Genomic DNA, 72089 nt, shown 5'->3' on the forward strand with positions numbered 1-72089 from the left:
TCTTCCTGGGAAAACATGAACTACAATCTACTCATCTAAGACAGGGAACCAATGGCAGACCAAAGTAACTATACTGCCAATAAGTTGCAGCCAAAAAGACTCAAAGGAAGCAGCTTCTGAGAAACACTCCCAGTATGGATGACAGCTCAGGATAGCTGGAAACTGAAAGCTGCTGGAAACTGAAAGCTTACTATACAACTTGCAAGCAGCTCAGGAGTTTTGAAAGTCTTTCCCATGAAGCTTCTCTCATTGTCTTTGGCACTTTCAATAGCAAATGTGCTCACTATCTCTTCTAGGCAGTTCAGCTAATCTGATGGTTTTCTAATCACCTTGACTAATTTGACAGTGTTGTTCAGCAGTCCATACTGCTTACAGATATTTGGGGAGGGAACAGCCTACTGAATGTGGTCAATTTCAGGGATGTCCTTAATACTTTTGTATTGCTTACTTCCTCAGTTTGGTAAAGGTCTCTTCCAGATGGAAGATTTCATCTTCCCTTAGATAATCTGGTGTCATAAGGAAAGATGGAATGTTTTTATCTTAGAAGAAATTGCTATTTAGCATTATACATATATGTATGCATATGTGTAATTATATAATGTCTATTTGTAATTGTACATATTGTTTATACATAATAAAAAGGAAAGGACATGAATTTGAGAAAAGTCTGTTTCTGTATATGGGTGAATCTAAGAGGAGCTTGAGCAGAGAAATAAAACATCAAGAATATTTTAACAATAGAGCTGTAATCACTTTGAAAAGGAAATATATTTCAAAATAGGTATTTACTGAAAATAAATGACCTATTTCAAGGAAAAATGAAACACCTTTTTGTTATTATTTTGCCAAATCCTTGTGTGATACAGTATTGAGAATTATGTGATTGCAAAGATGACTCAGTGGTTTAAAGTACTGCCTGCAATTGCAAAGGTTCAATCCCCAGAAACTATATGGAAAATTACAAGTGTCTGTAATTTTAGTTCTAGAGGATCTAATGGCCTCTTCCAGTCTCTGAAAGACAGTTGGTGCAGAGATATCAACACAGGCAAAACACCAGTACATATAAAATAAAAGTTTAAATTAAGAATATTTAAAAAAACATTTAAGCAGGCAATGTATGAGGAACAGTTCTAAAAATTGCTCTATCATATTTATAGACAAGCATATACACCTGGATGCACTTAACTCCAGACATGCTAAATCAGGTCCACACACAAAAGAAGATTAATATTTTGGAAAAGCAAAATCAAAATCAATACACTGAAAAATTTGGAAAATACATGCTCTAAACATAATAAAGAAAAATACTATAGTAACATATAACATTAAAGTATTCTAATCCAAACTAATGATGTGGTATTTTGGCTGTTTCAGAAGTCCTGTAGGAGCAGGGGTCATGCAATTGCAACTTACTGTTCAAAGGTAGCTGGATGGAGGCTATGGGACAGAAGATTAAATATTGGATTGTTTTACCATCATAAAAATTAGTTTATCATTAAAATAAATTCCTTTTTAAAAAACAGGGTTTCTCCATAACTTTGAAGCCTATCCTAGGACTCACTCTGTAGAATAGGGCTGGTCTCAAACTCAAAGAGAGCTGCCTGTCTTTGTCTCCCAAGTGCTGGGATTAAATGTATGTGCCAATATCACCCAGCTAAAATAAATTTTTAAACAGATAAACAAAGTTTGAGTTTCACTAAGAAGTTTAATAAATGGTTTCTCATGGTTTTGTTAACAAATTAAAGGAAACACAACCTAGCAAGTAACAAGTGAGTTTTTTGTTTGTTTGTTTTGGCCAAACTTTTTATTTAGTATTCTGTAGTTATTTAACACACACTTAAATGGTCTTACTGGGGGAGGGGAAAAGGGAGGTTTCTTGTAGATTCCTAAGGAAATGCCAGAAAAGCAAAGCAAAATATGGCCAGCATCCATTTGCTTTTTGGGGTTTCTGGGTAAATAGCAAAATAGCACATTCCTGAGCATTTGATCTCTGTATTTTTTTTTCTGGGAACATTGAGATTTCAGTTGGAAGACACCCTGAAATACTAAGAGTAGCACACTGAACCAACCCTCTCTAATAGGTGGCTTGTCTGCATAGATAGGGTGATTCATCCCTCAATGGAGACCAAAGGACAATCTTAGGATTGTTTTCCTCATTTACTGGGAAAAATCAGGAAGTGGCCTTCAGGGACACTTTTACTTGGAAAATTACAACACTAGTACAAGTCAAGGCTTACACGTTTAACATTTTTTGAAAGTAACTCATAATATCAAATAACATAATATCAAATAACATTAAACATGTCTTACTTTTTCCCTCACAAGAACATAAAAATTATTAAGGAGAACAGGAAATTTTTAAAAATGTAACACAAGTTTTCCTTTTAGTAGACCTCGGGTACTTTCCATTCTTGTTTGTTTCTTTGATTGGGGATTTTCTGTTAAAAGTTTTTTTCATTCCTAGTATCTGTTTCTGCCACCCCCTCTATCAGGTCCGCTTCCTCCATGGCCACCACCTCTTTGTGCTCCACAGCTTGACCTACTGAAGGAATCACATGGAGGAGGGTACCCCCTTCCCATAGAAGGGGGTAGCCCTCGTTCTTGTCTGACAACGCGATCACGACCACTTGAGTAGAGATCACTTCAGCTGCTTGAATAACTGTCTAGACTTTCACAATATCGGTCACGTGAGCTGCTGTAATCATCATAGCTACGCTTCCACCATAATATGGTGGGGCCCTTGTGTAGGTAGAGCACTACATTGGTTACCATAACTCTCATATGAATCTCTGTAGGAACCTCCACTTGGATGGTCTGAATAGTCATGATCCCGGCCATATTCATCTTTATCATTATAGCCTCTTGATGGGTAGTCGTCAAGTGTACTGGAATGGCCATAATCACGGTAAGTATAATCTCTTGGTGGAGGTACATAATCTCTTGTATCTTGAGAACTTGGACAGTCTCTGCTTGAATAGCTGTCTTTAGTGGAATAACCATCATCTCTTGGGAACACATAAACATCTCTGCAAGAGGGAAGGGGCTTCCTTTCTTGGCTGGCCTCCATAACTATCTCTTCCATATGACCCTGGGGCTCTGCCTCCCATTCCACTGCTGCTACGAACTGGTCCTGAAGGTGCTGATCTTTTAGGAGGAGGACACCCACTTCATGGTGGTAGTCCTCTTTTTACTAGAAGAGGCCCCCTCAAAGTACTCATGGTAAAACTCATGGAATAGCCACCATCATCCATGTGTCCTCGTGAGGTCGGTCCTCTAGTCCCTCCAATTCCTCCTCTTGCCCATCGAAGACCTCGGGGGTGGGGAGTTCTGCTTCTTGGTGGTGGAAGTAGCCCATGTCAGCCACTTTCAAATGATGGTTTGGTTTGGTTGCTTGCTCCGCCTTGATGGCTGTTCCATCTAAGAACTTTCCATTCATGTCTGGAGCAGCATTCTTTGAATCTGCTGGGCTTTCAAAAGTGACAAAAGAAAATCCTCTTCATTTGTTGGTTTCTGGGTCCTTCATCAAAAATCACTTCCACTATTCATCCATATTTGCCAAAAACTGCCTCAGGGGCTTTCTCATTTGTCTCTGTATTCAGCCCACCAATAGAGTTTCCTGAAGTCAATCTGCTTCAACCATTTTTTCTTCCATCAGATAGGAATCTGCCAAGGGGATTGCTATGGTCTCAAGCGCCTATGAGCTCGGCTGTCTGAGCAGTGCTGCACCACTGACAGTTGCCGTGTCTCAAAACGGAACAGAAATGACGCTCGGACAACTGAACAACGAGGGTAAACAAAGGAAACAGCAATCTTTATAATACCAGGAACGAGGCTGAGGAAATCCAACAAGTGATTGTTTAACAACAACAACAAATCAAACAAAACCACATACAGTGACAGTATATTGTAAATGGTGAGATGATATAATTGTAAGGAAAAAGAAGGGTGTCGATTCAAGTGCAAATGCCCAAAAGTGGCATTTATTTAATGAAACAAAACAAAAACTCTGAGTGTCTACAATGGTAAAACAAGCAGACTCAACATTATATATGGTAGATAGCTGACTATAGCAAGAGACACATAGCCATGCTTTCCAGGTGCTAGCATACGTCAATAGTGACAACAATGCAGAATTAACTGTAATAAATAAAGTTCTGTGCTAGAGATAATTCAAACACAGTGCAAATTTGGGGAGAGAAGATACTAACTCCAATAAGAGAGATGTCTGAATTCCATTGGTGAGCATTTATATCTGACATGACTTTGAGAGAGACTGTCAAGCTCTTTGGACACTGCTCACTGACATATGGTGCAATATGGGTAGAGTGGTGGTCTAAATGGAAGATTCATTCTTAATAGCATAATAAATCTGAGCAGGCTCTTAAAGAAAGACATGCAAACTAAACTTAAATAACAACAGAGTATAATACCAAGGACATAAGTAAGGAACTGATTATTTATGGTCTTAAATACCACATTAAGATATGTAAATTTTGTCCTCAGGGTAATGGACAGCCATCTAAGAGTTCTAAGCAGATGAGTTATGTGGTCATATTTGCATTTTAGAAAAATCATTCTGACTTAAGTTTAGACAACAGAGTAGAGGGGGAGAGAATAGGAAAGATGGCAGGATAATCCATTGATTTCATTTTTACATAAAGGATAATGAGTTCTGAGAATGTGGTGCTATGACTAGAGAAGGTAGAATATATTTGGCAGTAGAACTGTGATGAAAAGATAAATCATAGACATTTCATTGAGAAAATTGCCTGGCCATTGCCCATTATTGGATTTAAGTATAAGGAAGAGGATACAAAATTATCCGTCAAAATTTGGTCTGGCTGGATAGAAAATGACTATTTAAATTGCATTAAGGTCTATACAAAAAAGGGACCATATATTGATGGAAATAACAGATAGTTGGAAAGTGGAGAGGAAGAAAGTAGGAAAACAATAAAACTCCAGGAATATAATAGATGCTTATTTTCACTATTATATCCCTAGGGCCTGACTCAACAAATATTAGAAAGATAAGAGAACTAAAGTACATTCTTATTTTGAAGTGATTTGAATATATGGATTGTAAATAAAACTCTGTGTGTTGATCTAGTTATGAATACCTGCTATAGGCCAGATAGGCTAGAGAATGACTGGATGTTTTTATTTTCTGGGTTTTCCCTCCTTCCCCTCCTTTCCCCTTTTTTTTTAACTTTTCAAGAAATGTTTGCTCTGTGTAGCCCTAGTTGGCATGGGACTGTCTTGGGAGACCATGGTGGCATCAGACTCACAAAGATCTGCTTGCTCTACCTCCTGTGTGCTGGGATTAAATGTGGGAGCCACCATTGTCCAGAATGACATGATGTTTTTAAAAGAAAGTTGTCAGAGGCAAAACAAGAAGCAAGTGGACCAGTCAGAAGCCTCTGAAAGTTATAGCTTGCATCAGGGTAGAAGCAATGGAGACTAGATTGGTGGGATATGACCATATTTTCTGATTTCTTTTTTAAGGTAGAACTGGTAGAATTTACTCTACTGTACTGTGTTATGCGCTGAAAAGGGAAATAAGGCTGACTGTAATTCAATGTAAAAACTGCCATTATCTGAGATGGATAAGACTGTTTCAGGTTGGCTTATTATTTGTTTGGTATGGGCCAACCTTACTTGAAAATAATGCTTAATTCACATAAAGAGTTAGCAGATATATTAGTATGTAGTTCAGATCAGTTCAGGCAGATGTCATGAGCATATAGATAATATTATAACTATATTACTGGTAAAGATCACCCAATAAATTCATGTAAATGGAAGAGAAATTAGATCCAAGACTTATATGTAGTCAGGAAGGTGAGTAATAGATAAAAAAGGAGACAAAGTAAAAGCTGTACACTAGATAACATTCTGATACTGTCGGAAGCCAAGAAAAAGGTTAGATAAGTCATTTCCAAGGAAGAAAAGTTCACATTTTCTGACAGGAATTTCTGTTCACTGTCAGCCCCAGCATGGCAAACTAATGCAGTTGCTAATGTGTTGCATATGTAAGATTTTCTAATTTTTATTTAAATTAAAATAATATTATTTTGCATATCAGTCCCAGTTCCCTCTCCCTCCCATGCGCCAATTCCCCCCACCAATCCCCTCTTATCATCTCTCATCCACTCATCAGGTCCTGCTCCAAATGATATGCATATGAAAGATTTTTACCTCATGGTACACTAGAAACAAAGAAAGAAAGAAGAAGGCAAGTTTTCCTACATCCCTTTCAACTGCATGCCTTGAGATCAGCATTTTAATTTATGATTTTTTGAAGGAAACACCATATTCAAACCAAAGCAAAATGACCATAAGGTGAGAGAAGAATCACGGATCATGAATATTCTAGAAACAATTAAATCAGCATATTACAAACGAGGTAAACTTCTAAAAGCTGTGTGCAAGTCAGGTAATAAGAGCAAATGGCATTGCTTGTTATATTTAGCAACTAGGAAGTCACTTTTGACCTTGACAGCAGCTGTTCAGTGAATAGAGAAGTATGGTTTGGGCAAAATTATATTTAGAATGGGTTCAAGACAAAAATAGAGAAGGAGGAGTCAATAAATACAAATACTTATTTCCATGTATTGATGCAAGGAAAAGTATAGAAATGCAGCTATCCATTTTGGATCCCAATGACAGTTTAATAATGCAGGAGTATCTTCTTCTTCTCCTTCTTCTTGTTTTCTTCTTCTTCATATTCTTCTTCTTCTTTTGATTTTGATATATGGAAGCATGTTCTTACAGCAGAATATGGGGCTTTCCTACTCTTTAAAATTTAGGGAAAGGTGGTTAAAAGGATATATCAGCATAGAAGATCAATCTGTTATTAATTAGGTAGTATACAGCAGTGTGAAATTATTTATTCAGAAACCATGACAGGAAAACTAAAAAGTGAACTATGTTAATAGATACTTGAAGTCAAGTAGGACAGTACAATGGCCTTGACAAAATGTGTTCTGGGATATTTCTTTTCTCATCTTTTTCAGTTTTTCAGTAGGACAAAAAGCAATAATGTATAATGAGTTAATGAAAGTGAGATTAGAGTTAAAAGTAAACAAGCGTATTGATCTCAGACTGAGGACATCATCCTTAATGATATACTTATGAAGAGAAATGTTTGTATATGTGCATGCACACATGTGACAATGTCCATCTATGTAATAAAATACATACTGGCTTATTTCAAAATTAAATAGTATATATTGAGAATTTCAACATTTACACACTGTCCTTCATATGACTGAATCCATTGCTTCATAAAGCAAAATTGAATAATTGGCTAATATTACCCTGTTTTATAAAGGTGAAAGTTTGATGATGAAAACATGGAACAGTGAATGAAAATTAGATTCTAATAACTTTAGAGCTGAAATTAGTGCTTAATTACAATGATTATATCCTCCCCCTTTCCTGGCATATTTACCTCTACCATCTCCCTCGTTTCTGAACACTTCCTGATGTTTATTTAAACCACACTTTGATAAAGTACTTCTATTATGGACTTTTTCCTATTCAGTCTTTGAGAAACAAGCAATTAAAAAAGTATAATTAAATGCACCTTAGAAACTGGCACTAATACAGAGATCTTGAAAATTATATAATTCTAATTTGTGTCTATGGAAAAGTCCTTCAGTGGGTGGAGCTCCCTTGGAAGGTAAATATCTGAGATTTTAGCAATATCTCCTCCACTAATGTATAATGGCAGTATGATGTACACTGCTACTCTATTAAAAGGGAAAATATTGTTAAATATCCATTCACCAGGTTGCTGGAAAAACATGAACTATCTTTTTTTGTGTGTTCTTTACCATCTTTTTTTTTTGCTTCTAAATTTTATATAGACTTTATCCTCCCATTGAGATTTAACTGTTTTTTACTCAGCAACCTCAGTAATTTAGATATTTTGTTAATCTAAAATAAGTTTAGTAAATTGCAAAATGGAATATTTTAATGATATTTAGTACTTAGAACAAACCTCTTTCTAACTACTATTACTAATGCATTACATGCTGGATAAAGGGTGCTGAAAGCATTTATCCAATATCACCACACATGTAGGTGAAAAGAAGACCTGAATTGCAAGCCCATGTTGGTGGAACTAAAATCTGTGCACTTAATTTTCAAGAAATATTGCCTTCCAATTATTACAATTCCCTATTAAACTCTGCATGTTCATTAACATTTTATAGAAACAGAAGTTGAGTTTCAAAGCAAAATATCAAGGATTTTGCTAGACAAGTAGAAAACAATTTTTATGACAAAGTTACCATCTTTTCACACTCATAAAAAATGTTTGATTTACCTAGTCCTTGCCTTTTTCTTCATTGGTTTCCATATAGAATACATTCTTTAAAAGTATCCATTGGCCTCTTAATCTCTGCATTTTAACTTGTTATGCATATCTCCATTGACTATTATACCCTGCAAAAAGAAGCTTCTTCAAACAAGATGGAATGCAGCCAAGGTCTGTATGTATATAAATAAATAGCTGAAAAGCCAATTTTCCAGAACAACCATTTAGGAAAATAACAATAGCAAGCTCTACCATAGAAGGCATGACTTCATCAGCATTGGGCTTTTGATCAGCATTACAGTACCAGGCATGAACTTTCCTCCAGTAAAGCATATCTCAAATTCCATAAAAAGAGGTGAGCTATCATATAACATGCATGCCACTATAGCATCAACAGGTAGATTTTGCATGGCAGGTCAGTATGGCAGTGTGCAGTGCCTAATACTAGATAAGGCTACTAATGTATTTTTCCTCAACAGGCTGAATAACATCTTCTGGAACTATGTAAGTTATCCAGCAGGGGAAAAGTTTCCAGATTAATTTGAGATTGTTTTTTTCCTATATCGTGCAGCCAAAAGGGATATCTACATTAATCCCATCACACCAAGGCTCAGTAAACACTGCAGAAGAGGGGGCAGAAAAATATGTACACCAGAGGATGGGGAGAAGTGCTGTGAAAATGCTTTATTCTGTATATTACTTGGCTATCACAATCTTTAAATCATAGCAGCTATTTTTATCTGCACAATATTAAGCCAGTACAGATGGAGTACATGATCTCCAGGTTCCATATCACAATGAAGAGATATTGGTAGTGAATAGTTGCTGGGGGAGGGAAAGTAATTTGATTTTTTTAAATATGTGGCTACTGGTAGGTTTTCCATGCTCTAGTTGGTGGCTTCACACCTATGCAGTTTGTCAAGCACCAAATGGATTCTGTAGGTTATTTTCCTGTAAAAATAAAAGTTCAGATAGGGGGTCATGTTGGGGTTACATAGAGGGAAAAATGGGTGATAGATACAATCATATCTTAATGTATACATGAGTGAAATTTTAACAAATGGAGGAAAAAAATTAACACTTCCATTAGCTAAAAGAAGAAAAAATCAGTCATCACTAATAAAGAGGAATCTTTGTTATTAGTTTTTTATTTAGATTTATTTATGTTATTTTATTTATATGAGTGTTTTGCCTGCATGTATGTATTTGCACCATGTGCATGCCTGGTACCCATGGAGTTACAGGTGGTTGTGAGCTGTCACAGAGAGACTGCTAGCCAAACCCAGGTTTTCTACAAGAATGGTAGTGTTCTTTATTAATGAGCCATCTCTGCCCCTCCCACACATAAAGAGGTGTCTTTTGCTGAAATCTTTGAAATGCCTTCAATGGGTTAAATATGTCTTTGAAGCTTTGAGTCATTAACATGTATTGGCAATTTCACTTGGAACTTGTTTATTTTGAAGTACATTGCCAACAAGTATAACATACATACATGGACAAACTGCATAACCCCTATGATTCTCTAGTATGTGTTTGATTAGACTTAAAGACACTCAGATATCTATTAGAGATACAGTATATGGTGTTTCCACAATAATGACTACTATACATGCTACTCATCATGGTAGATTATTGTGAAGATGTTATATGTTCGGTTTCAGAGTAGAGTATCTTCAGATTTGGTGCCAAAGTTCTATGGAAAGATTTTATAGACATCCTATTACCCATGTCCTCATAACTATCTTCATGACTACCCTTAATAATAAGGGACATAATTTTGTGCTCTCTGATCTTCGTAAAGCTTAGATGAATACATCCCTTTGATTTTATTTTTTAAAAAGTCTCTGCAATTGGATGGTTTTTATCTGAGTACTATCTACTTTAAGCAATAAGGCATTTAAAGTGTAGGAGAATGAAAAGGGAAAATATTTCCTGATTATTTTCATAGTTTGGTTTTAATGAGGTCACTTCTATAACAATATATGCTAGTAATGACTTGAAAGTGGTTACAGTTATGAGAAAACACAAGACATAAATTATTCCAAAGCCTCATTATTATATAAATTAGAGAAGTGATGCTTTGGCTCTCCCTATGTTTTGACAACTACAACCCATCAATTATAAATAAATTTGAAGATGACATACACCAGAAAATAACAAGGTGAAATAGAAATATATATTTTTCTAGAAGGTATTATAATTGAAAGGTTACTATGATTTTGTGCCAAATTTAATGACTATTATGTAGAAAGCAGTAATTTTATTTTTTTGATTAACAAGACCAATTGAGGTCTTGGCCAGGAGAGGTTCTCACAAAGTTATCAAATTTGAAGCATAGTACAGATGGAAAGGAAGAACATGTTCATGAATATTCAGCCCCCCTCTACACATATACTTTTGTATTTGGAAATTCTAAATTGATATAGTCACAGGAAATCATTGAATACCAGAATTTAAATAGGCTACTCAGATATCTAATTTGTCAACTATATTTGTAATAGTCCCAACAAGACATCAAATATTTCTATAAATAAAGTAGTATAATGTTCTCTTTTATTGATGAAGAGCATATAGTGGTCATTTGCAGAGGACAAATACTACAATGACAGGAACACAAATTTGAGAAACAAGACAATTTGTAAATGTATTTGTAAAAATATGTGGTGTTATCTTGATGTAAAATAAAAATACCCTCAAAAATTTAAATGACAATAATGTTTTATTTTTTTATTTAAATTTGAAACAAGCTTAAATTTAAATTTAAATGTCAATCCCAGTTCCTGCACCTTCCTGTCCTTCCCTGTTCCCCCCACCAACTCCCATCCTATCTCTTTCTGCTCCCTAGGGAGGGTGAGGCTTTCCATGGGGAGTCTTCAAAGTCTGATATATAATTTGGAGCAGGACCCAGGCCCTCCCCTGTGTGTCTAGGCTGAGAGAGTATTCCTCTATGAGGAATGGGCTCCCGAAGTCCATTCTTGTACTAGGGATAAATACTGATCTATTTCCAGAGGCCCCATAGACTGCCTAGTCCTCCCAACTAACAGCTACCATCAGGGGGTCTGGATGATCCTATGCTGGTTTCCCAGCTATCATACTGGAGTCCATGAGCTATCCTTGTTCTGGTCAGCAGTTTCTCTGGGTTTTTCTAGCTTAGTCCAGACAATAACTTATATAGATCAAAACATGCAGCTAAGACAAAGAACAAAGAATGAGCATATATGTGCATAGTGGGGCTTCATAGTTTATGAGAAAATACATCCCTTATTTTTGTTAGTCAATAAGGATTGTGAACCATTGTGGCATGTTTGTGTCATCATCACTGAAAAGGAAACAAATATAGTCAACCATTTAATGGCTTTAAAAATGACACTCCACTATATCATATGGTCAATCCTGACTTCAATATTAACATGTTCATAGAAGGAAGAGAAATCAGAAATCATGACTGGCTTTAATTACTTCAATATTGCTTACATTTTGGAAATTGGAAATTGGAAATTTATTTTTCAATTGTTAAATGATTCTACAATATCTATTTATAAATATTAATGAGCATTAATAGCATTCCTAAAATGTCTCATATTATCTCTGGCCTAACGGGTCCTTAGGCTTTTCCTCACTGTGTTCCATTGTATTATAAGGTAAACTAAACTTAATATATCTTCCACAGATCAGCCATTTGAATACTTTAAAATGGCAACTCTGTTTATGCATACTTATCATTCTCTATCATTCTCTTTAAACTAAATTATTTTAGTCCCTTAAATCATCCCTGAAATTTCATGCATTTGAAGTTCTCATCTCCTTAATCCCTGTCCTGTTCCCTTGTCTTTGCTTTTCTGAAAACAATGAACATGTCTATGTGCAGGGTCACTGATGTCATCTTATCAGCATAGATTATACCTGGAACCATAAGAAACCTCAGTCTACACTATGCTTCTCTTTATGCAGTAAAGTACATTGGGCAAATCAAGTTCTAACAACTAAAGGATATCATGGTTGGAAAGAAGTGAAAGTCATTTAATTCAGTGGTTTCTGCTCATATATTTATAATTTAATGTATTACAACAACTTATTTTGTATTTTTTGTTTTGTAAACTGTTTTAAGTGTCAGAGAAATTCATGAACACAGTTCCTCACTGAAACAAATTATGCAGTGCAAGTCCATCACATTCAGGGAAATTGCAAGCATCAACTCATTTAGTATAGTAGGTAAGTCTGACCCCAGAAAAACTGCCTTCTTGATTATTTGATCGTCCCTGCCAGGTAAGTATTGAAGATTCTGCTGGATCACTTCCAAAGACTTGATTCAAAAATCTAGAAACTGGCACATGGAGAATATTAGGGAGAAGACACAGTTCTATAATTTTTTTCATGGTGCTTGAGTTGAAATTCAAAACCTTCTTATACTGTGCAAGTGCTCTACCACTGAGCTAAAAACCATCCCTTTACACAATCTGCCCACTGCCTTTAAAAAAGACAAATTATCAAGTTCTCATTTTTATTTACCATTGGTTGACCTACAACTGTCTTTGTATGCTAGGTTTTCCTTGATTTCATAGAGATTCACCTGACAATTCCTCTACAGTGTAGGAATTACAGGTGTGTGTCATCACATTCAGAATTTTACATACTTTCTCAAGCTAGCCCCAAAATTTCACATATGGAGCAAGAATATGCTTCAGTGCACATGGAGTGTTTGTTAAAAATTGTTTTGAGAAACTTCTGACTAAAAATAGAATTTTTGCGAGTTAGTCTCAGAAGTCTGCACTGTTAACAATCTAATTTTAAGGAAGAGATTAAAAGGATATAGGAATTACAGATAAGAGACCATGATCCCAGCAGGGGTTGATGTGCTGATAGGATTGACAACCTCTTATGTGAATGTCATCCTTCTACTTAATACACAGAACCATCAATTATCCCACCAAGCAGGTATATAAACATAAATATATAAATATCACTTTGAGATCAGTTAGGAACATACACACTAGAATTGACACTATAGATTATGCTATACTATATAAAAAATACTGTCTTTTAATTTTCAAGCTTAATTATTAAATTTTAATTAATTTTTACTTAATGAAAAGTGGGAAGTCATATAACTTATATTATCTACACAACATCATAAGATGATTGAATAATACCAAAATACATTTAAGCCATATAGTAGAAATAATCAAAATCAATAAGAATGTTCTATAATTACAAGTTGCAGGCCTGTAAAGTTGTTGACTTGCTTAAGGTAATGTAAACATTTGAAGCAATTCACTGAAGTTTTAATAGGCTCCTTTATATAAATTAACCATAAGAATTTAAAATGTATTTGAATATATAAAGGTACAAGAGTAACTGATACAATGATAAAAAGGAATACACTGGAAGTTCACTTTCAGATTTCTTTTAAAGCAGCCATATTTCATGCACAAAGCTATAAAGTATAACATACATATACAGCTTTAAAGATGCATAGAAGACCTAGAAAGAGACCTACATACACAGAGTCAGCAGCAGTTTCTTAATATTCAAAGGGAGGACTGAAAAGATGAAAAATACTGGTCGTTAAAACAGATATAGGAAATGTATTCCCTTTATGTATTCCTTCAGAGTGCAATCCTAAAGTTGACAAGTCTGACTCTCTGATATTTTCTTTTTTATAAAATCTTCAGTTACTATATGATCCTGTAATCCTACTCAATGTAATAACTACTCAAAGAAGAAAACAGAAAATTTCAACTGCACAGAAAATTTCACTTGAATACTCACAATAAATGATTTCATATCTTACAGAAAGAAAAACAAATGGCAACTATTGATTTTGTCATAATTTTCTTTTCTTGACTGGAATTTCCTTCCCATCTCTGAGACTGAGTGCTTTCATTCCTTAGTGTTTTCAGTGTTCCATCATTTCCTTAAAATCAGCTCAGCTTCATGTGATAGCACAACAAAGACATCTCTGTAATGTCCATCCCTTTTGTCTTCATAGCTGTCCACAAAAATGTCCAATCATATATACTCAAATTTGAAAAGAGGTTTGAAACTCTGAATAGTTCCCAAAGAGTGCTTTGTGTCACATAAGATTCTTAAACAATCACTGCACAGGAAAATAAATTGGAAACCATAGAATAGTGATTCTTTTATTACTGAAAAAATTCATACAATATATTCTGATCATGCTTTTCCCATCCCTTAACTCCTCTCTGATCCCACTACCATATCTACCAAGTTCTATGTCTTTTCTTTCTCCCTTTCTTTGGAAAACAAACAGGAAAACACACAAAAAAACTAAACAACCCAAAACCTCAAGAATAACCCCCAATCCCCTTTCTCTTACACACACACACGCACAAATACACACACACACACACACACAGAGAGAGAGAGAGAGAGAGAGAGAGAGAGAGACAAACACTAAATTGGAACCTGAAATATACAAACAAAAGACCAATAAAACAAACAAACAAAACTACCCAAACAACACAATATGAAATTTAAAACAAAAATAACATTGAGTTTATTGTGTGTTGGCCATTTACTATGGGGCATGGGGCATACCATTAAATGTGGTTAATATACCCAGTGAGACATCATTGAACAAAATTAATATTCCTTAGCATGAAATTACCAACTGCAGATAATTTCTTGATTATGGGTAGAGACCATGCCCACTTATCTCTCACAGCACTGGTACCTGTCTGGCTCAAACCAGTAAATGACTTGTGCATGCTGACAAGTTTTCTGTGGGTTTAGGTGTGCATCAGTCCTGCTGTGTTTAGAAGTCACTGTTTCCCTGGAGTGATCCATCACCACTTGGTCCTTGAAGTCTATTCTGGATAGTTTCCTGAACCCTGAAAAAGTTGGGGGGTGTTGGAGAATACATTCAATTTAAAATGGAATGTTTCAAAATCCCTCATTTTCTACACATTGTGCCATCTTGGGTATCTTTGTTCTCATCTACTGAAAGAGGAAACTTCACTGATGATAATTGAATGAGTCACTTATCTATAGGTATAGAAGAATGCCATTAGGAATCATTTTATTGTTACCTTCCTTTAGTAGAACAATAATATGTGATTTTCCCTAGGCTTATGGTCTATATAATCTCTGGTTCTTGGATATTCTAGTACTGGGGTCCATATCCTGAAGTAAGGCTTAAATCCAACCAGGTAGTTGTTCGTTACACCCATAGTTTGTGCCATGATTGTACAAGTATTTCACACAAGAGTTCACCAATATAGATTGCAGGTACTATGAACACTAATCAGAAAAGGCAAAGTTACTAATTAAGTTTCAGCTCAATTTCTTGATGTTCAGTGAAATAGTACAGTGTTGTCTTCAGCAATGGAGCCTCAGTTTATGAAGAACAAAGAAAAGACTTAAAATATTCTGAGATATTTGAGGGTTTCCATGGAATCCATAGATTCCACTGGAGTTTTCACATGGTGGCAAAACGTGTCTAATTGGGGGCATTGTCTCCCCTGTTACTTAGTGACTTCATTAAATCTATTTCAGATATGTTATCTATTTCAGGTAGCTTCTATAGTAGTATAATTTCATATGGCCCCTCACATGTCAATCAGAGGTATTGTTTCTGGTATTTACAAGCACATAGTACAATATATACATGCAGAAATTTCTAAGCACAACCCCAAAAATCCACAGTAGAAAAGGAGAACCAACGCTCAAATAGTGTCCTTTTACCTCTCCACATTTGCCATTGTACATGCACTCTCACATCCATACATATATGTACACACACATACACATACACATACACATACACATACACACACACACATGCACACACACACAGACAGAGACATAGAAAAACAGAGACATTAATAATCAGAGTAATGGCTTTAACATGAAATCATCAAAATTATAAAGATGCTCAGGAGATCTTGTCCCATTCCCCTTCTGTGAGGGACCTTGTTTGAATCTCTTTGGGTCATCCTTGTATCCTAGATTCTCTGGCGGTGTGAATTATAGGCTGGTGATTCTTTGCTCTATGTCTAAAATCTATATATGAGTGAGTACATACCATTTTCCTCTTTTTGTGACTGGATTGCCTCATTCAGGGTGGTTTCTTCAAGTTCCATCCATTTGCCTGTGAAATTTCAAGATTTCATTTTTTTTTTTTTTTTGCTGTTGTTGTTTTGTTTAATTTCTGCAGAGTAGTATTCCATTGTGTAAATGTGCCACTTCTTCTTTATCCATTCTTCAGTTGAGGGGCATCTAGGTTGCTTCCGGGTTCTTGCTATTACAAATAATGCTGCTATGAACATAGTTCAGCATATGTCTTTGTTGCATGGATATGGACCCTGTAGTAGACTGATTCACATTTTCCTGAGGAACTGCCATGCTGATCTCCACAATGTCTGTACAAGTTTTCACTCCCACCAGCAGTGGAGGAGTGTTCCCCTTTCTCCAAGTCCTCTCCAGCAAAAGTTGTCATTGATGTTTCTAATTTTAGCCATTCTGGCAGGAGTAAGATGGTATCTCAGAGTTGTTTTGATTTGCATGTCCCTGATAGCTAAGGATGTTAAGCACTTTCTTTAGTGTCTTTCAGCCGTTTTGATTTCCTCTGTTGCGAATTCTCTATTCAGTTCTGTACCCCATTTTAAAAATAGGGTTAATTGTTGTTTTGTTGACTAGTTTTTTTAGTTCTTTGTATATTTTGGACATCAGCCCTCTGTCAGATATTAGGTTGGTGAATGTATTTTCCCAGTCTGTTTGGTCTTGTCAACTGTGTCCTTTGCCTTACAGAGGCTTCTCAGTTTGAAGAGGTTCAATTTAGTAATTGTCTATCTCAGTGTGTGTGCAAGTGGAGTTATGTTCAGGAAGCGGTTTCCTGCACCAATTTGTTCAAGGGTACCTCCTATTTTCTCTTCTAAGAGGGTCACTGTGGCTGAATTTATGTTGAGGTCTTTGAAATATTTGGACTTGAGTTTTATGCATGGAGATAAAAATGGGTCTATCTGCAGTCCTGAACTTATTAGGAGTTGGGGGAACAGTGATTTGAAAGGGAGCTAGGAGAAAGAAAAGGGGAGGAGAGGAAAGCATGTGGGACTAAGAAGATTGAGTCAGGGGAGGAATAGATGAGAGAAAAAAAAAAAAAAGAAAGAGAGATACCATAAAAGAGGGAGCCATTATGGGTTTGAAGATAAAACTGACTCTAGAGAAATGTCCAGAGACCTACAAGAATGACCCCAACTAATAATTTGAACAACAGTGGAAAGGCTACCATAAATGCCATCATAGAGCTCTCATCTAGTACCTGTTGGAAAAAGAAGCAGACACCCACAGCTAACCACTGAGCCAAACTGGAATCTAGATGCAGAGAGGGACGTTAACACCAGGCTACAGAAACCCTCGGAGACAACTGACCTGAACAAGGAGGAGTTAATGCCTTTGCCCCTACTGATAGCTGGGAATCCAGCATTGGACCAACTCAGACACCCTGAACATGAGTCTCAGTTAGAAGGCCTGGGCAGTCTAAGGGACCTGTGACAGTGGAACCAGCATGTATTCCTGGTGCACAAAAGGACATTGGGAGCACATTCCCCATGAAGGGATACTCCCTTAGCCTAGAGGCAGGAGGGAGGGCATCGTCCCTACTCCAAATGACTTGACTGATTTTGTTGACCCCTCCTGGAAGGAACCACCCTCCCTATGGAGTAGGGGTAATTGGAGGGGAGGGTGGTTGGGGGAGAATGGAAGGGAGAAAAGGAGGGTGAAGTGAGAGGGAGCTGGGATTGATATGTAAAATAAGAAAAATAAATAAAAAAGAAAAATCATCAAGATGTGTGTGTGAGTGTATATGTGTAAAATTCCTTTTTTTTTTTTTGCCATTACTGTTAACACATGTCTTCTCCCTCTTCTAATGTGTATACTCAGAACATAGGCTTTATTCCAGAGGTAACTTAGCATAGTAAAACATATGTAAAATTTATAGTTGGAAGCCTCTGTTTGAACTTCAACTTTACTAGGTTTTCACTATATAATTGGATGTTTTTAGAGTTATTTGACATCATTTTTAATATCAGGTAAAAATAAGAATTACTGTTCATTTTATCACAGTGTTTTGTGCTGTAATTATGATGTGTGATAAAATCTAATCACAGTGCTTAGATGTGATTTTAGTATTAATGCAAATAAGTGTCTATTCCATTCCTAAACAGAAATGCAGCATTCTAATCAAAATTTTAATTTTAGTATAGAAAATGTATTGATTTATTTCTTAATTTATCATTTCTAGAATATCAACTGACAGAATATAATATGAGCATATTTCTGTCTACAGAATCATGATATATAAAGAGCCACAGAAGCAAACTTTGTGGATTAGACATTGAAGATGTTATTGCCAGCACAGCTATGTTGCATAAAGACATTTCTTCTGGACTGAGGAATATTTCTCCAGAAGATACAATTATTTATCTTTATCTTGAGTAGAAACTACTAGTAAGATGATTTAATCATCAGCAATCTATATGTTTATAGAACACAGACATAATTTCTTATTGTTGTGCACAAACTGTATAAACAGTGTAAAGAAGAAAACTTCATTTGCAATTAAATTTTAAAAGGGTAAATCATGGTGAAATAGCTTAAGTAATGTTGGCCAGGAATCACAAGAACAAATAGGGGAAGTAGTCATGGAAAGATAGATTCTCCTGTGATATACCCCATGATGAGTTTTCTACTTTAGGCCCTACCTCTTGCTTTGCACAGCTGCTAACGATGTATTGTATAATTCATGCAATGTATTTATCAAGGGATAAATCCTTTGATAGCACCAGAGCCTTCATGATATAATGGTCTCTGGAAGCGAAATCTGCAAAGTTCCTAGACTAGTTGTCTGTACAGAAAAGGAAACAACAGGCTTTCAAAGGAAGCCTAAGTGATGGGAGAAAATACTTGCAAGCTATATATTTCATTTAAAAAAATGTTATTTAGAATTTAGTATACATTGATCTCATACAGCTCAACTTCAACCCATCCAAGTAAAACAAAAGCTAAATAGAGCTTATGATTCAATTTTAAAAATGGTTTAAGGACTTTTGATCTTTCTTCAAGTTAGACATGCAGGTACATGGAAAGAATTCAGTACCATCAACCATCAAAGAAACAGAAGTCAAATCCAAACTAGGAAATCTTTGTATTTATTAATATTACTTTTATAGATAAAATGCAATCATTGGTGAGATTGACATTATTGGAATACCTGTGGTAAAATTCAATGATGCATTTTCTATTTCAATTATTTGAAAAAAATAACTAAAAATATTGTACAGGTTTTCAATACAAATTCTAGGTTTACCCCAAATTGAAAGCTCTTTATCAGAGATATACTCCTGTGTTCCTTACATTATTATTCATGGTGATTAAGGCTTAGAAACACCTATTTTTCCACTTTTTGGCTAAGAAAACAGGGTAGACAGAAATAATCTAATTTGATATGAACCACAGGTAAAGGAATCCAGTTGAACAACTAACACCTGATGCGTAGAAATGTTAAATAGAGTCCTGTGATTAAAGGTAACACAGCTCTGATAATGCTCAATTATATGTTTAATTTTTTAATTTTATAAAAATAAAATTGAAATTGTTTTCCTCCATTGCATTTATCATATGGTAAATTATACACTATGTGAATTTTTTAAAACACAGGTACAATATTTGAAAAGATTTCTAAAGATAAGGATGATATCACAACAATGAGTTTATTTGTAAAGGAACTTGATGGGAGATGTCATTATGTATGTATGTTTCTCATACTGGTTAATGAATAAAGCACTGTTGGCCAATAGGAAAGGAAGATAGGAGGGACTAGGAGACAAGGAGGAAATAGGAAGGAGGAGTCAAGATGGAGAGTCTGGAGAGAGCAGTATGTGGCAGCCGGCTCCAGGTAAGATGACCACGTGGAAATACATAGCTTAACACAAATGGGTTAATACTTAAGACAGAGCTAGCCGATAAGAAAGTAGTAACTAGCCAATAGTATAATATCAAATACAGAGTCTCTGTGTGTTAATTGGGGCTGGCGTGGCGGCAGGACAAGACCAGGCGGCGGTAGAAAAACGTACTTGTTACAGGAACTAGCCTAATAGCAGGTATTAATTGGTGCTTAATTTTTCATGATTCTTAGATTCTTATACATTGCAAGCCAAAAAATCTAACTAAGTCAATCAATTAGTTGTGTTTTGTCCTAAATAAAGTAATAAATTTGGTTATTAATGCCATTAAATTTGTAGAATTATTGTTTCCTTAACTCTACATGTTCCATAAGATATCAACAAAGGTTATACTTCTCTAATGTTGTGATTTTATTTTGTTTGTTTGTTTTCAAGCTTGGACAAGCTAAACTATGAGACAAAATCATTCCTATAGTGAGCTGCTAAACTATGAGACAAAATCATTCCTATAGTGAGCTGGCAAGAAGGAAGAGAAAGATTCATCAACACCAGATCAAGAAAGGCATTAGTGATACTTGACCTTTCAATTGTTGTATTACTGTTTTCTAGGACCACATAGGGACATGTCTATTGGGTAAATGACTGCAACTCAGGGTATTGCCTGACTAAATGCAATGTGCCCCAAAATAAAAGCCAAAGCAAAAACTGTAATAAACACATAACAGTGCCTAGTTCCTCAACATATTCCACAAAAGAGAAGTCCAGAGCAACTTTTAGAGCATGTATGCAGAAGTGGAAGGCAGAAGTATGGTAAAGACTAAAAGCCTATTCACTGTTTTTAATTAAAATATCACAAAAAGGTGACTTTTCTTATGTTCAATATTTATGTAATAAGTACTTTTACTTTGTATAATTCAAGTTATTCATATCCTAATCTTTTGACAAATTATTCAGTTTTGAGCCAAGGTCTCACTATGTAGCCCTTTCTGGCTTGAATCTCGCTATGCAGGTCTGGTTGCCCTGAACTCAGAGAGATCTGCCTATATCTACCAAATTTTTATCCACTATTGGTGAATTCCTCACCCTCTCTGGGGAGCAGAACAGGGGCAGCATGAGGGGTCAGTGGGAGGCATGGGAGATTGGGAGGGATAGGGAAATGGTATTAATATATAAATAAGATTGTTTTTAATTTAAATTAAAAATAAAATTAAATTAAAAATAAATTAAAATTAAATTAAAAATGAATACTTTAATATTTTGCTGTGTAAAGTAGCTTACAATGCTTGTAATATTTAATTTCCTAGCTGCCTTATTCTGAGCTGCCACAAAGAATGGAATCACTATAAAATAATTTGAGTCCTATCATAGTGATAAACAAGTTTGTATATGTAAAGACATAAGAAAATTCAATCATTACTAAATATGGCATTACAAAATGATAGAGCCTAGATGCCCCTCAGCTGAAGAATGGATTAAGAAAATCTGGTACATTTATACAATGGATTACTTTTCATTAGTAAACACAATGACATCTTTAAATTCATGAGCAAATGGAACTAGGAAAAAAAATCCTGAGTGAGGTAACCCAGACACAGAAAGACAAACACTGCATGTACTCACTCATAAATTAATATTAAACATAAAGCAAAGGGTAACCAGCCTACATTCTACAACCCCAGAGAGGATAGGTAACAACGAAGACCGTAAGAGGGATACATAGATCCCACTGGTAAGGGGAAATAGACAAGATCTCTAGAGTACATACAGAGCCTGTGGGTGAGATTGGGAAGAGGCTAGGAGGAGGGAGAGGAGGAGGGAAGCGTAGGAGTATATGGTAATATCTTGTTTGTGCAAATAAAGCTTGTCTGAAGATCAGAGGGTGGAACTTGCCACTAGCTAAACATAGAGGTCTGGAGATCTGTACAGAAGACAGAAAGTGAGATGACTGGGTAGAGCGACTATTATAGACAGGAAAAAACCAGAACTTACTCATTTTTCTGCAAGGAAGCTAGTGAGGTAAAGGTGTCTTTAGCTTGCTCCTTCTTCTCTCTGATCTATGAACAGAGTGGAGTAGGACACAGACGCTATAGTTATAGTGGGCTTACTATCTCTCATCTTTTGATACCTGATCCACAATGCTCTTTCATTTCAGAGCCATGTAGAACTGAAAATACCACCTAGCCTTGCTGCTTTGCCCCTAAGATGAAGCAGAAGCCAATTTCTCAATGTTAGCACAGTTAGCAGAGTTAACACAATGTTGTCATAAAGGGGTGAACTCATCGAGTCCTCCTTTTTTACAAACAGCATAACAGATATTGCACAATAAAAATGAAAGCAGGCTCTTACAGAGAAAGAGGCAAAACTGAGAATATAGACAAAGGAAAGATAAAGATCGTGCCTTGAAATCAGACTCTAGGTCAAACTGGAGAGCAAAAGAACCCTATGTTCAAATAGCTAAGCAGGGGGAGGGAATTTCTCTTGCTAAACAGCTGTTGAAAATCTGCACTGCTTAATTCCTTCAACCCCAACATGCCTGCAATGAATCGGAACAGCACAAATTCCTATGGCAAAGTTTCATTTAAGCTTAGCAGCATACATCCACTGATAAAAGTAGGAATTACATTGAGTTTCCATTTAGTTTGATGATGGTTGTTGGTTTACTGTATATTGTTTTTATTATGTTCTGGTATTTTCCAGTTATTCCTGATCTCTCCAAGACCTTTATCAAGAAGGGGTGTTGGATTTTATCAAAACTTATTCAGCATCTGTGAGATTATCATGTGTTTTTTTCTTTTTCAGTTTGTTTATATGGTGGGTTCCACTGATCGATTTTCATTTAGTGAACCCAATTGATGGCTGGGAAATCAGCACAGGACTGACCCAGACCCAATGAATGTGGGTCTCAGTTAGGAGACCTGGGTAGTCTATGGGACCTCTGACACTGGAACTAGGATGTATCCCTAGTGGAGGAATGGACTTCGGGAGCCCATTCCCCATGGAGGGACACTCTCTTAACTTTAACATACTGGAGATGGCCTATGCTCTACACCAAATGACTTGACAGATATCAATGATACCTCATGGAAGGCCTCAACCTCCCTGGGGAATCGATGGGAGATGAGATGTTGGGGTCAGTGGAGGGGCATGGGAGGATGGAAGGAGAGGAAACTGGGATCATTATTTAAAGAAAGAAAAATTTATTATATAATAAACAATTAATAAAAGAAATATGAATTACTTCTGCTATCTTCGGTTTCAAGGTTTTAGCACCAATAACCCCCTTCCTCCCTCAAGGGCCTTGATGATCTGAAAGAAGGTACAAACTCTTGCAATTGAGCTTGTGATCTGAAGGGAGGTACAAACTCTTGCAATTCACTACAAGACCAATGTGGTTATGAAGCATATGTTGTTTTTGTCTGGATAAGAGACATACACATCATCTCAACATCATAAATGAGTGAATTTCTTCACCTCCTACTTCATCTTCATCAAAAAAAAATTGTGTTATCAATTGTCTTGCTTCTCACACATTGGACCACCATACTGTTCTTTCTCCTTACCCTGAATCCAACCATTTGCTTATCTTTGTGTTGCTTCACTCCTTTATTTTCTAAGCTCATATAATCTATCATCTGAAGCAACATTTATCAATCTTTTATTCCATTCTACCAGACTTCAGGGACATAGTACTTCTATTTGTAACAAGAGCTGAGGCAGATCACACTATTATTAACCAATGATCACCCTTTCTCCATTATCATTTATGGCAGGAGTATTTTCTCTGTTCTATTGATGCTAAGCTTGCTTTTGTACCTGCTTTGGTCAATTTTCTGATGCAGCAGAAGTTGCTATAAAAAACTATTTTAGTTGAGCTGCAACTCTTGTGCTTGTGACCATTCTAGGAAAATAGCTTCCTTTTGGGTAGCTAGCTGGGTACAAAAGAATAAGAAACATAATGAAGACAGACTTGAGACTATACTTTGCAAAGATATATACCTATACCAGTCTAGACCACCAATACTATACACCTATACTCTGAAGCAGAGCCTATGAAGTTGACTAACAGATTCATTGCTCAAAGCAATTGAATGATGATATAGACTTCTGAGTTTGGAAACAGATTTTCAGGATATAAAAGTTTACCGACAGTCTAATTTCTAATTATCTTAGTAACATAATAACTATATAATTTTCTCTTTAATTTTTATAGAGTACCAAATCATTTTACTAAAATAAAAAGCTTAGAACATGTCTATTCACAAAACACTAATAAATGCATTGTCTGCAGAAAAATTCAAACAACCTTATCATGACATCCAAAGTTTACAGGCCCTCACTCAGGTTTCATCTTCTATCATAGCCACTAATATATTCATTGATTTAATAAACATTTAATTACTAAATTCCAGAATAAGTCTAATGAGTACAGAGTTAGTGCATGATATAGCAGTGAAGGGCAAGAAAAGTGCCTCCAAATAAGTTGTATAGAAAATGAAACATGATATAACAATATAACAGAATGTGACCAAGAAGAACAACGGTTTGGGGATAAATAGAATATAACATCTCTTTTCAAAAGCCCAATAGCAGAAAAGAATAGCATTTGAATGCAATTCAAGTCATTTAGTTACACAGGATATTAAAAGAAAAAAAAAAGGATCCAATTGAAAGAATATATTATGCTCTGAAAATTGGAGGCCAAGCTATAGATTGCAAAATTAGAATGGCTGCTTAGTATTTTGACTATCATTAGTAAATGATATATTGGGGAACTTTCTTAAAATATTTTCTCTCCATTTGTTTCTTTTTCTTTATCTTTTTTTGTATGTGAATGCATATATGTGGATGTATGGATGTGTGCAGGTACTTATATGTATGCACCTTGAGTTATGTTCATCTAGAGCATTCCACCTTGATTTTAATTTTGTTGATTGTCTTTTCTGAGACAAGATGCATCATTAAGAACTTTGGCTCACTGCAAACTGGTCAGAATAGGTTGCCTGGCCAGTGAGTTCTGGGTATCTCCTAGTTCTAGAATGTGACAAATATTTGTCAACATACCTGGCTTTTTACTGTGGATTCTGGGGATTGAAGTTCAGGCCTCATTTTTGCAAGGGAAACACTTTCCCAAGTGAAATGCCCCCATGACCCCAGTTTACAGAATATGTAAACTTGAGACGATTGTTGCTTCTAAAAAAATCTTTTTTTAGAAAAGTTGGTAATAATAAACCTTGAACATAATGCTTAGATGTCATACAAAAATATACAGGTGTAACTACATGAAATTACAAAATTTCTATATATATAAAGTACAATAAAAACTTATTCTAAACATTGGGAGAAATAATCTGCAAATCATATATCTGAAAAAGGGATAATGTCAAAAATAATATGAACTCATACATCTTATAGCAAATACTAACTTGATTCAAATGTGAGAAATGATATTTTCAAAGAAACATAAGGATGACCAAATATTGCAAAAAAAAAAAAATGTTTACTGTAACTCATCATCGGGGGAAAAAATCAAAACTACAATGAGGTTATTATCAAAGCAAGAATAGTAGTAGGCAGAGCAACAGAATAAATAAAACTCTTAGATATTGTCAGTGGTAATGTAAGCATATACAAGTGCTATGGAAAACAGTATGTAGAGTTCTCAAAAGTATGAAAACTAGAACTAACCACAAGACCAAGCAATCCCTCTGTTGGATATTGTTGGATATACAAATCAAAGTAAATAAATTCAGAACACATGGAGACAAGTTTCTATGTTCACTGTAGCATTTTTTTTTATGGTAGTCTGTAAGGAGTATGGTTTTTCCTCCCGCCGCCCGTCTTGTCCTGCCGCCGCGCCAGCCCCAATTAACATACAGAGACTCTGTATTTGATATTATTCTGTTGCCCTGTTACTTGTTTCTTATCGGCTAGCTCTGTCTTAAGTATTAACCCATCTCTATGTATTTCCACGTGGTCTTACCAGTGAGAGGCGGCTGGCAGTTCTGCCTTCTCCTCACTCTCCATGTTGACTCCATCTTCCTCCTTCCTATTTCCTCCTTGTCTCCTAGTCCCTCCTATCTTCCTTTCCTATTGGCCAACAGTGCTTTATTCATTAACCAGTATGAGAAACATATACAGAATGACATCTCCCATCAATAGTCTACATGGACATGTTGTTGTGTGCCACTTAAATATATAAAATAAAAAGCAAAAGCAACTACTTGAACTTCAAAAAATAAAATAAAAATAAAAGGAAACATAACAGAAATTAACACTTACCAATTGCCTCAAAGGGTGACAGGCAATAAGCACTTGATAAATTAAAATGGATTTTTGTCTATTTTAATTTAATCCTGAAGGCAACTGGAAACCATTGAAGGGGCTTCAATAAGGCTAGAAACTAAAGATGACAGCAGTATCATGGAAAATTAATGTTAAACTATCAGGACCATGAGAACAGCAGGGTAATTAAATCACAGCCAAGCATGTAGTCAATGGGGTAGAAAGGAGGCCATGGGGAAGATACCCATATCTTCCTAGTGTAGGACAAAGGACAAAGAAGGGGTCATGATTATGATAAGAATTCTAGTTATAGTATCCATACAGCTGAGAAATTGGCCTCCTAGAGGCCAATGACTGGAAAACAGTTGTGTGAAGAGAGAATAGTAAATTCACTCTGATATCTTTGAATTTGAGATTCTTGTAAGTTATCCAGATGGATATGGCTGGTGAGTAGTGTGGCTCTCCTTCAAGAAGTAGATGCCCTGGACTAGCCATTCCCCTAAGAAGACTAGGATCACTTACCTTTCCCTGTTTTCTCATTAGCTATTGGCTATAGGTTAATTCCTCTCTCCTCCTGTACTAGAGGTGTCTTTTGTCAACTTGAAATGAAGTAGGGTCATCTGGAGAGCAAACCTCAATTGAGAGAACTATTCCATCCAAAAGGCCCGTATGCAAGGCTGTGGGGGCATTTCCTTAAATAATGGGTGGCTCTAGACTATTGTCATCTGTGCCATCCCTGGACAGATGATCATGTTCTATATAAGAAAAGTAACTGAATAAGCTTTGGAACCAAAGCAGTGTTTGCCCATGGCTTCTGCTTTATTTAGTACCTCTAGGCTCATGCCTGTGTCCATGCTCTGACTTCCCTACATGATAAACTATAATTTGAAACAAATTCTTTTCTTTAAAGGTAGCTTCTTGTCATGGTGTTTGTCACAGCAATAGACAGCAAATAAGACATCCCATATTATCCTCCATGCACCTCTATCAACTAGTCTTCCTTTCTTCTCCTAGCTAAACATCTGGTTTTTGTGATACATTGCCTTTATTATCCAGTATTGAGAATACATTGTTTGAGCTATTCAGTCATTAATATTTGCCTCTTCTTCTGGATTATGAGCCCTGCCTACTTGCTTATTTGTGCTAATGCTTCTGTGTACTTCAGATTCAGTCCAGAGAAAACACACAGTAGGTAGGCAGTAATTATGCATTATCTTGAATTTAAATAACATATTCTGTAAAAGAGTTGTTGGAAGAAAAGAATGGGTGTGTATTTTTCCTGACAAAATGTGTTACAATACAATCCTTTCAGCAAAAACTGAAGCTCAATAACTCCTGTTTGTTACTTGCCCATGGCGGTGCAGGACAAGGTATAGAACCTTTTAAAAGGTACTGGATTTTGGTGAGCTTTGCCTGATGCTCACCTCTGCTGCTTTGAGGTACTGAATCTGGGTGTTCCCTGTAACTTTTTCTTCCTGGCATAACTCTGCTGTTGCTGGATTTGCTGATTGCATGATTCCTGGAAGAATTCCAATATCTTCTCTGTACTCATTTTTTGCTTTGGCTTTGCCCAGTATTTGGAAACTGGTTCTTGTCTATGATTTCTCAGTCCATCCCTGATCTATGCAATTTTGTTTGAAATGCCATCTCTTTCTGTAGGACATAAAGTTCCACAGCTGTTTTGTATCTGTTTTGTATAGGATTCTAGCAGGTCTGATACGAGAAAAGCGTGGCTATATAGCTCAGCTGTCTTTCAACAGAACAAGACACAGATGGCAATTGTATCATTTTAAATCCCAGATTTTCCTTTCTTTCTGGGCTCTTTAGCCTCTTGGTTTTTCCCTTTGATTATCTAGATGCATATATCCACATTTGTATACAAATACATACACATATACTAAGCATTATGCAAGAAGATTCTGGGAGGGAGCTCTGAGTACCTCATGTAATAGTTACAATGGGTTAGGGTTATACCGTGTAATAGTTTGTCTTCAACAAGATTTATGATGCCATTACTTTAGAAAATTTTCATTGACTTCCTCATGTCCAGCAATGTTCCACTCATACTAGGCTTCTCACTAGCTTGGTATTCAGACCTTGGCCTAAATGCCAAATTTGTTCACCATTTTATTCTCATCAGAAAGTATTTTATCAGAAACACAGCAACATCAATGGGATTACTTATTTTATGCCATTTTTTTCTTGTCCTATAAGAGCATAGTCAGTTACCTGTAACATAGATCACATGGGTGGTAAAAATGTCCAATATTTGCTCTCTGGTGCTATGCAGAAATGTCTACGAATAGTGATGCAGCTTCTACTTCCCTCACTACATGATGCCATATCTCATAGAGTTCCATTAGCCTCGTATACTCCCTCCAGCCATTATCTTCAATGACTAATAAGAACTTCTTAATATTTTAATTCGAATGTCATTTCTAACTATCTGACCCTTCTCCTTAGCTCCAGTCTAATATTGAATTAAATTAAAGTCCTTAACAGAATCTTACATGGGAGTCCTTGAGAATAGGCTCAAGTCAATTCCAGTACTTATCTGAGCTATACCAGTTTGACATGTGATAATGTTAAAGGATACTAAGAAAGGCCTACTTTGTCATATCTTCAAAATGTTATCATCTGTTTGATTAATGTCCTCTCCTTTTCTACCTTGATATTATCTCTTTAAAATGATTGTAAATCTGGTGTCTGACTGTGAATTAGGAAATCATACTAACAACAACAATAAAAAAAAAACAATTTTAAACAGAAAAAGGTTTAATGAGTGGGAGTACATGAAGGAGTTTGAGTAAGACTTGTGGGATTCCCAGTGCAGGATGAAGTGGCAGTAGAATGAAGGTCATATGCCTTGTGGGGGGAACAAAGGTAAAAGGTCAATACATCCTGCCTACATCAACATTTAAACATGGTAGTACTGAGTCAAGAGAAGTATTTTATTTGTTTATTTTTCTTAAGTTAAATGCAAAATTAATTAAGCAGAGGTTATTTATTTATTTAAGATTGTGACTATTTAGACATGAAACAGGAGTACAAAGTATAAAGCTGTTAACTTTGAATGAGTTACCAGTACCTGAAGGAATAGGTTTTGTAATTAAAAGGCCCAGGGACCTTCTCATTTATAGTACTGAACTAAAATGAAACTATAATTGCATTTTCAGCCATCATAGTATGCTCTCAAAATCTTAAAAAATTAATAAGATTAAGAGTCAAAACCCTTGAGATAAGAAAGCAGTTATTTTTTCCTCTTCTTTTAAAGGTAACTTTCTGTCTTAGTAGAATGAAATTGCAATGAATATTAATGAGTATAGCTTTTTTATAGTTAAGATAATTTTCACATGTTCTTAGTATTTTGGGTTGATTTACAGGCTGAACTACAATAACTATAATTCACTGGAATAAATTACAATTACATCTAATTAAGGGTCAATTAAAAAAATCTTGGCCCAATTGCAATTACTAAAGAAGAAACAATGCTACCAAATTTTTGTGCTTTATTTATCAACTCAAAGTACAGATAAAATTAAAATTTTGGATAGAGAAAAATACAAGCACTTTCTAGGCTATTGGTACTATAATGCCACTTCAGTGCAGTGGACAGAGGAAGCTGTTTTTCCTTTATAAAATGCTGCCACTCAAAATGAAAGCATTGACAATTAGAGAGGTTATTGCATTCTTCATTTAACAAACATGATGCTTAAAATATACATAGCATTTGGTGGTTATTTAGTTGAAATCACTGTGCATAGAAGATAGTGTTTACTAATAAACTGAAATAGATCAAGTTTTTGAATGTTCAGGATAAATTTTGCTTGGTAATTTTGACTTGAAGTGTATCAGTGCACACCATGGAAAGTCCTTAAAGATATGTCCTCCAAGATCTAGTGTACGTTTTTATTTGAATGTTGCATTTTTTCTTTTCTGGACAACTCTTACCTTGGATACAGAGCATAAAGAAGTTCAGGTCCATGCTGGTTCTTTCTAGTTGCAGGATGCCCTGGAACCTTTATGAAAATTGCAGGTGTGGTTTACTGAATTGTCTTGTATAGCCTCAGCCATATATTCTCCTCGCTTTTCTGGAACTTCCAAATAAAACAAAACTGTGAAATAAAAGTGTTACCCTTTGTATCAAGAGATTGTGGAAGAGGGTGGCAATGATAGATTATGTGACCTTGGATAAGTCACACACACACACACACACACACACACACACACACTCACACAAACACATTTACATATATATTACTCTATCTTCCTTTGATAGTCCTTAAGCAGAGACTATGTCTAGTCACCAAAATTATTTGCTTGGTCTACCCTTATTCTGATAAAGATTGTGCTGATCAAAAGATCATTCAGTGTACTCATGTGAAAGGCTAGGATTTTTAGACTTATTTCTCTTCAAAGAACCATTTGAAATCATATATGCATTTTGGATTAAATAATCAAGTTTCTCACCCAGTTGGCTTTGTGGAATGGTGTAGGCATCTGGAATAGTAAACGGAGAGTGAAAATGCTGCCTATAGGGTAAGCCTTTCTTTAGGATACACACAATGAAGTCTATGGAAAAAAATACAAAACAAACTTGGCAAGTTCAAAGGGGGATTGGTGGACATGGATGCAATTTTAATTAAATGCTTCCATTTGATTTTTTTAAAGCCTTTCTTTCTTAAGTATCCTTTAGTTTAGTTCTTAATCATGATGGTTTTATCCAGTTCACAGTACACATTTCTGTGTAACTGCTTAGTTACATACTGAAAATAGTCTTAGTGAATTTTCATGATGAGAATTGTTGCAGCAGCATTTCAGCAGCTGTACAAAATCTGAGAGAAATGAATATTTTCTGAAGTACTCAGTATAAGGAGAAAATAATAGCCATGTCTGTGGCAACCTTAACAACATGTCAGCAATAATGCACTTCTGTAGTTAGATAGGAGGTTCCATAGTAAAACGTTAATTGTTTAGATTCTGACTTACAACATGAAACCACATTGCAGGCAAATATGGAACACAAGAAACATCTTGCAGAAGTTGACTTTTGTGCTGATAACTCTGTTTTCTTAAAATTATTTTTATATCAAGATGTATTGCAGTAATATTTTTTATATTTCCAAAACTTACAAGAGGAAACTGGCAATGCAAAGTGTGAGGATTTTCTCTATAAATAAGTGTAGCTTTACAAAACAGAAAGTAGTTTCCACTTTGAATAACACAAGCAGCTTCTGTGGGCTAGAGGATAAATGATGAACAAAAGCAAAGATTCAGTGTGGACAATTCACCAAACCGAAGTGCTCTTGAGCATCATAATATTATGTTGGTAAATACATGCTTGGCCCCACAAACCCTGTAGTTGCATGTGTACTGCCACTAGAAAAAAAAAAAAAAAAAACAATCTTCTGAAGCTAGTCTTGCCATAGATAATGCTGGCTGCTCATAACAGCAGAAGAGAATAATCTCCAGCAGGGAGGACTTGGCAAAGCTGGCATATCCTGCTATGGAGCAAAGGGATCCATGGCAGATACATGATTTCCTGGGGCTTCATGCAGGAAATGGTTTATGAAATAGGCATTTGTTATATTTTACTGAAGCACAATTTCTGAAAACAAACCAGAAAACCTAGCAACATTACTACAACATTGGAATGTAAATGTTTATAATAATCTATTTTGCCCAAAAATGTTTTAGGTATATGTATGTTTTTATACTACTTCTATTAAACAAAAATATTATTTGTCTTTATTTAACCAATAATATCAAACGAGAAGGTTCCAACAATAATATGTAACACAAGTCAACAAAGAAATATTGTCTTAAATAAAATTTATTTTAAAAAATTTATTGTACAAGGAATATGTTTCATTTGATCAGTTTATCTGAAAAAAAAATTTATGATAGCTGTATGGGCACTGCATGGATTTCATATAATTTTAAAAGACATAAATCACAATTAAAGTATGGAAATTGAGTTTAATACACACACACACACACACACACACACACAAACACTTGAAGAATTTTCAGCAATTAGGTTTTGAGCTCTCTAGTCACCAGTTTCAACTAAATGGTCCTTCTTTTAAAGTAGTTTTTCATGTTCTAGTAATTGCTAATCACAGCTCTCACCATGGGAGTCCTTATTTTTATTTAGATGGTTCCATATTCATACCCACTACATGCTTGTCTAAGCATATTTATGCAAGGTTATAGCAGGCTTGGTTTGCACCATTATTGGTTTTCTGTGAATAGCATATTATATTCATTTAGTAAGCACACAAATGATGTGCCAAATGAGAAATTCAACAAACATAGAAAATAAAAAAATCACATCACTGGACAGTTACATGACTGAAATCAAAGAATGTTATAGGGCATCAGCTCAGTCCAATTACTACTACATACTACACAGAGTTTATTTTCAAATTTAGCATGAAATCAAGTTTCTCACTTGGGATGAAGTTATCATTGGGGATGAAATAACTGTCATTTACAAACTTTAATCGAAGCAGGAACATTTCAATATTTAATGAATAGATATACAATTTGTGTATCATTCAATGTCTGTTTGTATTACTTTCTGTGTGCATGTGTATATGTACAGATATAGCTTTCCTACTTATGTAAACTAATAAGAAAACACTATCAAATAAAGAGCAAATTATTCTAATTTCTCTTTGTACTTGAGTATTGCTGATATCAGACTAATAAAAACACTGATGGCTACACATATGACCTATAAGAAAAGTCTTTTATTCGTGAAAACAGCATTAAAGTTACTCCATACCAACTCCAGAATTTTAGCACAATTATTCAGTTTACATAAAACAATGATGGAAATATACATTGCAATTACTTAATAGGGAGAACAATTCTCAATATGATTGCTAATGATTTCCATAATTAATATCCACTGCACAACATGGCTTTCTTAGAAGTTTACCAACAGCATCTGACATGATCTACTATTTCTGAGTTGCCAACTGAGAGAAATATATTGTCCAGGTACTGTAAAACAGTGCCCTGTCTTTATTTAAAAGTAAAGGTAGATATTTATTCATTACATATTCTCCCTAAGAATTTCATTCATGACTTTTTAAAGCAACTTTTGTTTATAAGAAGGCAATGTTTACAAAAGTAAACTATAGTGGAATATTGACTTGCTAGCTCTTGGTTCTGGTTTCTACTGTCATTCTAACTTGTAATTACCAAGCACTGTGGAGTTCAAATCTTTTATATTCCCAGTGTCATATTTCCTGGACCCAAAGTATGCAAGTGCCTCAGAGCTTCAATGCATTTCCCCTGTGTAGATATAAGAACAACAAATTAAAAAACAATTACAAACTTTTAGAAAAAAATTAGTATTTCTTATAGGATACAGTAGAATCACTTTATTTTTTTTTCCTTTTCCAATGCTATACTATAAGTCACTGAAAAATAAACATAATAAAGAAAACTATACAATAAATTAAATTCAATGTATACTACAGGAAGTTTTATAATAAAAATAAGTTATTTAGGTTCATTTGGCCTTCCAATTGGTTTTAATTTAACAAAAGACAAATCCCCTAGAAATCTGAAATTGAGAAACAATAATTGAGACCTATACTTGTAACTATTCCTAGTAAGGGACACCACCAATAGTTTAGTTCAGTTAATCTAATTAGTAACCAATTAAATGAACATTGCACATGAGTATGGCCCTTGATTTGATAAACTTGTCTACATCATGGAGTGGCTGTGAACAACTGCCTTGTGCTTGATATCTATATTGTGCCAACTTTCAGCACAGTTTATGTATAGTTGTAAAGCCACAGAAAACTTAATTTATAATTCTGTGAACCCTCTTTGCTTCAATTAGCTCGTGGATATATGATTTCAAATCACCTTATGAGAAATACAGATTTTGAATTTTTTCCTGCTCTCAATATAACTAAGTGCAATTGGTTCTTTTTTTCAACCACAGAAAATGCATCAAGTGGTTGACTGATATTTTTGATTACTTTAAAATAAGCTAACTTAAAAATAGCCATTTACCATATTAAGTGTAAACAACTTGAAATTAATTAAGTTTGCAGTGGAATGTAGTTTCTGAAGCTTCTGTAAATGTATCTGAGTTAATAGATCAGATTGAATACTAATATTGGCCTATTTGAAGTTATGTTGGATACTAAATGGTGAGAATGCAAAAAGATAAAAGTATGTTGATTTTGATATTGTCTGACAACTGTTCTCTAAGAGAATGCCAGTACAAAGGAATATGGATTGCAACTGTGTTTGTAAGGAAAACATCTTTTGACAGAGGCTTAACAATTAAGTTTAGTGTAAACAGTATTATAAAGCTATGTATATTACCCTCAAATTTGAGTGATATAATCAGTTTGGTTACTCTTTTACTTTTTTTGGAGAAACAATTAAAAGATAAATATATTTAACAAATAGTGGCTTCAGAAATAACATTGTACCAAACAATTTTATTAATGGTTCCAGAAAAATGTCATTTAATAAAATCTAATAACTTGTAATTCAAAGTAAACAAAATTCACTAGAATTGTTTTATGCTGTGATTTACATTAGATTTTATAGCATTATTTATTTTTTATTAATTAATCTAAAATAGAAATAATCAAACCAGGGTTAAAAACAATATAATACATATTCTCTACTTTATTTCAAAATAGTAACTATAAATACATTCTTGATATATTTTCTCCATAACTCTTTGGATGCAAAAATGACAACAAAACTGAAAAAGAAAAAAAAAATAAAGATAAAGAAAATCTCACTGTGCTCATTTCATGTATTATCCATGTAAGTCATGCAAATGATATTATAGATTAATATTATCACCATACATTTATAGATTGACTTTGATATTTCTGAAATGCCTGTGACATCATTCATGAGGCCATGCCCTTTAAGATTTATGCATCTTTATGGTGTACAAAACTAAATATTTTTGAAAAGCAACAAATGGTAATGATCTTAATAACTTTTTAATTAATATATTTGTTCATACTGTTATTTAGAATGAAAAACTAAGTATAAGATATAAATTGCCTTATATATTTGAATCACTGACTTTAATAGCTGCTTTCTCATAAAAGTACACAAAGATTTACTTTTAAAGAATTGAATCATTGTTATTGATTTCATAAAAAAATAATTTAAAACTTGATTTATATTACACTGACACAATATATTATCTCACCCCTTCACTGATTTCATAAGATCTAGTTTTCTCTGCAACTGTTCTAACACAGTCCATACACAAGAATATAATGCCAAGAAGGCCATCATGTGTCATACAACGTTAGAGATAATCACTTCTTGGCTTTTTAATATTTCAATCAAAGTCTATTAAAAAATGTTTTACCATGTACGTATCATATCTCAAGGGGTTAAACTAATGTCAAGGTTATAGCTGAAGCCAACAAAATGCAGATACAGTATTTAAACTGCTCTTGTACTCAACTCAGAGTATACACCTAACTACAGTATCATAAAAGATACAAGAAGAACTAATGAAAGACAGGTGCAAATTAGCATACACTGTATAATGTAGGCACAATGACTTTAGTTAAGGAACGTATATTAGCCTTAACCAAGAATTTGTTACTTTCATTTACAAATAGAACCACCAAATAAGCACATACAGTTAAATTACTTTTTTTTTCTTAGAAGTGTTTGAGCATTTATAGCTTTCAGCAGTAAAGTGTGAGTAGCCAATATACTACAGCAAGCTTTGAGATGGTGGCAGGTACTCTTGCCGCTGACAATTTTTCAGAAACCTCAAATCATCTTCCAAACATTACCACACTGAATAAAAAGACATCACCCCAAGGACCTATTAGCCCCAGTGTATGCATGGAGCTTTCTGGTTCCTCCTATAAGTTTTCATTTAAGATTTCTGAATCCACACTTTAATGATGGGATAAACAAAACCACTTTGTTGGAAGGCTTTGCATGTTTATCCTGTCAGTGTGCATTAGGAGCCCTTTAATCCGTGGATGCATGCATGCATGGTAATAGCATATTAAAATGTCCTTATGAAACTGCAGATGAAAATTAGCATTTGAACACACTTCTTTTCTTTTAAGATCAGAAAGCAATTATTTGTTTGGATATATTTATATTCATATAAGGTTTCCACAGACATTATCATGAAACAGAAAATTACACATTGAAGTTTTAAGAGCACCAGCACATACATAGGGAGATTTTATTTGCTATTTAAAAAATCTCCAAATCTATCTCTATATATATGATTATATACCCAAACACACATGCATGCACACACACACACACACACACACACACACACATACTCTCCTGTACTAATGTCAAATTTTCCTTAAAAAATTGGAACAAACACATAAAATATTGAAATTAGTATTTAATAAAGGGATTACTGTTACAACTTTAACTGTAATATCCTTTTGGAAGCTGCACCAAAGTATCTGCCACTTGAAATTCATGAAGAATGCCTGTTTGCCTTATTGGCTACTTTAATGAATAATACAGTAATTCATGACCACACACACACACACACACACACACACACACACACACACACACACACAGGTGGCCAAAAAGGCAATGAGTTTTTGAATATTGATTTGCTAATCAGAGATCTTAAATATCCTCATATCTCAACCCATTATCAAATACTTCATTAATTTGACCAATTTTGATCTAGAACTTAACAGCATATGCAAACACAGGGGCATATCAGTTGTAGTTGTAGATCATGAATTCACGTGAGACCAGTAAAAGTATTTAACACTGTGGCTTTGATAGCCAAGATTACCATGATGTTTACAGTTCTACTAGATTATCTGATAGTGGTCAGAATGATAAAGAACAGGACATTGATGCATACACAATACTATTAACCTTAGTCATTAATTTGTTAAATATTGTAATTAAAACTATTTGAATTAAGCTCATAGAATCCTGAAAAGCAAGACAATTGATGGCAAATAACAACTGCCCCAGACACAATATTATAAAACTAAGGAATCTATTTTAAAATGCACAGTTGATAACAAGTCTGAAGATAATATGCTAAATTCACAAGAATAGCACAGATTTTTTTTTAATTTTGTGGGGCTTATTTTTGTATTTTTTTCTGCTTTTAAATTATACCTGATCACAGAGTCCAAAATATTTCTGTACACATTAGCTTCAGTTTCACTTTAGTATTTGTTTCTTATCTAAATTTATACTTACTGATAAATTTGCTGTGATCAGGAAAATAAGTCAGGCATATTAAATACATATTAAGGAGTACATGTTTTCCTATTTAGTATACAAAGTACTTCATAAATATGAATTACATTACAAAAATAGCTTTGGGTGCGCTCACACGGTAAGCACTTTGCTAATTTGGGACAACCTTTAAGGATTGTGGGTATTTGACACAACTGAGAAGAAACTCTAGTTTAATTTGAGCCATGTTTAATTCTGATAAACATATTTTTCTCTAGATCACCACAAATGCTAAGTAACTCACATTGATTTTTTTTCTCCTTTAGGCTTTTATGTATAGACAGGTAATACTTAAAGTGTTCAAATTTATTTTATAGATATGTAATGCATGGTATATTTTAAACAAGTATTTGCACAAATTAACATTACAAATCCAGCAGTTTCAAGATGCAGGCCATAAATTTTACCAATGTACAAATACTATCAAATATTCTCTCTTTGCATGCTTATTTTGTTTTTTTACACTTTTCAGGTAATCTTTACACAGAGTTGTTACAATGCCACAAATCAAAAGGGTTATTCCAGTTTCACCAACTTAATCTACGTGCAAGATGAAGGACCCAGCTGAGGTACAAACACTGGTACCAGTTTTCTTGAATTTGCTTTACAAATTCACAATCAGACGAGGGTTTTGTATCAGAGTACAAAACTCATTTGCCTCTTGAGGTTAAATTCAGTGTATTTTGTTTATAAAGCATCCCTTTGGCAATAGAGTTTTCAGTATCCCCACAGGACTCCACAGTATAGGTTTTATGTAGTAAAATCTATTAAGGAAATTCTTTTCTACTTGACACATCTTTACAACTATAGTTAATGAGATACCCTTGGAAACACCTGTCTCTATGCCTAATGATAATATAGTATTTGGAAGTTACAAGTCAACAAAAGGCACTTTCATCATTAAATAATGTCCTCTGTATGAAGTTGGATTACATCACCTATATCTTGTTCAAAGCTGTTTGCTCCTCAAGGACCTGTAGGTAGTCAGGAGAACTCTGAAGTTTTGCCTTCAGTTCAAAATATTCACTCTTCCTTTGTTCCACAACAATTTTACTATGGTTACCACCTATCAGCGACTTCTTGTTTTTTTTATCTTGTTGTTTTTCTGGATAGCGGATTTCAAAGCCACTGACACCAATGCTGTTATACTCCTTTTTGCTTTCAAGAAAATTCTGAAGAAACACATTGGAATCTCTGCTAGGGAACAGTTCATCCAGCTCATCAATTGTGCTGAGTCTCTTCCTGGTATCTACATGCAGTAAGTCTTTGTCTTTTTCAGCAGCATTTCTCAACGTGACCTTCTGTCCTGGAGGCTCTGAAAACATGAACCCACTTTCAGACTCTTTCAGGCCACAGCTGTGACTCTTGCTCATCTGCTCTATGGTTTGTGGAATGAATGCTTCTGTGCTCAGTCCATCTTTTTTATTGGTTTTGTGGTCATGCTTCCTTAGTTGCAACTGCATGGATCCACACTCAGGATTCCCCAGTCCTTCATGCTTCACTGTGGGTTTCTTGTTGCGTCTCAGCACAAAAACAAGAAGGCAAAATGCAACAAAGACAGTTAAAATGAGGACCACCAAGATACTTAAGATTAAAATAGACAGAGGCACTGGGCCCCCAGGAGGACTTCGAATGGGACCCAATTGAGTGGTGAATGTAATTGAAGGAGCAGGGCTTGTGAATGGTACAGATGGCTTGTTTAAAAGTTTAGGACATAAGATTTCATTTTTGAGGGACTTCAGTTCAATGTTAGCAAACTGAACAGGAGTTTCACATTTCAGTTCTTTCACAACAATCCCATCATTTAACTTCTCCAGCCACAGCTTTAACGCTACCAAGTCACAAGTGCAATCCCAAGGGTTGCCCTCCAAATCAATTTGTGTAAGAGACTGCAACTGATCGAGCACTCCGCTGACAGGTAGATACATGAATTTGTTATTCCTCAGGTTCAGTCTAGCAAGGGGTGCTCCAGAGAAAACGTAAACTGGCAGGCTCTTTAAGAGATTGTTGTTCAAGTACAGTAGCTGCAAATTGGGCATGGAGTCAAAGGTGCCTGCTAAGATTTCCTTAATCAAATTGTATTCCAAATACAGATACTGCAGGTTATGAAGGCCTGAAAATATTTCAGGGTACAGCCTTTCAATCTGATTGCCATTGAGATAAAGCCTGCGTAGATTGGTAAGATTGTGGAATACTTCTCCTTTGATCACCGTTATCTGATTGCTGCCTAAATGCAGCAAATCCAGTCCTTCAAACTCAGTAAAGTCTGAAATGTCCACATCTTTGATGTTATTGCCATTGACATGCAATTTCTTGGCATTTAAAGGCTTCGGTATTAGTTCAGACATGGACTGTATATTTTTCTCTTGGCAGTTCACACTCAGTCCCAAATCAGAAGGGTGTGTTTTGCAAAAGCAAGGTGCCGGGCACGGTGTAAGAGGAGGCACTCTTGTTTGGTAGGATACAATTTGACTGAGATTTCGGTTGGAGAGGGCTTTGCCTGCCACTATTCCAGATATTTTGGAAGGATTTGTTGTTTTTGGTGGTTTGGTCACTAATCTGTGTAAGGTTGTTTGAGTAGTGTGACCATTGGGAGTGGTATAGCCATTTTCCAGTTGAGATGGAGGCAGAATGCGAACATCAAAATCACTCCCTGTGCCCATGGGACACAGTTCTTGCTTGTTGGTTTCCTTTAAAAGCCTTCCATATAAGTCACTGGGAGTTTCGCAGATAGCTTCTCCTATGTAAATGTTATATGGCATATTCTCCAACCAAGCCTTTAGAGGCAACAAATCACAGCTACAGTTCCAAGGATTATCTTCCAGCTGCAATTCAACAACCCGGCCAATGTGTTCCAGAACTCCAATATAGGGGAGTTTCTGGATTCTGTTTCCTCGTATATCAAGATGGGTTAAAGATGCGAATCGAAAAATATTATCAGGAAGGAATGAAATCAGATTGTCATTAAGAATGAGAACTTTCAGTTTGTGGAGCTTATTGAAGGCTCCTCGTTCAATATACTTGATTAAATTGTAGTCAGCCTGGAGATACTCCAAGTTCTCTATGCCAAGGAAAGTGTCAGCTCGGAGAATCTTTAATTCATTGTTGTTCAAGTGCAACTGCTTTAATGCACTGAGCCCAAGAAAGGCTCCTCCCTCAATGTTCTGCAGTTTATTATTTCCCAGGTGCAGAGATACTGCATGTGAAAAATTCACGAATGTATTTGGATAGAGGATATTTAAAAAATTGTTTTGGAAATTGAGGTGATAAAAATTAGACCAAGGTGGTTTCAATTGGTTTGGCCTGTAGACTGAAACCTTTTCACAGTTGACATAGAGCACATTCTCTACTGACACGCAGGAACACACATTGCAAATTTCCACTGATATGTCAGAATCTGCATTTGTTGAAGAAATCAGGGCAGACACAATCAGAAAGAGCCAAAGAAACATCTTCTTGCAATCAGCAAACAACTCTATGCTTCTGAATAAAGATAAATAATCTAAAAAATAAAAAGAAAACAGTTTTTCAATGTTCATTCTTTGAAAAAAAATATTTGTGCATAAATCATCTCATTGTGAATCCATGGGTACAATCTCCAGCAGTGTACTTTTTAAGGCAGCCAGATTTGCACTCCACTGAACATTAATAACCACAAAAATGTCATATTTTATATATATAATATGTATAAATTTTACATGTATAAACTTAATGACAAACAGTAGGGTAAGGAGATTTCAAATCTAACATAAACCACCAATCTTTGCCCTTAAGCTTGCTATTTGAACTTTAATGCACATACCTATCACATCATTTATTTCATGTCCTCTACACTACAAATATACCACTATTGGTGGATATCTATTCTCTAGGCTTCTGCTAGATGCAGAGGCTGGGTAGAGACTGTAATTGAACTCAGATTTCAGCCGAGAACAGTAGTGGGAGGACTGGGTTTCTTTAAAGAAGACAGTAAAAAAGACCTACAAGGAATGTACCCTAAAAAGAAATTCACTTCAGCTTTGGCACTTAGGTATGCTCGTTGCCATGAATCAGTTTGTTCCTGTAATCTGTTTTCAAAAGCACAGGTGATCCTATGGGGCTCTAGAAAACTGTCAGATTAATAAACAACACCTTCTTTGCTGTCAGTCATTTCCAAAATGGGGTTAAAAAGCTTTTGTCTTTGGATCCCTGGAAGCAGAAAAGGGACCTGCTTATTCTTGCAGTGCTCAGCTGATTTCCAGGCAGTATTTCCACCCACAAGAAATGGCTTTATTGCCTGTCTGGCCCTCTCCTGCTCTTCATTTGTCACTTTGAACCCAGTCCCTACTGACCCCTTGGTTTAAATGCATATCACCTTCACTTTGGCCACAGCCTGTCACTGATGAGGAAAAGGAGTCCACGTGCTACAGTCCTGGAGCAGCTTTATCTGCATAAGCAGATATATTCATTTGTACATAAAGCCTTTAGTTCCCAAACACCCTCCCTTAAAGATAACTCCATGCCCTTGCCTGTAAACAAATGAAGAATTACTTCTTGGAAGAGTTTAATGGCTCAAAAAATTAACCCTTTGAAGCCAACCGCTAAAAAAACCTGCGAGTTTGACGTGTGAGCGCGTGCGCGCGCGCACACACACACACACACACACACGAGAGAGAGAGAGAGAGAGAGAGAGAGAGAGAGAGAGAGAGAGAGAGAGAGAGAGAGAGAGACTGTTTTGCCTCATGGAAAGGAATTAATGGGATACAAACAGTATCCATTTTAGGCTTGTGAATGCAATTTTAGGCTTGTGAATCTTTCCAGTAGTGAATGGGAGGAAGCTGGATGCAATTTTCATACGGTCACCACTGGAGATTAATTAAATAAATAAAATACTTAGAAAAACAATGAGAAAACAGTGCAAGGAAGAAAAATGTGTCACACAGAACCCCCTCCCCCCCATGTTTTTTTCTCACGAGGCATCGGCTAGTGGTAAAACCAAATGTGTCTCAAGGTAGAAAATCCATTAGCCAAGACCCGGGAAGGACTGCATTTTAAGCATCTTGGTTCAGATCATAGTCAGCATCACTGGGATGCAATTTGGTAGTCATATATGTGGGCATTTCCTCTATTCACTGGTATAGCATTATTGTCGTTGCAACAACAACAAAAAAAAGTCATATTTTTTAAACATGACATCACCCAAAACAACTTCAACTTCAATTGTAAAATCAAAATTTTCCTTGGTATTTTTTTTTTTTTTTTGCCTTATGTTGATGTAGCATTCAACAGCTATTTTGGTTCAGTTGAGTCATTTCTTGTTCCTAACCACCCCCACCCAAAAACAAAGAAATAAAAATGCAACCAAACTAAAACCAAACAAAACACAAAAAGCAAGACAGAACAGGACAAAATTCAAATAGCCCTCATTCAGCACAAAAGAAGAAGTAGAAGCACAACAGATGTGAAAATACATGAAGAGCTGCCCTCTTAGTATTCTACTTTAAGCAGAAAACGGGTTGGGGGAGGCGCAAGGACTAGCTAGGAAGTTCCCAAATGCAGTTTCAGAGAAACAGAGGAAGCCAACAGCAGCTGGAGAGAACAAGCAAGGCAGAGGTAGAGTCAACCCACCAAGGAGAGACAAACAGGCACCGAAATGGCAATAGAGATTGAGAGCTGGAGAACTGTGAAAAATGAGGTTAGAAAAAAAAAAAAGTAACTGCAAGGAAAAGAGATACCACCATTATATTCCCAAAATCGTGACAACAGCAAAAATGCAAACCGAAGAAAACCTTATAAAGTACGGGTTGGGAACCCCAAGCCACCTCTCAGACTACCAAGAGGGTCGAATTCGCCTCTCCTTGTTTCCATGTCTTGGTGGTGCCTAGCAAGACGTTCAGCTCCCAAGGCTGCCCAGGACTGCACAAACCTTGCCCTACCAGAGACCCAGCATCCGCCAGAGTGCCGCTCCTAGCGCCCCATGCCCAAGCGGAGAAAGCGAGCCTGCAGAGTGCAAAGCACTGTCAAAGGGGTCCGCAAGTCGACAAGGCACCACAACAGAAGACGTGGGAAACCTTAGCTGCCCACTCCCGGAGGGCCGAGGTGGGGGTGGGGTGGGGGAGAACAGTGGAGAGATCGGCCGCTGTTGCCCCCCTGAGCGCTATCTCGAGCTGGAGTCGACGCGGTTGGAGGGGCCGCTGGCGCTTACCGCAATGTTTTGCCGCATGCCGGTGCCCAGAGCCTTCGCGCAGCCCCCTCCTGGATACCCGGCCCAAGCAGCAGCCTCGCAGGCTGGCGGGGGCGGGGGCGGGGTACTGTTCACGATGTCGCGGGGGCTTTCAGTCCCGCTGCGCACACATTTCTCCGCGCGCTCCCGTCCCACAAGGGGTAGCTGCTGGAGTTTTCTTTGGCCTCTCTAGATCAGAACGTGCAATGGGGTGAGCAAGAGGAAGATATGACTAGTTCAGCCCTCGAGGGGTTCAGCACCCAGGCATCAAAGACCCATTCGCTACAGTCAGAGTGACTCCATAGTTCTGTTGCCTGGAGCTGTGGCCCGGGCATAGCCCCCCACCCCCACCTAACCAAGCTAGCTATAGGATCCTGGTCACCCAGGCAGATATCAGCTCAACATTTAGGAACCTTGCAAAGTGTCGCCCGTTCGCCAGGCTTTGTTGGGCTCTCAGAGTTACCCACGGGCTTTTTCACCCATATTGCATGTCTTGCTGAGTGCCAGCAGTCTCTGAGCAGTCGGCTGGCCACCGCCTGAAACCCACATTCAAGTCCACGCACAGTGCCTGAGAGTAGGGCACAGAACACAAAGCGGAGCTCAGCACAGCAGCCCCAACAGCTCTGGGTGACACAGACCAGGACACTTTCCTTGATGCCCGGGCTGCTCCAGGGACAGAGATATTAAGGACACCCAGATTCTTTTGGTCCTCGAGGACAAGAGATCACGCAGTGGGCAGGCAAGTGGGAGGTGTGTGTGTGTGTGTGTGTGTGTGTGTGTGTGCGTGTGTGTTGGGGTGGGGGGTTAGCCAACACGTCCACTTCGTCTACTCAAGGGCCCCAAAACAACACGACTCCAACTAAAAATAATAAGCTACCTGCTTCCCTCCAAGCGCGCGCACAAGCACTGTGCCAAGCCCAGCCTGGAAGAGGCAACGCGCCTTTCCTTGCAGCTCGCGCAGCCTGGGCTTGAAATTCACCCACCTCTGGAGTCCCAAGTCCTGTAGAGGTCCCACAGTGGCCCGACTCACTCTTCAGTTTCCACGATGGTCTCTCCGTTATTTGGGATCTAGCTTCTTGGTGCAGGCTCGCCGGTCAAACCCACCGAACAGCCTTTAGCAGGCAAGCAAGCGGGCAGCGGCGCGCGCGCGCACCCGGCCAGACACCGCGCGCGCACCCAGACCCTCGCACACGGGTTGCACCTTTACATACACGCGCCGAATCCCCGCCCCCGCCCCCGCCCCCTGGCTCTCACGCAACCCTCCCTCCGGATACCCAACCACTTTTATCCCCTCTCATTCCTGAGCCCCTTGACCCTCCAGCAGACAACCACACTTGAGTCCTTTTCTACCGGCATACTGGGGAAGACAAAATGCTTTCCTTCTGGCATCCACCTCCTCTTTTGCCTAAAACATCCCCCTAGGGAGGAGCGACCTTGATCTTAAGGCATTGGAACCCTAGTTCCCTAACCCGGTTGCACTAACCTCCATCAACCTACCACATATGGACACTGGAGTCCTTTCTCTTCCTCCAGCACTCTAACAAGGAGAGGGACCGTGCGCGTGCACGCACTCGCGAACACAAACACACACTCACACACACACACACACACACACACACACACGCACGCACACGAGGTCTTCCTCTGAGAGAACAAGCAAGAACCCAGGGGGACAGAGAAGAAATTTTAGAAAGCCTTGGTCAAGGAGGTGGGAGTGGGGGCTGGAGCAGGGGACATAGGGTCTTCAAGTCTGCATGGTGGAATTGGTAATTCCAGAGTAGAGGGGTGAATTAACAAGAACGGCATTGAAATGCGCCAGTCATTCTTGGCTTTTATATCATGGGTATGGTACCTTTGGCTAATTGTCACCAGGCAGAACAGGGCTTTGGGAATACTTCAGTAGCTGGCGATCCTGGATGGAACCTTTTTGGGACCGATTTCCTGGATCCAGCGGTATTCGCACTCCCCCTACCTGTCTGACTGTGAGGGGCCAGAAGCTTTAAGGCAAAAGTGTGAGGTTTTAGCCCAAGTGAGCTTATTTAGCGGGGTTAGGAGATGACTTAATTCTATGTATTTAAGAACTCCACAGGCCTTCCGCTGAAAGGTGTTACATAGGAATTAAGAAGCTGAAGGTGGGGATAGAGGGTTAAGAATAGGAGAAAGAAAGCCATGGGACAGGGAGAGATGCAGTGCTTGAAACTAAAAGGGGACAGATAAAAGAAACAAACACACACAAAGAAAACAGGATTAAAAAAAAAAAAAAAAAACCTCTTTGGTTACTGAGCATGCCCAGTTTTCAAGCTCAAGCCCTATAAGGGAGGCATTGTGTGCATTCCATTTATATTTATTCCATTTCTCCAGGCTTTGGAGGTGACCAGGAGGAGCCTTTGGTTAGGGGGTGGCAGGGGGTGGTTGGGAGTCTTTAGGAAGAGGGTGGAGGATGTGTGGTTTAGGCTGCACAGAAGGGACTATGAAGAGGGAAGAGGCAGGGATACTCTAGGGAGATAGAAGAGGGGAAATGAATAAGAAGAGTCCCTTCTTTAGTGCCCACTTGTCTATACTGTACTAAGGAGACTTTAGCATCTGTCAAAATCTAAAGATTGCAGATCTCACCCATAGATAATCTAAATCTCTTGTATCCAAAGATTGATGTTTCCCCAAGAAAGTAGGAATGTCCTGAGGAAGAGCTAATGTTCAAACCAGTTTCATGCAGATTGATAATTTAGTTAAAAAAAAAATGACCTAGGGGAGGAAGGAGATATGAGTTAGTTCTGCTATTTGCACACCTTTCAATTGCTTGATTTACAAACAAGAAATTTTGATATTTTGATTTTACTTCCATTCCTAACTGCTGTTTTGTAGGTGCTTAGCTAAGAAAAAAAAATGTGTCTCTTGACTTTCTGTTTACGGGGGCAATGGCTTTAGGTAAATAAGTCCAAGTTATAAATGAGAAACTTTCCCCCAGAGTTTCCAGCAACCTATTTTTTGCCATAATTCCACAAAGACTTTCAGACCCATTTCTTTGAGTGCTGTGCTATGCTCAGTTTATTTATTCAAATGTCAGTGGCTCCAGCCACAATCCAGCATAGTCAGTATCCAGAAATGCTTTTGATTAAAAAGGATATTATTTTAAAGCTGAAACTAGCAACAGCTTTGAAATCAGACTTACATTGTATATCCGAATTCCTACAGCAAAGTGTTTAAGGCCCCAAATTTTGGCAAACAAATAAATGATGGGCAAAGACTCATGGTACTATTTTTCCATAATAGCCTAGCTCTTGTATCATCTATATAGTTACCTATTTCTGTTTTCTGTTTTCAATTTTGTCATTCCATGAAGTTGCCTTCAGTTTATATTCATGCAAATGCAAATGTTAGCTAAACACATGTTTAACAGAGATTCATTGTAGTATTTACATATTTAAATAGACATGTGTATGTAGACTTATTTCCTGACCTTATTTCTTGATGCATCATTCATAAAGAGCTCTCCCTATATCCATATTCTCCATTGCCTCAATTCTTTTATTCTCTTCTCTTTTGAAAACAACCTACAGGCAGAAATTGAGTGGGCAGCATTGGTAAACTGTTTCATATGTACTCTGAAACCTACTATGAAATAGTGTTGCTTAAAAAACAACAGAGGATCAGGCCACCACAACATGTGTACTGGTGAGATTTCTTTCACTGATGGAAAATATGTTTCCTCCATAGGTAACAGCTGCAATATGTTGAAAATTCCTCCAATGTGATGCATTTGAACAAGCAGATCTTGATAATTCAAACCTCAAATTTGCATTACATCTCATAGTGAGATTTAGAACTGGTAATGGCTAAAAAGGCAAGTTGGCATTTTATTTTAAATGTGAAGAATCCAGGTAGTTACCATGCATTTTATCAAGGCAGGTGAACTGTTTGTCTTTTGCTATAAATGTTAAAAAGATTCAATAGAACGAACAATTTTTTGTTTCAAGTACTGAGATATCTCAAAAGACCAGAGCTAGACAGTAAATATCAAATTACTTAAATGCTCAAGTTTATTCAACTTTTGAAGTTTTTCTGGGGCTTAGCTATATTTAACTGCAATAACAATGGGAAAGTTCTGTTTTATACAACTGCGGAGAGAGAAGTCTACAAGGAAAAACATCTAGAATACTGATAAATTGCAATTAATATTACTACTATAGCTGGAATGGTGAGTGGTATTCAGCTTACTAAAATGAATCCTTTAAAATGTTTATTTTTTCTACTTAAATACATTAAACATAACCATAAAGTAGAAATCTGTATCATTTGTTTCTTTTGCTTCAGAAGAAATTTAAAATTGAGACTTGCAGTTCGTGTAGTTTTCGGATAGAACAATAGCCAACTAAAAGAAATTTTAGTCTACAAAAGGAATATATATGAGACATGTTAAGTAAATTTTAATATTATTAATAGTAACTTGAAAAATAGAGTTGGTACCCTTTATAAATTACATGAATTTAAATATGCACTGTTTTTTAAGCTACCTCCCCTTATTTCTCCAAATGTTGTAGTGAACATAATCTTGTCTCTGCAGGAGTAGTTCCCATAGTCTGATGACTCTCAGATATTCTGTACATCCTCTCATTCAGGACAAACAATTGCCAGGAATTTAAGCAGGATCTTGACTATCTTGAGTTCCAAACAAGGTTCAGTGATTAAACAATAACAGGCCTACAGATTATAATGCCAACTCTTGGCCCTAGACAGTGTCCTATAACTTTTATAGCACTCCTTGTTTATTTTGTCTTGACCTTTATTACTATTTAGCCTTAATTTTGATATGTATTATCAAATGTATTTGATATGTAATTATGTACAATGTATTATTAAAGTTAATATGGAATATTTATTACCTATCATCTGGTATTATAACAATTAAGAATTTAGCATTCCTTCTGTGTTTAAGTGGAATAGGATAAAAATTCTAGTTAATAATCTGGGAAGGGTTCTTTTATGAAACAAAAAGTTTAAGATCATTGGTTCATAAAATTAAATTAGTTGTTTTTTATCAAATTTTAGTTTTTTTTCAAAATATTTAATTAGTTTTAAATGGATTTTTATATACCGAGAAAAAGGGGATTCATCATGTAGAAAACTTATTTGACAACTGAATCTACTTATTACTCTTTGAAAATCTTGTACTAATTATTTGTGAAAATTTCATGTAATCTAGGAGATGAAAGAGAGCTTTTGAGTCATAATTTAATTGTATAATGGTAGCTACTACTTAGTGAATGCCTTTCCTTAACCATTATTTAATTCAAGGCACAAGGGAAATGATTAATTTTCCTTTAAAAATATATAAAGGTAGCTATGTAATTTGCTGAGAACCACAAAGTAAATAAGTGATAGGATTTGATTCCCTATTGTGGAGGCCCTTCTACTGTCCAAAAGTCCTTTTCTGTAGAGGGATTTTGGCACCATATATCTGAAAATAGATTTGAGTGCATAGCAGATTTTTTTATAAGTAATTACTGACGACATAATTTTTTTCTTGTAGTAAAGTATCAATATTTAGTACAAGAATAAGTCAATGAAATGTCTGAAAATCAGTTTGTATCAATTATATATGACACTGTCATAATCAAACTTATCTTCACTCTTTTCCAGTAGTGTGCTTTGGTATGAATGCTGCTCTTCTGGTACTCATATTGAGGTGTATTGATATCTTAGTTGTCCCTTGTTAGGGAAAGTTGCTTTTATTACTGCCAAGAGGAATTACATAAAAGAATAGTATTCATACCTTGCTTTATTTCAGGCTAGTGATAAAAGCGCAACTCTAGGACATAGAGTGAAAAGAAGGATGTGAGCCTGGTTAATCATTTATATATAAAGTATCAATTAACTTGACCTTTTGTGTCCTCCAGATTTATTTATAACTTTTCTTACATCAGAAACTATGTAGTGAGTGGTTAACATATTAAAGTTGGAGTATTCCAGTCATTGCTACAGAAGATAAATAATTGTGTTGACGGGTATTTCTAATTTTGTCTCATAATGAGTATTTGTTCATTTGAATCATTAGTATCACTTACATTGTCTACAATAATTTTCCTTATTTTGTCCATGGGTGCTAATAGGGAAATGTTTTGTTTCTTATTTTCGCGTGCATTCTTTAACTTGGACAAATATGATCTTTCTCATATTGGCCTAGAAACAAGCTGAGCTTCCCTCAACAGCTCTAAGATAATAAAGATTGTGAAATAAAGAAACCACAAAGTTAAGAGCTTAGCAATCATGTGTGAGAATTACTCCTATGGACTCAACAAGTTCCATAATCCCAATCAAAGTGTTAACAGGGAAACAGAAATTTGATGAGAATCCTTTAGTTTTACCATGCTCAACAAGAGTGCTATGCCTAGCCACCAAAACATTATCATCATCATTTTTTCCCCAAAGGATTTGAGGGTCTTTTTTATCCTAATCATTTTCTTAGAATATTATTTTTCCTTAGAAATATGAACTTATGTCTTTCTTTCAAAATTGATCTTGATACTTTCATTTTTGAAACTCCTTGGACATTTTGAATCTTGAGTTGAAATCAAAGAGCATTGAAACAAAGCAGAAAATATAATAGGAAATATGAGTTATAGTATGACTGTACACCAATTACTATATAAAAAAGGAATTCATATCTTTCTGATCTTCAAAGTATGAGTCAGAGGAAGGCAGAACATCTGTGTAAGCTAGTGTCAGATATCTTTGATTGACTACATTTTGTTTTCAGTTCAAAATTGAAGCTTCTAATTCTCCAATTCTGACTCAAAATGAATAATGTCCACCCACATAAGGTCAACATAAGAAAAGTGTCCTCAGTTTGATGCCATGTGAATAGTATAGCAAAAAAAAAAAAAAAAAAAAAAAAAAAAAATGTGTCATCACGGAGAATTGCTGCTACTTTTAATGTACACAGCATTCTTGTTAAATGAAAACTTAGAGCTTAAAGAAACAATGAAGTTTTATTTTAACTACCCCAATCATGTAAACAATCACTGTTTTGATGAAACCCAGTGATAAAGGGCTCATTGAGAAGGGATCTACAGTCATATCCTAGAATATTAATTATAGAAAATTTGAAATCTTTGCCTTTGTAAATGAAAGGAATAAAGTTGGATTTATAGGACCTACCTACTGCATGTGAAATTTCCCCTCAAATAAACAAGGACTGAAATTCATACTTCCTTGCTTAATGGTCCATAATATTTAGCATAGTTGTCTTCCATGTTTCAAATGCCTCATCTGTCAAATGGGAATGAGAAAATAATTTTCCTTGAATTTGATGAAGACACACTAAACTAAATTGTCCAAACACCAAATATCATATGCTTACTAGAGAGCTATTTTTATTTTCTTTATTCACAATGAGAATAAATTTTACACATACAAAAAAGCTAAGCTTATATATTATAAATTCATTTCCTACTTAAGTGTAAAAATGACAAGTAGACAATACAGATGTGATTCTTTGTAGAGTTATGGTTTTGTATTTAAAATTATTTCAAACATGGAACTATTGTTTTTAGATAAACCTACAAACTCTTACTACTATTCTTTATTTAAATATCTATTTTTCACTTCATTAACTGTGTTTTTTTTTAAAAATTAACAATAATATCACTAAAGGCGTAAGTATTATAATCTCATTGAGTATCTTAAAATCTGCCTTGACAGATCATAGTGAAGATTTTATTTCAAAAGCTCAAGACAATAAGCATTGCTAATATTTCAGAAAAATCTCTTGTCATGACACTACAGATATTATTAAAAATGATAATTTTTCAGAATCTTATTATTAAATATCTTTAAAGAAAAATATTAACTGAGAAAGAAATGGAGCAAAGTATTTATAATTTTATTGTTTTAACATGCAAAATAAGTCCAAGTATTTTGTGAGCATTAATTTATTATTTTTAATATGAGCAAATACATATTTTAGTACTTAATAACCTAACTCATATTTTTCTGTCTAAGAATAGTGTGTAATAAGAGTGACACATGCTGTTTTTAGAGAAAAGAAAGTCATACCTGACAAGATTTAATGCAGTCATATTTAAGATAACATTAATGTAATAAATTATATGCAAATTAATACAGTCTCAGTCATTCAATAAGTATTCAGACAGATATATTGTCTACTATGACTACTGTTAATTAAATAAATCAAATATTCTTAGAACATTTATTGTTGGAAGTGCTGAGCTGGATGTTTTTTTTTAAAAAAACACTTCTTATAGTAAAATTATTCTAAGCTAAAAACTAAATAGTTTAAGGAGTGACTTCTAGATAGCACTTTATCTGGCTCACAGAGATAAAGTATTTGAGACTACTACTTCCATTTATAACTGAAGCTATTTTATAAAATTTCATTTTTATTATCTTTATGGATGAAGGACTGTTCAGCATGCCAAAACTATGAGATCCTAGTACTCAGGGCGATGAGAAAAAAAATATAAATGAACCATATAGTGATGACTCCTTTCATCTGCCTGTGTCTCAAGAGATATGAGTTTCCTGAACCTTGACAGAAGAAGATTTTCACTGATAGTAATTCTAAATTTCTCCTTGAAAATCTGTCTTATGTAACACATGATAGGATATCACTGTTTCTGGGTATAATTCTGGAAATCTATTGTATTTTCCTTCATATACCCCTGCTTGAGAACCAAATCTAATTGTTGATTTAAATCTAGACTATATCAGACTTCTGTTTCTTTTTTTGTTGTGTTGTGTTTTGTTTTATTATATTTTTCTGCTTAAAACCTCTTACATACACCAAAGGTTTAAACTTAATATCAAGTGTACTAACAATAGATACTTTCTTTGGTAAAAATATGTTTTTAAGACTTACTATATTTTAGGAAAGAGAAATTACTAAAGAAAGCAGTGTATCATAAAAGAAATTGAATTTCATAAACATAATGGAAATTCTATTCTGTAATTTCCATAGTGGCAATAGACCTATAAAATTTGATGGTTAATTGGAATTTGAACCAAAGGTAAATGTATCTGAATCCATTTTTAGCTCACTATTGGAAATTATTATATAAGATGCTTCCAATTCATTAGAGATTCAACTTTTATCATTTATTAGGTCTAGTGGCAAGAACAGACTAGCCTAGAGGGGAAGAATGGATAAAGGAGAAACAGATGACATTTCAGAACATTCATATATTCAATTTATAAATTACACATAATTTTCAAGTAGGTGTCCTCATTCAAATTATTACCTATTTCAAGAAATTAACCTTTTGCTAACCAAGCATTTCCTCTGCTTCCTCCATCACTGAAACCTCTGAACTGAATAAGCAGCACTCAGAGCTTTTCTAGACAGAACTTTTATTTTTCAGGTTCTTAAGAAGTAAGTTATATCATAAGCAAAAAAACTCTCTAAAATTATGAAAAATTAAATCATTACTGTTTATCTTTCCTATCATCAACCTATAACAATGTTTGATAGTTTCCCATTAAAATAATCAAATGAACACCTGAAACAAGCTATCATTTTCCATGCAAACTACCTTAAAAATAGAAATTTTCCTTTAAGTTTCAACTCAAAGAACTTTCAGAATTTCCAGAACATAGATAATTTTCTGAAGGTAGCCTACGTACACATTATTTGTTCATGCAGAAAATTTAGGTCATTAAGTCTGTATTGAATGCTTATAACACATCAGGCTTTTAATAGCAAGGTAAAAAGACCTGCCTATCCTCTAAGATGTAGCATTTTAGTAATAATTCAATAGGATTGTTGTATAGCAAATACTATTATACAATACATAAAATGCAAATGTTCTTAAATTTCTTCATGTTCACCTTCAAACTTTGTAAAAAAATTCTTACTTTTATTAAATGTTGTGAAACACTAGAATAGAAGGAAATAATTGTAGGTGTTCATGGCACATATTCAAATAAATGAAGAAAATCAGGACATTATCTTCTGTTAAATGGTAAGGTCGGTAACTTGTATGTCCTTCTGGAGATGACACAGTCCAAAACTTTGACATTCCTCCAGAATAGAGAGTCACAATTCACTATGTGCCAGGCATATTTGGAAAGGACAGCAGCAGGAAATGTTCTATAAAATAAGAAATCAAATCACTTGGAAAGGCCAGAAATGAAAATTACCCACATAAGCAAAAGACAGAAAATGAGACCAAATAAATGGGATCTTATCAAATTTGTTGTCTGCATATGGGAACTTCAGGGTGAGTGATATAGAATTATGAGAATATTATACAGCGGTAGGAACTTGGGTTGACAAGTGGAGCTAAGAACAACATACAAATGTCTTCCCCACTTAGTATTTATTATCACAGAGCTTTTATTAATTGAGAACTAACAATAAAAATAAAATTTAAACTCAGTCTCAAAAAACATGAGCAGCTGTCAGTAGCATCCTAAGTAGAAGTATGTGCAATTTCATATTACTATGTTTTCATTATTTTCCATATAGGTGTAACATTGTTTAAACGAGTCATTCAGAAAATATTTCAAGAATGAGAGGGATCCTATTCAATGTATTTCACCAAAATTGAAAAGTTTATACATTTATACTTTTGTCTTCATAGGTAAAAGCTTACAGCTTCATTTCTTTCCTTCTTTTAGCCTTGGAATTTCCACCTCAGCCTTATGGTTATTCTCATCCTTATTTATGAATGTCAAGTCACTTTACATCTTCTCCCTTTAGTTTTCTTCCTGATTTTTCTAAGATGGAATTTTATTTATGTATTTCTCCAGTCTACCACCAAAAAACAATTTTTGTGTGGAATATATTTCATCTTAAGCAGTAATTTCATTAGAAAATTGGTAGCCAGAAACTGCCCTTCTTCTGCTCAATTCCATTGCCTTATAGCATAAACAAACCTCTACTTTGCCACCTTTGCGTCACATACCCAAAATGAAGAGATAAAAGGGAAATAAACAAGCAAAAAGCTAATCCAAAGCCTCTTTACACAGAGATCCCCTGTTGCTGTTCAAAATACATGAAGTTTGAATTTTCCTTAAATAAATTATTTGGAAAAGAAAAATAGCACTGCTGTTCCTGCTGTACTATTATTTGACTGATTTTCAGTTTATTAGTCATTCATCTGGATTGGTGCCTGTATATTTTCCAAAAGGCTTAATATGGAAAGTTGTTTCTTTGTTCATATTGAACCTTAGCTCAAAATTAAAATTTCTTTTCTGTATTTAAGAAACATCACTGATACTTTCTTGTCGATACAAACCTCTTGGAGATTAAGTGATATAAAACCACTTTATAATACATAAATTAGACTAAACCTATTTGATAAGATAGAAAGAAAAAGAAAAGGAAGAATACAAAGCAAGATTTAAAGAAAAAATATAGATTTCTGGTTTGAAGGCTAAAGAAATTGTACATTATCCACAAGTGATAGAGGAGGATAAGCCTTTTTTGTTTCTCTTCTAGTACTGTGGCCTTTTTCAAGCCATTCTATTGTCAAAAACAATCAGGAAGCTGGCTAGTGAAAAGTGATGGGCAAAGTCCAAGAACAAGCATCCCAAAGCAGTATATAGAGCGTATTTGCAGCTGAGAGACCAGAGCTAAATAACCAATGTGGACTGTTTTATAACTACTTAGTACCCTTGCCCACTATCCCATAAACATTTAACATGTTTTCCAAATGAAGATGTCTTCTTTCCCATCAACAAAAAACACTGACAATTATGGTGGCATTCTTAGAAAATATTAAATACATGATGCACTTTAGACAAACATTTTATGAGCAGTTGACTAAACTATAAAGTTAGGTGCCAGCAAAATCTCACATACTATAAGAATGAATGGAGAAAAAAATAAAAACTGTGAAGCCTGCCTCTATCGATGCATCTCTCTCTCTCTCTCTTTCTCTCTCTCTCTCTCTTTCTCTCTCTCACACACACACACACACTCCAAACCTCTTCTTCTGTACATATGATTTCAATAAGTTAGTTAATAATACATATGCAATGCCAATCAAAACAAAGCAGAAAATAAACATATCTTCCATCATGTTTATTTTTCTGTGAAGCTTTTAGGAGTTCTTACAATTACCTTCTTCCTCAACCCTTTCAGTGGTCACTTTATTCTAAGTCAGGACTTACTGTTAAGCTGTATTTCCCTGTTACAGTAACAGTGTGAAGGCTTTCAACATTCTGTCATCAATTTTCTCTTGGCTACTGGAAATTTAACATCAAGTCTTGCATGGACTAGGTAAGAGACCTCAGACTTTCTTTCTTTTTCTGAAATCAGTTTTATATTCATCTTTTTCATAGTTATTGAAGTGCTGAAAGACAACATGGATGATGTCAACTTTCCAGATCTATTTGATTCTTCTAGATATTGGATATAACAGACAAAAGTTCAGGACATAGGTATATACTGTGCTGGAAAACTGGTGGAAAGTGTGGAGATAACTAATGTATTTATTTTATTAGATTTTGTTGAAATAATTTCTAAGATTTCTTTTCTACTTCATTTTTCAATAAGTGAAAAACTAAAGCAATATCTAGTTGATGGTAACAGGTACCTATTAATATTCAATAATGAACATATTTCAGGGAGCTTTCCTGGACCCCTATCAGTTTAGTACCTTCAGTCCAGAGAAGCTCTCTGACTCTTTCATATTTGTCATTTTTCACTGCTTTCATATATTACATCACATTTCTCCATCTTTATCACTTTATCATAGCCCAATGTCTGCTTTAATACTTAATGTTGATTAGACATAACTGAAATGACATTTCCAGGTAACTATAACTGTTGTCTCTTGTCTAGAGATCTTCACTCTTTTTTCTTGAACAAAATGGTGTCTTTGCTCCCTAAGTCTAAGAGAGTATATTGAGAAAGTATAACTGATATGAGAACAAGTTCATTAAGACAGCAAAATATGACAACATGGCATTGCATAGTAGGCATAACTGAATAAACTTGTCCAGATTAATATTCAGAGTGATTTTATTTTACTTTGTTTATTTATTTTTTGAAAATATAGAAATGTCTGTTCCAGAATCTGTTCTATAATCTCTCCAAATACATCTATCTCTAATACAAGGTACTTTCATTATCTTCTTTCTTAAAGCAATTCACTTCCTACCTACCCCCAATCCTGTATTCTCTTCTAGTAGGTTTTCAGACCCAATGAATTTTCAGTCTCTTCCTGTTTTTCACCTTTTCCATGGAGCAGATTTAAAAAGAAACTGCCATATACAATCATACTGGGTTATCTGTCCTTCTTTCTTTCAGCCAGTTTACACTAAAGGTCTTCTATTTATGGACCTTTTCCTGTCTCTCATTTTTAAACCATGCTGCAGGATGCTTTTATGTGGCATGCTGGTTTAGGTATTTCTAAGAGGGAATAATATAGGGCTATAAATGAAAATAAGTACTATTAATGACAGCATAATGGCCAACAGATAATGTGTTCTACCTTCTGTTTATTTCAGTTGATCTGAGCAATGTATTCATTTTCTGATGCCATAATTCACTACCGAGGATGAAACTCGGGCATTCTAACAACCATGTCATATGAGACACCACTGAAGACATGGATGATGTTTCATATGTAAAAAGGAAACATTTTCCAACCTCAATTGTTTCAAGACATAGTCTATCAGAAAAAAATAGTATACTTTAAAAAATATGAATTGTTATTATATTTTAAAACATGTGTTTCATAAAACACTGTAAATTATAGGGTGGTAATCCTTTGCTCTGTGTCTAAAATCCATATATGAGTGAGTATATATCCTATTGTGTAAATGTACCTCATTTTCTCCATCCATTCTTCAGTTGAGGGGCATCTAGGTTACGTTCAGGTCTGAGCTATACAAAGAATGCTGCTATGAACATAGTTGAAAGAATGTCCTTGTTTTATGAATGTGCATCTTTTGGGTACATGCCTAAGAATGTAATTACTGAATATTGAGGTAGACTGACTCCCATTTTCCTGAGGAACCAAAGTGGTTGTGTGAGATTGCTCTGCCACCAGCAGTAGAGGAGAGCTCCCCTTTCTCCATAATCTCTCCAACATAAGCTGTCATTGGTGTTTTTAATTTTAGCCATTCTGGTAGGAAGGAGATGGTATCTGAGAGTTGTTTTGATTAGCATTTCCCTGATGCCTAGGCTTACAATTTACACTGTCAGAAAAGCTAGGAAACAAGAAGGACCCTGACAGAGGCATACATGGCCCCTTGGAGAAGGGGAAAGGGACAAGATTACACAAGCAAACAGGGATAATGGAAGGGGAGAGGAAGTTAGAAGGAATAGAAGGGAAGAATAGGAGGGGAGAAGTGGGCATGAGGGAACAGGAAGAATGAGACAGGGAAAGAATAGAGGAGAACAAGAAAAAAGAAACCATAGTAGAGGAAGCCATTATAGATTTAAGGTGAAATCTGGCACTAGGGAAATGCCCAGAGATCTACAAGGATGAACCCAATTAACAACCTGATCAATCGTGGAGAGGCTACCTTTAATGCCCTTTCACAATAATGAGATTGATGACTACCTTATATGCCATCCTAGCACCTTCATCTAGTTGCTGATGGAAGCAGAAGCAGACACCCACAGCTAAACACTGAGCCAATCTCCTGGAATCCAGTTACAGAGAGGGAGGAGTGATGAGCAAAGGTGTGAAGACCAGGCTGCAGAAACCCATAGAAACTGCTGACCTGAACAAGGGGAAGCTCGTGGATTCCAGTCTGATAGCTGGAAAATCAGCATAGGACACCCAGACCCCCTGAAAGTGGGTGTTAGTTAGCAGGACTGGGAAGTCTATGATACTTGTATTAATGGGTCACTATTTATCCCTAGGACACAAATGGTCTTTGGGAGCCCATTCCACACAGAGGGATACTGTCTCAGGCTAGACACATGGGGGAGGGCCTTGACCCTGCCTCAAATGATATGACAGAATTTGAAGACTCTCCATGGGGATGAAATCTGCTCCTGGGGAGCAGAAAGGGGATGAAAGGGGACGGTCTGGGGTCTCGTGGGCATGATAGGGAGCACGGGAAGGTGAGGGAACTGGGATTGACATATAAAAACAACCTTGTTTCAAATTAAAATTAAAAAAAGGAAAAACATCACTGTAATTACTTTATCTTTTAGAGTTAATCAGTCCATCCTCATTCTTCTGCATCCAATATTATCGTTCTCACAGGACGCTATTTTATTAATATTTGTATCTCCCCATTACCACAGACTTTTATAAAGATTATATATCTGTTATATTATTCACAATTCCACGAGATGAATGTCTCACTAGTAAAACTAAATGAAATGGAATTACATGGAGTTAGAATTGTATTTGAAAAATAGGATAATATTTTTATTTCCTCTAAATTAAGTGTAACCGTTAAGAAAATTTTGAAGTCTGAGGCTGAGTTTGGTCAAATCACCAATATAAATCTGGAGACTTTATTTGGAAAGCTTGTCAGAATATATGTAAATGAAGAATCTGTAAAGAACTGGAAAAAGAAAAAATTGCAGCTGGTTTTGTCATTCACATTTAAACTGCTCACACTTACAATCAATGGCTAATTTCTATGCACTTATATTTGTATTCCTGTGCCTGGTGATGTTTCAGTTTTGCTGTTGTTCCCCTGGTCAGTCAGCTAGTACTTACAAATTCGCATGTGCTACACCAAATTGTGGTACCCTGAAAATCAGATTAAAGTATTGATTCCTGGATAACTTCTGATAGATAGTTCACTAGTGACATAAAATTTTAATGATTTATGTTGCCTCGACAAATAAGTCTGTTGTAGTTCCCTGTGAATCACTGTATATTTCTGATAGTAATATTAATGTACTTTAATCATTTTTCTTGAAATAATTTTAATAACCCAATATCATAACATCTTCTATACAATTAAAAATGTCATTATGCTTTGTACAAAATATCATTCAGCTTATTTTTAGCTTGCTGTTTTTAGTTTCATCTCAATGTATCATGAGATGTTTTATCATGTTTTTTTTCAATTTTTTTATTAATTTATTTTTTACATTCCAGTCCCAGCTCCCACTCCCTCTTGTCTTCCCCCCTCTCCCACCACTTCTCCATCCCACTTCCCAACTGATCCGCAGAGAGGATAAGGTGTACTCTAGAAAGTCTAGTAAGTCTGTTCCATCATCCCCATCTCATTGAGACAGGATCAAGGCACCTCCCCATCCCATGCTGAGCAAAAGTATCTCTATATACAGAATAGGCTCCACTGAGTCAGCTTGTGCATTAGAGTTAGATCTCAGACCCTTTGCCAGTGGCCTCATATATTGCGCCAGCTGCACCATTGTCACCTATTTTAAGGGAGACTAGTTCAGTCTTAAGCAGGTCCCCATTTGTCAGACCTGAGTCAGTGATCTCTCACTAGCTTGGATAAGCTAATTCTGTGGATTTCTCCATCATGTTCTTGACTCCTTTGTTCATATTATCACTCCTCTGTTATTTTGATTGTATTCCAGGAGCTCAACCCAATGATTAGTTATGGTTTTCAGCACCTGCTTCCATCTGTTTGTGGAATAAGGTTCTAGCTTCTCTGGGATTGTGAATTATAAACCGGGTATCCTATTGCTTTATGGCCAACATCCACTTATGAATGAGTACATAGCATATTTGTCTTTCTGTGCCTGGGTTACTCAACTCAGGATTTGTTTTTCTAGTTCTATTTGCCTGAAAATTTTTGGATGTCATTGATTCCTACCACTAAGTAGTATTCAAGTAATTCATTATGTGACATGTATTCATTTATATTTGCCCTTTTGTAGAATTGTGAAGTCAAACTTTGTTCAGGGAATCATTTCTTGAAATAAAATTTTCTTTCACAAATCACTAGATACTCTCTTTTGTATTTCCAACAGGTCATATCCCCCCTGTACTATTTCTGCTTCCTTTGGATTTACACTTTGATATAGTAAATGTTCTGATAGTTTGAGCACTGCACTGAAGTTACTGAAACTAATGTAGTTTCTACTGTTCACTTAGTAAGAGTCAAGCGTTTTCCTATGTTTAATCCCATTTAGTTATACAGAATCTTATATTTTCCCTCATCACACACTTTGCTCTAGGGCTGTTGGATAGTGCTTTCTTTGTATCCCTTTGACTCCACATATGTACTATTTTTATATATTCATGACATTTTTAGATTTTTAAGCCTATTTTTTCATTCAAGAAGCTATCTATGGGATTCATTTTGTATAAGACTATACAAAATTAGACAGCCTATAATTCTAAATTATGAGCATAGCTATGTGCTTCTTTTATTTAGCATTTATCACTGAACAGAAGAATTTTGTTTCATCAATGCCCTAATAGAATATGATTTAATTTATATTTGTCCTACTCTTAGGGCCTGCTATTGGGTTATTTTTTATTTCTTTCCCAATGTGGAGTACATTTCAAAAACCAATCTTAACTTTGCATCAAAACTGATTGTGGAAGGAATAGAAATAGCTCGTATATCTTTCTTCTAACATGCATAGACTCTTTTACTGTCAGTGATCTTAAATGAAGTTGAACATTTTTTACAACTGAAGAATACATATGGATACAACATCATTATCCCAACTCCATGTTTAGTTTAAGGTTAATTTTCATCATTTGACATTCTCTTGCTATGGAAAAATGCAAAATAATATTTATCTGCCAGTACATTCTCATACATCACATTAATGCCCTGAAATGATGTCTGTTTTTATATTATATGCTAGAAAGGAAAAAGAAATGAATGAAGGGGAAATGAAAAGGCTTCATAGGTTCCTTCGATTGTCTAGTCTATAGGTGTATTAGGACTATTGTAATTTTGTTAATAGGCATATACTGGAAAATTTACAATACATTTAAAATCTACAGTACACTTTCATGTAGTAAAAGCACATTTAGTAGAAATACATGCATTTGTACAAATAGATGATCTATGTATCATATATATATGTATATTGTATATGTATATATTGTATGTAACTAGTGCAAACCTATGTTTCATCACTCAGAAAAACTTGGCAAGATCGTATTCATAGTTTAGATGATGTTATACTCAATAAGTAGAACAATATGTGTATTAAATCCATGTCCATTCATAGCAGTAGTACCTGGCACCATTAATATTAGCCCATGATCATATGACTAGTCCAAAATATGGTATAATTTAAAAAATAAATAGGTGGTTAAAATAGACCCAACACCATAGTTCACAGTGTTGTGATAAACCATATTAAGAAGAAAAACAAAGCTTATATGCAATTCTATTTCATGTGTTCTGTTTAAAATCTGCTGGCAACTTCAATTTTGACTATTTAAATACTGCTTCCTCCATCACAGCTGGTTGCCTGTGAATAAGAAATATTTAAATATACTGCCACATTTTCTAAATGCAATTTGTAGCAATTCCACAGTGTGCATCTGTATATAAAATTTCATCTAAATCATAATGCAGCATAATAGTAATATATCCCTTACTTTGACAAATTAGTATTAAAACAGATTGCCAGAACACCTAATATGGTATCTTAACTGCTGCTTAGTGCTTAAGATTAAAATTGCTACCATTGATAATTCACTGAAAGATATTTAAATGTTCTTTTCATATGAATGATAATTATAAACATGTTGAAGTTAGATTGTTTGATTCCTATAGCAGGATGAGAGTAAAATGCCCATAGGTTAATGAGAATAAATTATTTTAGTATTCAGCTTCCTTAACAAGTTACTTATGATGACTTTTAAGGCTTGGTCTCAATGTACATCTGTGGGTAGCCTGGAATTCACTAAGTAGATCAGGATGGCCTTGAATTCAAAGAGATGCACTTGCCACTGCCTCATGAATGTTTGGATTATGAATATGCCTGGAACCTTTGATGAATTGGATTTGCCTAAAAAAATTAAGGACATTTCAGGCAGAGAACTGGGTCAGGTAGTATAAATAAAACAGATATGTTGATTTTCTTTATTCTATTGGGAAACATGACAGTTTTAATAGCTCATACGCATTTTAACATAAGACACTGTGATCAGGTATAGATCGTGTCTTTAAAAAGCTAAATAAACTCATAATGGTGTGTCTCTCCCTCCATCCCTACCCCCTTTTCTCTCTGTCTGTGTGTGTGTGCATTTGGTATTTATAAACACACACACACATACACACACACATATAACACATTATATGATAACTTGTTGTCATTAAGATATATATGTTTGTGTATGTATGTATGTTAAGAACATTTACCACATAGTTCCATGTCACAGGTATTCAAACATTCAATGTTAGTTTCAAATGTGACCTTCACATACAAAATTCCCCTAAGTATCTAGGCTGAGAGAGTACCTCTACATGCATATACCAGTGTCTTATTTTTCAAAAATATGCTATGTAGTTTGATATATGGTACAGGAACATATTTTTGTAGTTATGTTCACCTGAATACTAAAATTAAATCCACAATTTAACTATGATATATTCAATGACTTTGCCTAGGAAGTGAGATAATAATGTCTCTACATTAGCTTATTGTTATAATTGTAAAAATAATAATTATAAATTACTCAACCCACTGTACTTTCCAATCAATTATAGTTTTCTTATATCTGAAATAATTTATATACTCAGCATCAATTTTTATTTTACCACTTATAATTATTTTTCTCAAAAATCTCTTTGGCATATATTTACATTCTTCTAGCTTATTTTTATTTATTACAAATAAATAAAAGTATATTTGCATTGTTAATACTTGATGTAGGCCTTTAGCTGTGAATCTCTTTATTGTTAATGAGCATATTATCTACTAGTTAGTGATACTATATAATTCAAGGCATTATCACAACTTATTTACATTTGTAAACACATTATATATTCCAATTGTGGATATATTTCTTTAAGCTGTTGGAATATAACAAAAGATAGAATATCAAATAGGTACGTTTGTCATTTCCATTACTCAAGAATTGATTTAAGCCAGGAAATGACAAATGTTCTAAATCCCTTAATCACATTCTGAAGTATTTCCCTTATAATCTCTGTTAAGTGAGCACACACTCTTATACTCTAAGGCATTTACTGCTAAATGTAACAGAAACACTTTAAGTGCATCTCTGATTTCTGTAAACAGGTATACCCAGACTTGAACAACCTGTGAGAAAATAACCAAAGTTTTCTCAATTAAGCTGAATGTATTGTAAGATAAATGCTGTATATGTTCTACAGTGACACCCTCAGCCACAATACTTTTTGAGGCTTACTTTGATGCATTTTTACTGATACATACCTGTACTCTTGGTATCAGGATTATGGTGATAAATTAGTTGGTTAGTTAGCACGCAAAAGGATTCAGTAGATACATAGCAGATAATGAACATGTTCAGTGTAAGTAGGAAAAAAAAAAAACACCTGGATAACCATAATAAAAAAAAGCACAAGTATGAAGTAAAATGGGTATTAGTCACTACAAAGAGCTTTCCCATGACTTAAAAATGGATGATTCAGTAAGTTGCTATGAATGAGTAGTGGTATAGATCCTTGTGAAATAAGTATAAAAGATAAATTCTTTAATGGCATTAAAAGTAGTTGTATCAATATATAAAGTTTCTAATTTCCTTTGCTAAGTGTATATAATTCTTGTATCAGGCTTATTTAGACAAAAGTGGAATTGCAGTGCCATCTTGCTTTGTTAGTGAATTTGTAGTGGTGGCAACAACATTTGGGCATCATCTTAGGTGCATACATCACCAATTATAAGTTAAAAGAGGGGCTGGCTCACACTCTCTTGGATTTTGGAGAGTATCAGCTATCAGCTCATTTAAGAGAGGCTTCCTGACTCATCATTAGTAGAAAAACTGCATGGCTCTTTTAAGAGGCCCTGCTACCAAACAAGTAAGTGGTGTTTTTGTGCAGCTGGCAGCATAATTCTTAGTGGCAGTGGTGACTTCATCTTCAAGCCACACAGCATGCTGCATGGCATTTAGCTTTTATTCATATAAACCAAAAGGCCTACGGACCGTGTGCTACAAGCTGGTAATGGCATAGACCAGAGTCAAGGTGATGAGCACAGCTTCCAGTGATGGCAGTAACATACCCCTGCCATGGTGGAAAGTCAGCAGCTAAAATGTCCGCTTAAACTTTAGCTATGATATTTAGCTGATAAGACTCACATAATCAGAAAAAGATAGAAATATACAGAAAAGACATATATATGCTTGGGAGAGAAAATATAGAGAAAGTCCTTTAAAAACATGTATAATAGCTGAGTATGGTTGAACACACCTTTAATACCACTACTCAGGATGCAGAAACAAGCAAATCTCTGTGAGTTCAAGGCCAGCCTGCTATACAGAGTGAGTTCAATGGCAGCCAAAGTTACAAAGAGAGACCCTTTCTCAAAAAACTGAAAAATAAAAGTAAAAGAAACAGAGTAATAAAAAATAAACCACATAAAGATGGAGAATACATAGAGAATCTGGATACTGTATGTTATTTTATTGTCTTTGAATTATTTAATTGCTGAGGAAAAAGCAACAGCTGCTATCAGACATTTGATTACAAATGCTGCTAGATTAATACAACATATATATTTTGAAAATACTCTGAGTTCAAAATTTAAGTGTAAAAACGTGTTACTTTGGAAAAGAGGTTCTACTTTTGTTTCCACAGAATATAAAAAGCTGTGGATTCCTTCCAGATTGATATGATTTGATCAAAAAAGATACCCTGAAGCAGTGGCCCAGGTGAACATTCAAAACAGCTGACACTATGAAACATTAGACTAGTACATCTAGGATTTGGCCAGGTTCCTGGGTTTTCTCAGGATGACCTTGAGATTAAAAGTGCCACCAAATAGCTGGAAGGAATTTGAATGGAATGATGCCCACATTCCCAAATATTGTTTATAAATGTTTGCTTTTATTTAAATGGAATTGGTTAGAAATGGTTATTGATCACATTCAATTTCTTTCTAAAGGAAAAAATACTTTGAATTGCCATGGTTTATTGATACATATTTAAGGTCAATAATGTTATATATATGTTTCTACTCTTGTAAGGTATTGTGTATATATAGCTCATTTAAAAATGTAATGTATAATTAAATCCTGATCATATATAGTCACCTATAATAGTCAAAACTTATAATAATGTTAGTTTTTCTAGATATACAGAGATAATATGAAATGAATAGATACTCAAATCTTTCAAAGACCTACAAAATATGGCATTTAAATGGTTTAATGTGGTGTTTAATGACATTAAGACACAAATATTCCTGGCACACCAATTTCTTCAGAGAGAAAGCTGAGCATTGAAGAAACTCATTATGGAGTTTGCCTTCAACATGGCAGAAATAGTCATTTGGGCAAGTAACTGTTCTTGCCTGGATAGTTTGACTATATGTTGTATAAACTGGACATGCAGGACCCACTGGAAAGTGACTGCTGAATTTATAGTCCTACAGGGTTCCTGCTTCATAGAAGAAATTGCCAGACATTCTACAAGACACAGAGAAAAATGGCTGACAAACTTCCAAAACAGGCATGACTTTTTTAAATTTCTTGCTTCTCTAAGAATTCTTCCAGACATAATATGTCCTATGGGCTGCAGATGGATGTTCCATTGTTACAGAGGAACTTTGAGTGACTGTCCAGGTAGATAGATGTCTGTCAGTTCTAGAGTTTATATATTATCCTTCTGAGGTCTCTGATGGAGTTGAAGACAGACAGTTATTGTTAAAGTTTTATTAGTTGTGATAAAAATAAGTTATGTATAAAAGTTTAGACTCACAAAAATAGAATGGATGATAGAATATTTTCTTTAAGTTTTGTCAAATGTTAATGAACTCAATATTATTAACTATAGTTTGTAGTAAGATATCCACATTCCACCTGCACCTGTTGAACTGACTATGCCCATTAGGGGTGGGTACAGATGCAGGTATGACCTGTGGAAACTAGCTCTGGCGTTCCGGACCCCAGTATTCTCTCTTGCTACCTGGTCAGAGGCAGAGAGCTTCGGGAGGCATCCTTGGTGGTCATTTTTTTCTGCTATAAGTGATTTTTCCCTGAATAAACATCCATCAACATATTTGTTTTTCCAGACTCTTATTCATCCATGATAATAGTTCTTGCTTGATAACTCTTTTGTTATATATTACTTTACTGTTAAAGTTAAAACTTTTCTTTTTATTTAGACAGAAAAGGGGAGATAATGATGAAGGATGTCCTTCTATACACAGAGGGAGACCACCAGGAAATGTCATAGAGTGGAAGAAGGAAAAATAGGCCTGAACCCTCTCTACTAAGATAACACCACGTGGAATTATTTAGATTAATAGAAATGGTTTAATAATTAAAAGAAAGCTAGCCAATAAGAAGCCTAAGCCACCCACCAAGCAGTTTATAAATTAAGTCTTTGTGTGTGTTTATTTTGGGGCTAATCAGCTGGGGGACCAGGCAGAACAGAAACTTTCAACTACAGCTAAGATGTAGCAGTATACTAAGAAAAAAAAATGCTACAAATCAAAGCTAAGATTTTTCTGGAAAATTTTCTGATCACATTGAAGAAACAAACAAGCAAGAAAAATTCTAAAGTGAATGGAACTTTAGGGGAGGATCTATTAGGAGAAAAGTCGAGAACATTCTCTAACCTCATAATCTGCATTTTCAAAGTTTATTACTAGTGTGTAGTATATATATATATATATATATATATATATATATATATATATATATGTGTGTGTGTGTATATAATGTGAAATAATGGAAGAGAAGACTGACTATATATGTAAAGCCCCATGTGTTTGTTTAAAAGATCCCCTACTACCATGTCTGTCTGAGTATATAAGATGAAAAGATCATGTCCTAGTTAGCTTTGTCAACATGACACAACCTAATGTCATCTGAGAGAAAAGCTTTCATTAAGTGATTCTATTTATCAAGTTGATTTATTGATTTATCTGTGAGGGATTATCTTGATTATTAATTGTTGTAGGAGAGTTCAGTCCACTGTAGAGAAATACCACCGCCAGGCAGGAATATATACAATATCTAGCTAAGCGTGAAATAGGAACAGCTAGCAAGCTACATTACTCCTTTGATCCTGCCTCCTGGTCCTTACCTTGAATTTCTTCCCTGACTTTTCTCAATAATAGATTATTATTTGGAAGTGGAAGTCAAATAAACCTTTTCCTCTCCAATTGACTTTTAGTCAGTGTGCTTTCATAATAACAGAATGAAATTAGTAAAGACAATCCTGTGAACAGTAGTGCTATGAAGCGAGTTAGAAAAAAAAAGAATATTGCTTTATACCACATACCAATTTAACTCAAAGTGAATTCAGTATATGAATATAAATTTTGGAAAAAAATGAACTTTAGCCACAATTCCTAATCATGTCCTTCTCTGATGGCTGAAAGAATTAATTTTCCTCCATTTTCTAGGTGTCTAACACACCTAGAGAACAAACCATTCTACATGAACATCATTTGAATCCTGTGTAGTAGCATTTTTATAATATAACATTGCTAAGAAGTTTTAAAATATAAGTCAATTTTATAAATAGATTTAAAATGTTGTTATTTATTCCAATTAATCAAGTCTCCATTGAGTGTCAAATTTTGAATAAGTAAAATTTAACACTGCAATGTATCTTGTTTTAAAATTCATTTTATCTGTTATTGATTAGAAATAAGTTCAATGAAATAACTGAGAACACTTGGTTTCCAGAAAGTATTTTTTAAACTCAGCTATGTTCTATATTTGTTTTAGCCAGCAGATGGCATCTGTTTTACTGTTAAAATATATAATGAAAATGGATAATGAAATATATCCTAAAAATTCATAATTTTTCATATTTAATAGAAAGATAGTCAGTGACTTCAATTAATGAAATGCTACATGCTAATCAATTTTATACTTGTGAATATGTCAATTAAACTTAATAACTTTAATGTAAGAAGTTGAATAATATTTAAAACATTTGAGCAAGATTATTTCAATTTATACATCCTTTACTTATAGCAATAATGAGCTCATATTATTACATGGAAGTAGAAGCAAAACTAGTTTCTTTATAATACAATTTGTAACTATAGTTATCGAGGATTAACATACCCACTATTATTCAAGTAATAGACCAATAAAGGTAAAGATAGATTTACCTTATAATAATAAAAAAATTAGAAAAATTTGAAAGTAATATTGAAACATAATTTTATATAAAACATAATAAGATATTTAAATATTATTATGTTATATTTTAAATATAATATGAAGTGTATGTTATATATGATATTTAGAAATAACAAATATTTTTCTTAAATAAACTACTCTACTAAAGGATCCATAGCAATTTTTTTTAAAAACTGGATGTTTCTTAATGTATTAAATTTTTAGCTGACATTAGCATCACATTAGGAATGAAGATCTAATCAGGGGCTTATGTTATTGTTAGATTACTCTGGCTTCTAAAAGAGCCTTCTTATGGAGGAATGGCAACATTAACCATTCATCTTCTAAATAATTTGTATTTTTTCCACTTTGAACCTCAAAGAAAATACTCAAGTCCCCTTTTCTGCTTTTTTGTTTACCATTCAGGAGAATTATATAGAAAAGAAGAAAGTAATCAAAGGGTCTTTTCTTAGGTTGAACTTCAATGCTTGGGTGTGTGTGTATATACTGAATTTTAGAAATTTTAAGAAATGTTTATTTCTTAAAGCCCAAACAATATTCCTTTATTTTTAATTAGTTTTAATTTAATAGTAGAATTTCAGTTTTATAGAACTAAACATGTTTTACAGTATAGCTACATTAAATGATGATTCATATAACTAAATAATATATGCATTGCCTCATTATGTCTTAAAAGTTATGTATTTAAGACCATAATTTTTTCTCCTGTACCAATTTCTTCAAGGGTACGTCACACTTTCCCTTCTAAGAGGTTCAGTGTGGCTGGATTTATGTTGAGGCCTTTGATCCATTCCAGAGTATTTGTGAGTTCCTTCCTTCCACATCTTAACCAACACTTATTTCTTTTATCATTTTAGTAATAGTAATATAAATAAGGATGGTTTAGTATGGTTCTGATAAATGTTTTGTTATTGGTCATAATGTTGAACATTTTTCGGTATATGTGTTCACTGGCCTTTCATGATTTCTTTCTGAAATGTCTATTCTAGTATATTTTAACTAGGTTACTTTTTAAATCATTGATTTGTATGGTTTTTTTGATGTTTTTGATAATATCAAATATATGGTCTAAAAATACTTTATCTCATTCTGAACAAAGTCTCTTTATTCTATTGAAAATTTTATTATGAAGATTATTTTTCTTTCATTTTTTATGAAATCTTGACTTAAATTTTTGCTGTTTTTGTCATTATATTTATCTACCATCTGTCTATCTATCTGTCCATCTATCTGTGTGTAATCTCTGTGTCTGTGTGATTGCACATCCTATGAATATACTGAGGGGCAGAAAAGGGTGCCATGTGTCCATATCTATAACATTCTGTTCAATTTTTTGAGGTCAGGGTCTTTCCCTTTACTTGGGACTCTCATCTTCTTGGGTAGGCATGAAGAAAGACACAGTGATTTTCCCATCTCTGTGCTACTCACACATATATTGTTGTGTGAATGCTGAAATATAAATTCCTGTCTTTCCAAGAAAGGAACAAGTGTTCTCAGAGTAAACCATCTCTTCAGGCCCACTTTTGTTGCTTTTAGGTTCCTGCTTTCATAATAATATAATAATTTTTAATTGTTTAGTAAATTGTCAGAAATGACATGTTCTTATTACTTTCATAGTTTAATGTCTTAAGAGCAGTAGCTGTTTTTTTTTTTTTTTTTTCAGAGACAGGCTTCAATTTCCAGGACCCAAAAGGACACTTCACTTTCATATCCAAGGGACCTGTCTCCCTCTTATGGCCTCCGTAGGCGCTGCATGCAATTGGTACATGTATATGCATGTAAATCATCTAATACACATAAATTATAAATACTGTATTTTATAAAATTCATAAAGTAAATAACAAATGAAATATCATAAGAGCTGTCTAAAAGGACAAATGTTGCCAACAATGGGATGACCATTTCATTCAACAATATCTTCACACAAGTACAGTGTTATAAATTTACATGAAACCATATGGCAAGAGCAACACCCCCAAATTGATATATTATTGAATAACTAAAAAATACTTTTTTGCATAACAGAACATATATAATGAGATGCTAATGCTTTGAGAATTTGATGTGTCTATTATTTTCTGAACTAATTTCTCTAAACTAAGCTTCCAATTGCTCTTCTGGTGTTCGATAAAATTCTGTGTAAATACTGGTTATTAGGAATGTCATAGTAGTGCATTCAAGACAAAACTTGGTCCTTTATATTAACATCAGTTAGTGAAATAGAGTCAAATACTTACAAGAGTTCAACCTTCCCACCTATGTTATTTGTAAGAGATTTTTAAGGGGAAACGAATCACAGGATAAGTGTATTCTCACATGTTGTTATTCTGCAATCTGTTATACTCTTGTATGAATGATTATGGTGTTACACATGAAAATCTTATAAGATTATACAAGACAAACTTTTTTTTCTGTCATATAATGCACTGACATTGTAAGCATAAATTCAGGCATTCTAATAAACACATATAAAACTGTACAATGTCATTTGAGAAGAGTTCAAATAGAAAAATTGTCATCTATGCTACCAAAGCATATGAAGAAACAAAAGATTGAGAACCACGTTGCTTTAATCTATGCAATTATCCGTAAGGAGTAAGGGTTTTCAGCCCACTGCTGGTCTTGTCCCGCCGCCACGCCAGCCCCTCTGTATTTGATATTATGCTGTTGACCACTTCCTTGTTTCCTATCAGCTAGCTCTGTCTTAAGTATTAACCCATTTCTATGTATTTCCATGTGGTCTTACTGAGAGCTGAGGAATGGCAGTTCTGTTCTCTCCAGACTCTCCATCTTGACACCCCCTTACTACTTTCTCTTTCCTCCTTGTCTCTAGTCCCTCCTATCTTCCTTTCCTATTGGCCAACAGTGATTTATTCATTAACCAGTATGAGAAA

At 35.1% G+C, this 72089-nt stretch overlaps 1 protein-coding gene and 1 pseudogene across 2 annotated transcripts; both read right to left on the minus strand.

The window, feature by feature from the left end:
* Nucleotides 1-2460: 2460 nt before the first annotated feature.
* LOC127217561 (RNA-binding motif protein, X chromosome-like) lies at nucleotides 2461-30511 on the minus strand (annotated as a pseudogene).
* Nucleotides 30512-37309: 6798 nt separating this feature from the next.
* Slitrk4 (SLIT and NTRK like family member 4) lies at nucleotides 37310-45191 on the minus strand. Of its 2 annotated transcripts, none has more exons than XM_051178546.1 (2): nucleotides 44986-45191; nucleotides 37310-41302 (listed from the first exon to the last, which is right to left on the minus strand). In XM_051178546.1, exon 2 carries the CDS (start codon nucleotides 41250-41252, stop codon nucleotides 38739-38741), a length of 2514 nt encoding a protein of 837 aa, XP_051034503.1. In that variant the 5' UTR covers nucleotides 41253-41302; nucleotides 44986-45191; the 3' UTR covers nucleotides 37310-38738. The 2 variants fall into 2 exon arrangements, with proteins under 2 accessions (XP_051034503.1, XP_051034504.1); XM_051178547.1 differs by lacking the exon at nucleotides 44986-45191 and adding an exon at nucleotides 43985-44151.
* Between the last annotated feature and the right edge of the window lie 26898 nt (nucleotides 45192-72089).

The sequence above is a fragment of the Phodopus roborovskii genome, unplaced genomic scaffold (genome assembly GCF_943737965.1).
Source record: "Phodopus roborovskii unplaced genomic scaffold, PHOROB, whole genome shotgun sequence".
In the NCBI taxonomy this organism is placed as follows: Eukaryota; Metazoa; Chordata; class Mammalia; order Rodentia; family Cricetidae; genus Phodopus; species Phodopus roborovskii.

What these genes read in the sequence shown, in the direction of transcription:
- Slitrk4 (XM_051178546.1), bottom strand. Translation starts at nt 41,252, where the DNA reads ATGTTTCTTTGGCTCTTTCTGATTGTGTCTGCCCTGATTTCTTCAACA.